At 39.3% G+C, this 72,089-nt stretch overlaps 3 protein-coding genes and 1 pseudogene across 3 annotated transcripts; 3 read left to right on the top strand and 1 right to left on the bottom strand.

Annotated features, from left to right (window-relative positions):
• Positions 1-20,496: 20,496 nt before the first annotated feature.
• LOC142182153 (uncharacterized) lies at positions 20,497-24,934 on the top strand. The gene is made up of 8 exons (XM_075256144.1): positions 20,497-21,943; positions 22,073-22,209; positions 22,340-22,502; positions 22,605-22,701; positions 23,017-23,554; positions 23,648-23,715; positions 23,761-24,158; positions 24,804-24,934. Exons 1-8 carry the CDS (start codon positions 20,497-20,499, stop codon positions 24,932-24,934), a joined length of 2,979 nt encoding a protein of 992 aa, XP_075112245.1.
• Positions 24,935-25,021: 87 nt separating this feature from the next.
• LOC142182152 (uncharacterized) lies at positions 25,022-27,101 on the top strand. The gene is made up of 2 exons (XM_075256143.1): positions 25,022-25,334; positions 27,064-27,101. The coding sequence occupies exons 1-2, from the start codon at positions 25,022-25,024 to the stop codon at positions 27,099-27,101; spliced, it is 351 nt and encodes a 116-aa protein (XP_075112244.1).
• A 13,803-nt stretch (positions 27,102-40,904) lies between these two features.
• LOC142182151 (uncharacterized) lies at positions 40,905-41,516 on the bottom strand. The gene has a single exon (XM_075256142.1). The coding sequence runs from the start codon at positions 41,514-41,516 to the stop codon at positions 40,905-40,907; it is 612 nt and encodes a 203-aa protein (XP_075112243.1).
• Positions 41,517-55,716: 14,200 nt separating this feature from the next.
• Positions 55,717-56,379, top strand: LOC107770524 (kunitz trypsin inhibitor 5-like; annotated as a pseudogene).
• Positions 56,380-72,089: the final 15,710 nt, after the last annotated feature.

The following is a 72,089-nucleotide window of genomic DNA, read 5'->3' as shown; positions in this document are numbered from 1 at the left end:
TGAAAACCCTGAATGAAGCATATGTACCAGTTGAAACCTTGGTGGAACAACTAGAGCGGATGACAGAAAGATTCTTCGCCGTCAACCAAATCTCTTTCAGCAAGAATGATTTACCCCCGGAAGGAGCAGCACACAACAAGGCTTTGCATTTAACAGTTAAATGCGAGGACTACTATGTCAAGCGGGTAATGTTGGATGGGGGATCAAGTGTTGACATTTGCCCGCTTTCCACGCTACAAAGGATGGAAATTGGGACCGGAAGAATCCGACCCGACAATGTCTGCGTAAGAGCTTTCGATGGCATCAAGAGAGATACCATGGGAGAAATAGACCTGCTGTTGGTCATAGGACCAGTCGAATTTCGAGTAACCTTCCAGGTGATCGACATGGACACATCCTACAATTTTCTCCTTGGCAGACCTTGGATCCATGCGGCAGGAGCCGTGCCTTCCACTCTTCACCAGATGGTGAAGTTCGAGTACGAAGATCGAGAGATCGTGGTCCATGGGGAAGATGAGCATGCCATTTATCGAGACCCGTCCATCCCGTATCTTGAACCGAGAGAAGGGAGCGAACATACGGTCTATCAAGCTTTTGAGATCGTACTGGCTGAGCAGCACGAAGAGGGAATACCCTGCCCCCAGCCTTTCTTGTCTAACGCTTCGGTTATGGTGGCCAAGGAGATGATCCGGCATGAATTTAGGCCAGGGAAGGGACTTGGACGAACCCTTCAGGGAATAACAGAACCCATTACTTTGCCAGTCATCAAGAAACCTTTTGGACTAGGTTTCAAACCTACTCCAGCAGATGAAGAGTGGGCAAAGAAAAGGAAAAATGAGGGTTGGAAGTTACCTCAACCACTGCCGGATTTATATGCAACCTTCATCAGGCCAAGGTACGTCGAAGAAGAAGATGATGAGGTTTTCACAGCTGAGGAAATCGAGGAGATATGTGGGGCGATGAGAGAGATGCTCTACGAGGTCCACATGGTTCAACCAGGTGAAGGCACAAGCACTGCGGAGATGCTATACATGGGGCCGAACGCCAAACTTCAAAACTGGGAGGCTACGCCATTCTCGACTAGACGGAAGTCCGGGTAGACCTATCCTGCCACCTTTCCTGTGTCACAAGTTATCTCCAGGACATGACTTTAGCGTTTTCTTCCTTTCAATTGTTGTTTTGAATTCCTAAGTTGTAAACATTGTTGTCTTCCAACTTTCCAAAGAAAAAAAAATCGTCATTGCTTTCCCATTCTTTCTTTTGTTCTAATTTTTGTTATTTTTCCTTTTTATCTTTCTTTTCAGTCATAATAATGCGGCTTTAAATATGACATGCTTGCGGACTTCACGCCCAGATCACAATGAGTTATTTAACTACGAATTAATGAACCCAGAACCAGAATATGATGCGGAAGAGGCTTTTAGGGAAATAAACCGAGAGTTGGAATATTTCGAGAATAAACCTAAGCCAAATCTAAATGACACTGAACCGGTAAATTTAGGAACCCCGGAAGAAATCCGGGAGACCAAGATAAGCATTCACACGGACAAGAAAACGCGAGAGGCGATAATTCAACTTCTTTTTGAATTTAAAGACGTGTTTGCTTGGTCATATGATGACATGCCGGGGCTAGGTGTTGATCTAGTGGTTCATAAATTGTCGATTCATCCTAATTGTCCCCCAGTTCAACAAAAGCAATGAAAGTTCAAAACTGAGGTCAGTGACAAGATTAAAGAGGAGATCACCAAACAACTGAAAACAGGAGTGATTCGGGTAGTCCAATATACAACATGGTTGGCGAATGTGGTTCCAGTACCAAAAAAGGACGGGAAAACTCGAGTATGTGTAGATTACCGAGATTTGAACAGAGCAAGTCCTAAAGATAATTTCCCGCTGCCCAACATCCACATCCTCGTTGATAATTGCGCCAAACACGAGATACAGTCTTTTGTAGATTGTTATGCTGGGTATCATCAGGTATTGATGGATGAAGAGGACGCCGAGAAAACTGCCTTCACCACGCCTTGGGGCACCTACTGTTACCGGGTCATGCCATTTGGTTTGAAGAATGCCGGGGCTACTTACATGAGGGCCATGACTGCCATTTTCCATGACATGATGCATCAGGAAATAGAGGTGTACGTGGATGACGTGATAGTCAAGTCCAGGACGCAGGATAATCACATCCAAGACTTGAGGAAATTCTTCGAGAGGCTAAGGAAGTATGACTTGAAGCTAAACCCAGCCAAATGTGCTTTCGGAGTTCCGTCGGGCAAACTTTTGGGCTTCATCGTAAGCAGGAGAGGTATCGAGCTAGATCCAACTAAGATAAAATCCATCAGAGATCTGCCTCCCCAAGAACAAAGAAAGACGTGATGAGTCTTTTGGGCAGGTTGATCAGTCGGTTTATTGCCCAGCTGACAAGCACGTATGAGCCCATGTTCAAGCTGTTAAGGAAAGATGCGGCGATTAAATGGACAACTGAGTGTCAAGAAGCCTTTGATAAAGTCAAAGAATACCTTTCGAATCCCCCGGTCTTGGTCCCTCCAGAACCGGGAAGGCCACTTTTCTTGTATCTAACAGTCTTGGAGAACTCTTTTGGCTGCGTTCTCAGGCAACACGACGTAACCGGAAAGAAGGAGCAAGCAATCTACTACTTGAGTAAGAAATTCACCGGCTACGAGGCCAAATACACACTGTTGGAAAGGACATGTTGCGCTCTCACATGGGTTGCTCAAAAGCTGAGACATTATCTCCAAGCCCACACTACGTTCCTCATAAGCAGGTTGGATCCTTTGAAGTATATATTTCAGAAACCAATGCCTACTGGGAGACTGGCTAAATGGCAAATCTTGCTTACGGAATTCGACATAGTTTATGTCACTCGCACGGCAATGAAAGCCCAGGCGTTAGCAGATCATTTGGCCGAAAATCCGGTCGATGAGGAATACCAGCCATTGGATACCTACTTTCCAGATGAAGAAGTAAACACCGTAGAAGTGATCTCGGAGGAAGCTCATGTTTGGAAGATGTTCTTTGACGGAGCCGTGAATGCCAAGGGCGTAGGGATTGGGGCAATTTTGATCTCGCCTTCTGGTCAGCATTATCCCACCACAGCTAGACTTCGTTTCTTTTGCACAAATAATACAGCTGAGTATGAAGCTTGCATCATGGGCATGCATATGGCAATCGATCAGGATGTCGAAGACTTACTGATTATGGGAGATTCTGACCTGATCATCCGACAAGTCCAAGGTGAATGGGAAACTCGGGATATCAAACTTATCCCATACCGACAACATGTGGAGGACCTCAGCAAGCGCTTTACATCAATAGAGTTCAGGTATATCCCGAGGTGTCACAATGAACTGGCAGATGCACTCGCTACTTTGGCTTCAATGCTACCCTACCCGGGCAATGCCCACGTCGATCCTTTGTAAATCCAAATCAAGGAAAGACACGGTTACTGCAATGTAATCGAGGCAGGGTCAAATACGCAGCCTTGGTACTATGACATCAAGAGGTTCCTGAAGACACAAGAATACCCCAAGCACGCTACTGGAGATCAAAAGAGGACCATTAGGCGACACGCAAGTGGTTTCTTTCTGAGCGGTGAATTGTTGTATAAAAGGACCCCGGACCTCAATCTTCTAAGATGTGTCGATATCGAGGAGGCAAGAAAGATCATGCACGAAGTACACGCAGGTGTGTGCGGACCTCACATGAACGATTATGTCCTAGCAAAGAAAATCCTTCGAGCAGGTTATTACTAGATGACCATGGAAAAGGATTGCTTTAGCTTCGTTCGGAAGTGTCATCAATGTCAGGTGCACGGTGATTTGATTCACGCACCTCCCACGGAGCTGCATCCTATGTCTGCGCCTTGGCCATTTGTCGCCTGGGGCATGGACGTCACTGGACCAATCGAACCAAAGGCTTCGAATGGACACAGGTTTATACTGGTCGCCATCGATTACTTCACAAAATGGGTAGAAGCTGTCACTCTCAAGTCGGTCACTAAAAAAGCTGTAGTGGATTTTGTACACTCAAATCTTATCTGTCGTTTCGGTATTCCTGCGACTATCATTACAGATAATGCAGCAAACTTGAACAGTCACTTGATGGGAGATGTATGCGAACAGTTCAAGATAACTTATAGGAATTCTACTCCTTATCGGCCGAAAGCCAATGGTGCTGTGGAAGCGGCAAACAAAAACATCAAGAAGATTTTGAGGAAAACGATCCAAAGTTCCCGACAGTGGCATGAGCAGTTACCATTTGCATTGTTGGGGTATCGTACCATGGTACGCACATCAGTAGGAGTGACTCCTTATCTTTTGGTTTATGGGACCGAGGCTGTAATACCGGCAGAGGTAGAAATTCCTTCGCTTCGAACCATTGTCGAAGCAGAAATCGAAGACAGCGAGTGGGTCAAGATTCGGCTAGAACAATTGACTTTGATTGATGAAAAGTGAATGGCCGCAGTTTGTCACGGACAGTTGTACCAACGAAGAATGGCCCGCGCTTATAACAAGAAAGTCCGGCCCATGAATTTCGAAGTAGGTCAGCTGGTACTGAGGCGTATTCTGCCGCATCATGAGGAAGCAAAAGGGAAGTTTGCTCCAAATTGGAAAGGCCCATACATCATAAGGAAGATATTGCCAAGAGGAGCATTGTATTTAGGTGATATCGAAGGAAATGACCCCGACACAACAATAAATGCGGATGCAGTCAAGAGATACTATGTCTGAATTATACTCCAGTTAGTCTTGGCACATTTAAGATGACGAAGGTTTTATTCCCCACTACTCCCCAAACATTACCCAATTCTCTCTACAAACCTTTGAGCCACTTAAAAAAAAGACAAAAAAAAAGACAAAAAAAAAAACAAAACAAAACATTGATTGAGGCCTGAACTACGTTTGACTTGATTCCGAAAGGATACGTAGGCAGCCTCTCCCTGAGGTTCAGTCACACCAACAATAAAATCCCATTCGCCCTGAAATTGAAACAGGGGCACGTCGAGCAGTTGAGAAGTTAGTATCGTCTACCTCTCTTTACCAAGTACAAGCCTTCAAATCAGTTACCAAATATGGTGGGGAACTAATAAGCGTCACAAATGGAGACTAGCACACTCTGAATTGAGAGAGATAAAATGAGAGAGTCTTGTCGGTGAAAACCTTCGGGCACCACGAGGCGACGAGAGTAGAGAAACCAAAATGAGAGAGCTTGTTTTAGTAAAAAACTCACAAAGAGTGCTATCAAGCGATAACAGGAAGAGAAATGAGAGAGGTCAGCCAGCGAAAACCCGCAAAGGGCGCTGTTGGTCGAAAATGAATGACTCTACCCCAAGGAAGTCTCGGCAAAGTTCCACCGGTTTGGAATCATAGATCCATTCTGGTTCAGGGAAACGCAAGTTCATGGAAGGTCAGGCGTCCAGTCCAAAGAGCATGTCATGTCATTTAAAGCCAGCGTTATCTTCCTCAAATAAGTCTTTCTCGTCCCGAAAAGGACACTCCCTTCCTGAAATTTGTTTTCTCCTTTCTTTGTTTCTTTTCGAATCTCTTTTATGTTTTAACCCCAAGTTCAGGATACACCGGAAAGGGCAGGTGGCAGGTTTGTTTGCACGGAATCCCGTTCATGAAGGAAAACGCCTCATTTCATTGCTACTATTGCCCGAGCCTGATAAATCATGATGTGTGATGGTGTTTAAAGTAAAGAGGAAAAGAGAAATTTCCTCCCCAGCAAGTCCACTTTCAGATAAATCCCCACAGAGTCTCCCTCTGTACAAATCCCCACAGAGTCTCCCTCTGTACAAATCCCCACAGAGTCTCCCTCTGTACAAATCCCTACAGAGTCTCTCATTTGGTACAATCTCTCACAGAGTCTCTCCTTTGGTACAATCTCCCACAGAGTCTCCCCCCGTTGGAATTTCCTCAGCACATCCCCAGCGAGTCCCTTTTGTAAGTATTCCCCAACAAAGCTTACCCCAACAAACCCTGGGAAACTCGTTTTGAAACAAATACCCAGCAAGCCCCATTGTACAAAATCCATACAAAGAATCCACTTTGTAAATATTCCCCCACAGAGCTTCCTTTTGTATAAATTCCCACAGAATACCTCCAATAAAATCCCCGTTGAGCACCTCTAATTAAAACGGGACACAAAAAAAAGAGAAAAGAAAAGGAGCCTTACGAGGCAAATCATTACAGAATACGGAAATGCAGGCTTGAGCAGTTTAAAGGGTTCCGACATATGAATCGAATCAATAGCGGGACTTCGCGACGGAAATGAAGATGCAACAAGGCAACCGGGAACGATCAAGGTCACCAAATCGACCGTCATTTTCCGAACTAACAAGTGTTCTTTGTCTGAAAAAGTTCAAACAGGCTTAATCCAAGACAACCGTGCAAGAGGCAGGTGTCGCCCAAAGAAGAAGGTACATGGGTACAAGAAACATTTTGGCAATAAGGAATTCACTCGAAAGGTAAGTTTCAACGAAACTCCCTTTTATTTCTTGTACTAAAGTAAGAAAATTCAAAAAAAAAGAGAAGTCAGTGGTTGTTCTCGAAGTTTGTCCCCAGCCATCAGCATTAGGGTTTTGAACCCTAAACTTTTTCCATTTTAATCAGCATTAGGGTTTTAAACCCTAGACTGAATTTTTTCATGCAATCAGCATTAGGGTTTTAAACCCTAAACTGATTTTTCCTTTAGTCAGCATAATGATTTTGAACCCTAAACTGAACTTTTTTTCCATTCAGCCAGCATTAGGGTTTTAAAACCTAAACTGAGCTTTTCCATGCAATCAGCATTAGGGTTTTAAACCCTAAACTGAACTTTTTTCCATTCAGCCAGCATTAGGGTTTTAAACCCTAAACTGAGCTTTTCCATGCAATCAGCATTAGGGTTTTAAACCCTAAACTGAATTTTTCCTTTAGTCAGCATTAGGGTTTTAAACCCTAAACTGAACTTTTTCCATTCAGCCAGCATTAGGGTTTTAAACCCTAAACTGAGCTTTTCCATGTAATCAGCATTAGGGTTTTAAACCCTAAACTGAATTTTCCTTTTAGTCAGCATTAGGGTTTTAAACCCTAAACTGAACTTTTTCCCATTCAGCCAGCATTAGGGTTTTAAACCCCAAACTGAGCTTTTCCTTCCAGTCAGCATTAGGGTTTTAAACCCTAAACTGAACTTTTTTCCATTCAGCCAGCATTAGGGTTTTAAACCCTAAACTGAGCTTTTCCATGTAATCAGCATTAGGGTTTTAAACCCTAAACTGAATTTTTCCTTTAGTCAGTATTAGGTTTTAAACCCTAAACTGAACTTTTTTCCATTCAGCCAGCATTAGGGTTTTAAACCCTAAACTGAGCTTTTCCATGTAATCAGCATTAGGGTTTTAAACCCTAAACTGAATTTTTCCTTTAGTCAGCATTAGGGTTTTAAACCCTAAACTGAACTTTTTCCCATTCAGCCAGCATTAGGGTTTTAAACCCCAAACTGAGCTTTTCCTTCCAGTCAGCATTAGGGTTTTAAACCCTAAACTGAATTTTCCTTTCAGTCAGCATTAGAGTTTTAAACCCTAAACTGAATTTTTCCTTTCAGTCAGCATTAGGGTTTAAAACCCTAAACTGAATTTTTCCTTTAGTTAGCATTAGGGTTTTAAACCCTAAACTGAACTTTTTCCATTCAGCCAGCATTAGGGTTTTAAACCCTAAACTGAGCTTTTCCATGCAGTCAGCATTATGGTTTTAAACCTTAAACTGAACTTTTCCATTCAGCCAGCATTAGGGTTTTAAACCCTAAACTGAGCTTTTCCATGCAATCAGTATTAGGGTTTTAAACCCTAAACTGAATTTTCCTTTTAGTCAGCATTAGGGTTTTAAACCCTAAACTGAACTTTTTTCATTCAGCCAGCATTTGGGTTTTAAACCCTAAACTGAGCTTTTCCATGCAATCAGCATTAGGGTTTTAAACCCTAAACTGAATTTTTCCTTCAGCCAGCATTAGGGTTTTAAACCCTAAACTGAGCTTTTTCCATGTAATCAGCATTAGGGTTTTAAACCCTAAACTGAACATTTTCCATTCAGCCAGCATTAGGGTTTTAAACCCTAAACTGAGCTTTTCCATGCAATTAGCATTAGGGTTTTAAACCCTAAACTGAATTTTTCCTTTAGTCAGCATTAGGGTTTTAAATCCTAAACTGAATTCTTCCTTTGTTCGGCATTAGGGTTTTAAACCCTAAACTGAACCTTTCCCCAGCTAGTCGTTATTAGGGCTCTAGTCCTGAACTAAGCATTTTTATCTTCCTTCATCAATTTTGTGAACTTCCTGGCGAATAATTAACGAAATTTTCCTAGTGAAACTGGGGCAGAAAATTTCGTTCGTTTGTTTTCTCCCTCAGGTCTAACCTCGAACCACATGGATCGAAATGACACACGAGATGAGTCCCAGCTCGGAATCAAAGAAGAAAAGAAAAAAAAAAGAGAAGATGTCCCGAGATATCAGAGTAAATGGAAGGCAGATGGACTCCAACATTTGATTAAGGTCCTGAACCCTGCCAATCGCGTCTCACTCAGTATCTCAGAGATTAAACAAGTCGTCGCAACTCGCAAGTATCAATATTCGGATCAAAGTCTCCAAGCACAATCAGCTAAGACCCAAGATCAAGTCGCAAAAGAATCATAGATAGGAATCTTGTAACTCGCAGTTGACATGCATATAAGTAGTTAGTTCAGTTTTCAATTTTCCTTTGGTTGTAATAAGGCGGTCAGTGACGCAGCAGTGACAACAGCAGCAGCAGTAACAGCAAGCATTGCAATCCCATGGTAGTCCCAGCTACCAAAGCTTCTCGAACTACATTGACCTGATTCCTGTTTAGCCCAGGATATGTAGGAAATCTTTGAAGCAAGATTCGGTCAGATCTTTCAAAAAAAAAAACATGCTTCATACGGAGTAGTCCATAGGCAAAAATCGCTCATACACGCTCACTTTATCTTTGCACGAAAACTCTTCGTGTTTCCGAACAAAGAGGGGCAGCTGTGAGCACGTGATTTTTGTTTCGCGCGACAATCGCTCCAAAAGAAATAAAAAATAATAACAATGGGTCCTGCTGTACAATTTTTGGATTTTTACATGGCACTCTGTTAATTATTTGTGATTTTTGCCCATTTTTACCTTATTAAAACAAAATACAAAAAATGTACGTGTCATACGTAATCTGAACCGCAACACGGTTGTTAAATAGAAAATCATAAACAGGCATCTTTGTCCGTGATTTTGTTTTGTTTGATTTTACCTGTTTTGAAATATTTTAATGTGTGTGCAAATAATCGTATTTAAGTGTGTATTTAATTTTTATTTGATTTTTTTCTTAGGTTGTTTTTAAAATAAAGAAGAAAAAGAAATAAAAAAAATAAAAAAAAAATCTTCTTCTTTTTGGACTTGGGCCAATTTTAAATAAATTGGCCCAAACAAACTCAGCCCAAAACCAGGCCTGCCCGGTCCACACCAACTAAACACCCAGAGCGTCCAAACGACGTCGTGTTAATCCAGGTTGATCTGGGCCGTTGATCTCAAATTGATCAACGGTCAAGATCGATTCCCCATAACCCACTAAGGAACCCGACCCGTCTCCCCCGGACCAAACCAAACCCTTTACCCTTGAAACGACATCGTTCCCCCTTAGTCGAAGGATCCTGACCCTTCGTCACACCTCATCCAACGGCCAGGATCCACCTACCCACTAACTATATAAACCCTTTACCATACCCTGCCCCCCTATCCAACACCCCAGCCTTCGTCTTCACCAAACCCTTCCCCTTCAAACCCTAGCCGCCCCCATCTCCCTTCACCAGAAACCCGGCGACATGAACGCCGGTGACCTTCACCTTAACACCCTAGAATCCCCTTGCCATCCTGAACATTAATCTGTTAACTACTTAACTCGAATCCTATCCCACCTTCTCGAATCTTCATTTGAAGATTCGAGTCAAAACTCGATCTACCCCAATCTGCCCTAAATTCATACCAGACACTCCCCAGACCCCCCTCGTGACCAAACCATTCATGGTTTGGTCCGAATCTCAGCAGTGAAGCATGAATCCCATATCTGATTTTTGGAACTTCGTGGTTCTTCATCACTGGTCCATATCCGTTCAAACCAAAGAAATTAAGGCCTAATGGACCTTAATCGAAGTGTTTCTCATCTGAGAAACACTTCGATTAAAGTCCGTTCAGCTTTAAGAAAGGTGTGTTCGAATCCAAGTCAAGATTTTCTGATTTTTTGGGTTTTAAGGTGAGTTTGCTTTTCTTTACTTGTTTTAGTCCGTGTGATTTGTTTTAAAACCTGTTCATGATTGTTGAAATCTGTTTGTTTTGAGTTTTTATTAACTGTGTCCTGTCCACCCTGCCCGAGCCTTTGTGTTTGATTATTTTCTTTCTTCTACTTGTTCACTGATAATGGCATGTGTAAGCTGTGCAATCAAGTGAGTATTGAATTGGCTCGTTCATTTAGCTCCTAGGGCCCTTCTGTGTTAACATTGCAATATGAACCCCTTGTGTGATACTGTTAAATGTCTGATTTTTGGTTATGACTGTATGTGTTATAACTAATATAGTCGAGTCGACGAATGTCGTCAATTAATTTTAGTAGTTCAAATGTTAACGATTGAACCTGTTGCTTGCTGCAACTTTGTCTGAATCAAAGTAAGAAACAAGTAGGGTCACTTATAGTTGCTATATTTGAATCTGAAAATAAAAGGGTAGATTGTTAGCTGCAATCTGAATTGATGGCATGTGCACTTGTGCACAGCATGTGCGTTGTGCACAGCCTGGTTCATGCATAAAGGGGCTTTTGATTTTAAAATAGTTTGACAGCATATGCTGTCAGATATATTCTGCTGCCCATACTTTGCTTTAGTTTAAGAAGTACTAAACCTTTTTAAAGAATAAGTCTGCCAGGGAATGTTGATGGGGGTTAATACTTAAATAACTAAGTGGAACTGAAAAGAAGAGCCCACATGGGAGGGGTGTTCTTTTGGGTCTAAACAGGCTGTTAAAATTATGACTTTAGGCTTATAAAAGGGGGGGGACATGCAGAGATAAAAGAGGACCGGGAGATAAGAGAGGAGAGGCATCTGATAATAGAGAGGGCATAGAGAGAGGAGAGAAAGAAATTGTTAAGAAAACAAAAGAAAAGGGTGAACACAGAAGGAAAGAGATTAATAGACACAGAAAAAAAGGAGGAGAGAAAAAGAATACCACCTGATGTTAGGAAAGGAGATAGAGGGAACTGGAAAAGATTTCTTTTAATAACTTCAGTATAATCTCAAAACTGAAGATTGATATTTGGGTTTTGGAAAAAAAGGAGATAGAGGGGGATATGCAGAAAGCAGAAACTGTTTTCTTCTTCTTGCTGATTGTTCGATTCCCAGTTTGTTTAACCTGTTTCAAATAAGTGCTAATTTCCTCTCAAGTATCAGCTAGGTTTCTATTGTTTGGTTCTTATTGGTTTGCTTTCTTTTGGAATTGGACCATTTGAATTCTGAGCCCACTCCTCTGCTTGTTGCTGTCATTTTTGTTGCCTCTTCCCATTGGCTATAACTGCATCTTGCATTGGGATTTTTGTTACCTACTGTTACTGCTGCTGCACTTGTTGTCATTGTTGCTCTGCTGACTTCCCTTTTCTTCAATTGTCAAAAGACTTCCAGGTACACATTTCTGAAACTATTTGTTGTTGAAAGTTTGAAGCCTTGAAGCAGAAATAAAAGAAATGAATGTTGATTCCTTCACAATACCCATGTTCAAAACATGGCCATAGGTTGAATGGTAGTCGGCCTGCATTTGTTTAAGCTCGTGCCAACTACAACTGCTTTGTATAAATTAACATACATTCTATTTGAGATGAACTATTAGATAGCATTGTTTAATAGTGATGACAGTATAACATAGACAGTATGTTTGATTTAGTATACATTCAGTTTAGTGTAACATTTTGCTTGATTTAGTTATGACAGTATAACATAGAACCATGGCAAGCACCTGTATGTATTTTGCCTAGACCACTGAATTGACAAATCTGTGGTATTTGGTCTGGGATAAATGTATCCCAAACAAACTCTCATGCAGTCACATTAAGAGTCTGGCTATGAATGCCAGCTCTCCTGTCAGATTATTTGTTCCGATATAGGTTCGATGTCGGGTTTCGGTATAGATTCATTGTTTCGAAATAATGCGATAACTTTTGAGGAAAACTAATAGGCGTTTTTTTTGAGTTCAATTAGTAGTAGTTTTCCTAATAAACAGCCGATTTCATTTATCAAGTCCAAATAGGCTAGCGTTAAAAATAAAACTTGGAGGTCGTTAAATATAAGTCAGTATATGTTGTTAGTTTGCTTGCAATCTCACTTAGCAAATCAATAAGCGTATTCACTCGATGAAGACAAAGCATGAGGTAACTCTCACCTCATAAACAATCAATCAGGTAATTAAACAAATTTAGGTTCGGCAAACATAGTAAAGATCCAGTCTGTATTTGTTCAAACAAGTAAGTTCGGTATCATCTTTCTTTTATTTTTAGAGATAAAAATAATAGAAATGTAGTCACTTTAGGATATCCTCTTCTAAAATAATGAGACGAGCCTCGCTAAATAAAAATGCAAATTGCGGGGCCCTCAACAACTAATCATAATATTTAGAATTCAGGCTAGGCCATTTAGTGAATCTCATGGCTTTTCTCAAAAATAATAACGCGTTAGGCTCTTTAGGCGCGGCTTAATTAAATCATATTCTCAAATTCGGGTGCACATTGATGTGACCCAAATCCAAATCTCAACGAAGTCGAAATGTGTTGACAACTACGGGTGCATTGATTGTGACGTGGTTCAAGATGCATTTTCATGACGTTGCAATTCTATAAAAATAAAAGATAATAATAAAAGCGGTTTTAAACTTAATAAAAGCACGTAAGTCATAACATGTACTTAAATCAGATATTTAGCCATTATAACAATTTAAGCGACCGTGCTAGAACCACGGGATTCGAGGGTGCCTAACACCTTCCCTCGGGTCAACAGAATTCCTTACTTAGAATTTCTGGTTCGCAGACTTCATTTGGAAAAGTCGAAAATTTCCTCGATTTGGGATTTAAGATAAACCGGTGACTTGGGACACCAAAAACCTAACCTTTCCCAAGTGGCGACTCTGAATCAAATAAATAATCCCATTTCGAATATTGTCACTTAAATTGGAAAAACTCCCTCGCGCATTTAACCCTCCGGGGGCGGGCGCGCAAAAAGGAGGTGTGACAGAGACGAACATAATAGAAATGTAGTCACTTTAAGATATTCCTTCTGAAATAATGAGGCGAGCCTCGCCAAATAAAAATGCAAATTGCGGGGCCCTCGATAATTAACCATAATAAATACTTAGAATTCGGGACGGAATGTTTAGTGAATTTCACTGCCTCCCCCAAAGATAATAACGCGTTAGACTCTTTAGGCGCGACTCAATTGAAATTACATTCTTAAATTCGGGTGCACATTGATGTGACCCAAATCCAAATCTCAACGGAGTCGAAATGTGTCAAACAACTACGGGTGCATTGATTGTGACGTGGTTCGAGATGCATTTTCACGACGTTGCAATTCTATAAAAATAAATGATAATAATAAAAGCAGTTTAAATTTAATAAAAGCACATAAGTCACAACATGTATTTCAAATAAGATATTTAACCATTATAACAATTTAAGCGACCGTGCTAGAACCACGGGATTCGAGGGTGCCTAACACCTTCCCTCGGGTCAAAAGAATTCCTTACTTAGAATTTCTGGTTCGCAGACTTCATTTGGAAAAGTCGAAAATTTCCTCGATTTGGGATTCAAGATAAACCGGTGACTTGGGACACCAAAAGCCAAACCTTTCCCAAGATACTCTGAATTAAATAAATAATCCTGTTTCGAATATTGTCACTTAAATTGGAAAAACTCCCTCGCGCATCTACCCTTCAGGGTGGGCGCACAAAAAGGAGGTGTGATAGTACCGAACTAGGCCAATAATCTTTCTTGGGTCCATAAATATCCCTTTTCCCATAATACACAAGAACAACCATCATAACTGGAGAAATTCTTCTATAATACTCTATGTTTTAGTAAGGGTGTATTGGTCATTAGCAAAATAATAATAATAATAATAATAATAATAATAATAATAATAATAATAATAATAATAATAATAATAATAATAATAATAATAATAATAATAAGAAAATAACTGCAAATAAAACAAGCAAACAATGAAACAAAATAAAAAGGAGATAGAATACAAGTGGGCTTAGCCCATGTCGTGACAAATAAAAAAAAGGAAAAAATAAAAGAAAGAGATAATATGTAAATGGGCCTTAACCCATCTGCCAAGTGATAGGGCAGTAGGAGGAAATAACACAAAAGCTAAAGGGATTTTGGGGAAGGAAACACACAACACATATATTGGATTGAAGCATAAACTAAGGGAAAAGAAAATCTTTGTACCAGAGAAGGAAACTTTAGAATCAGTTAATTCAAAGTTGAAACCCAATATCGTGATTCTTGATTCAAGGGATTTCTCTGTGCATCCTTGGATTTCTTTCTCTGTAGAAGAACAAGGTAAAAATCGAATTTGATCTATACCAAGCCTATGAACAGTTATTGTTTCTTTAACTAAGGGCAAAGACAAGAAAAGGGAACTTAATTTATTCTGTATAGCAGTTAAGAATTCTTATTAGATGAATAAATATTCCATGATTATAACAAACACTGTAGTGTAAGGATATTAAGTATTTGTAAACATTATGTGGAAAAAAATAAGATTCAAATAAAAATATAAGAACAAATGTAGAACTATAGTTTCTATCTAATTAAGCACTAGTAAATTGCTTAGTAGAGAATCATATTTCAGTGGTATTAAAACAGAAAATTAATTAAAGGTGATAGGCATGGACCAATTATGTTGGTAATTCACGAAATTAATACATAGATTGAATTTTGTTATAAGTAGGTAGTTGAAGAAATTGAACGAAATGCTCGAGGTGACGCGTTTGGTATTCCGGCACGAGTACTGTGAGTAGTAATCTTACCGCAATTTGTGTTTTCATAAATTGCATGATTTGCACATGATTTTTAATATGAATATGTTACCGATTATTTTGAGTTGCATGTGGGACAAGTTTTTTACTCGATATGATGATGAAATAGTTATAGAGATGACTACCGTTGTTTTAAATATTCTTGTTGTCACTAGATATGTTCTGCCATTACTTGAATTTATTGTTATCGAAATGAAATTACATGATTTGATAAGAACTGAAATGCCCTATATTGTTTTGAAATTCCTATGAGTATATATGGATACAGAGACAAGTATAAATGAGAGTAGACTTTGAAGGATCCCGTAGCTAACGACGGGTTCGTTAGACCTGGTGCACCTCGTATTTACTGATTGCAGAGTACAGTTATAGTCCTCGCTAGTGGAAAGGTAGAAATAGCATACCGTTACCGATTTCCCTCGAGTAAGGAGTATCATTATATATGACTTCTTGCAAAGAAGTCCACAGTTATACCGATTACATGATCTGTTCATTGAAATCTCCCAAAATATGAATATTGATATTATACAGTGGTTACCGAGCTTATTATTGAATTGTATTTGTATTATACTACAAGAAAAGTATGATGAGACTGAAAATTATTTATTGTTTCTGAAAGGGCATTTTTATGTTGTTTTCTGTTTGATATACTAGCATGTTTTCTAACTTGTCCCCAAATTAAAAATGGTTGTGGTAAGTGTTATTTCTCAATGAACTAGCGACTCATTCCTCGCTAATTGTTTTTATAGAGACAATAGTTGACGCATGCAAGAATTTCGTTAATTAGAGCATACAGGTTGAGAATTCTTGGTGAGCCTTGCACTCGTTCGCGTGGGCGGAGATTTTTATCAATTGTTATGGTCTTTTCTTTGAATTCTTAGAGTCTCTCCATAGTCATTCTTTTAGTTTCATGAGTATTATTTTGCTATTGGTCTTATATCGAGTATCGTTCTTTATTATCAAAGTCGGAGATAAATTAGTATTTCTGTTTGTTAGTGGATTGATTAGTAATGGTGAAGACTATTTTGGTTAATTGATAAGTTATCGATTATTTGGTTTCATATTAGGATGGTTGGTTGTTGCTTTTGAGATAGAAAAAAAAATATTTGATAGTCCAAAAATAGGGAAAACTCTGTCCAATTTTCTGTAAAATATCGATGAGGCTTACTTAGGAGCACTTGCTCCTAAGCGCCGGTCACGATCCTAAATTGGGCCGTGACAAAGTTGGTATCAGAGCTTAGGCTTTAAGTCCCGAGGCATGGAGCAATGTTTAGTAGATTCTTGTTCATGGGTATGTTGGTGCCCATACTTACGATCTTGAGGCTACTGAATATCTTGGAATGTTTTCCCTTCTTTCATTCTTTGATCGTGCGTTGAGATAATTTGAGATTGACTTTAGAATATTTCTTTCGCAGATGGCTAGGACACGCACACCCTCATCTGCTGGACGTGGTGCTGGATGTGGTGCTACCCGGGGTGGTGGTCAAGTTGGGGTTCATCAAACTAGAAGACATACTACTCCTCAACCTCAAGTTGGGAACATGGGTCAAACCCAAGCTGTTATGCCAAATCAAGTGAAAGAGCAGGGAGTTCAGAACGCTCTACCACCAGTGCCAACTATTGTACCTACTGTTGCCTTACCTACATATGCAGTGGCAAGGTTATTGAATGTGTTAGAGGCATTGGTGCCTACCCAGGGAGGAACTTCAGCTTCTCAGGCTACTTTACAAACACAAGCACCTGCACGGACTCGGACTTTTGGGAATAAGGAAGTATCCCTAAAAGAGTTTCTAAAATTAAAGTCACCAAAATTCACAGGTTCCGATAATTCAGCAGATCCTCAAAGTTTCTTAGATGGGACACTTAAGGCATTACGTGCTCTTAGATGTTCTAGTGAGAGAACCGTGGAGCTCGCAGCATATAAACTAGAGGATATGGCCAACACATTGTATGAAACGGTATTGCTAGGAAGGCCAGCAGGAGCACCACCACTGACATGGGACGAGTTCACTAAGTTGTTCAAGAATCATTTTCTTCCAAACAGTCTAATGCAACAATATGCTAGAGACTTTGAGAGACTGGTTCAGACTCCAGATATGGATGTGTCAACACATAACACTAAGTTCTGTAAGCTGGCTATATATGCTCCTCACTTAGTGCCTACCAAAGAAGCTCGAGTTCAGAGGTTTGTTGATGGATTGGTTGGCCGTCTATACACTATAGTAGCCCCATTGATGAAGACTTTATCCTACTTTGATGTAGTCGACCTTGCTAGAAAGATTGAAAACAAGGGACGTGAGGAGCGTGCAGCTAGTGATTTACATAAGAAGGCCAAGATAGGAGGGGATTTTAGTGGTGGTTTTAGTGAAAATAGAAGAGCAGGAAATCAGGGACAACAACAACAACAACAACAACAGGGTTCTCAGATAGGGACACACATGTCTTCACAGTCCATATACAGACCACATTACAGACAAGGTAATAGGGGACCATCATTTGCTGGACATCGTAATTCTGGGCAGATATATGCCACTACTCCAGTTTGCCAGACATGTGGTAGATCACATTTGGGCCAATGTCATGTTCTAACTAGAGAGTGCTTTTGGTGTGGCCAGTTGGGACATCACTTGAGGGATTGCCCTCAGCCTCCGAGAAATTTCAACCAGGCTTCTATTCAGTCAGCTGCACCGACTCAGACTACTCGTAATACTTCAGGTGCTATAGGTACAGGAAATAGAGGTCGAGGTGTTGGAGAACGTGCTACCGTGAATCAAGGACAAGGCAATGCGTTCGAATATAATCCCATTTCAAGATACTCTGAATTAAATAAATAATCCCGTTTCGAATATTGTCACTTAAATTGGAAAAACTCCCTCGCGCATCTACCCTTCAGGGTGGACGCACAAAAAGGAGGTGTGACAGTACCGAACTAGGCCAATAATCTTTCTTGGGTCCATAAATATCCCTTTTCCCATAATACACAAGAACAACCATCATAACTGGAGAAATTCTTCTATAATACTCTATGTTTTAGTAAGGGTGTATTGGTCATTAGCAAAATAATAATAATAATAATAATAATAATAATAATAATAATAATAATAATAAAATAACTGCAAATAAAACAAGCAAACAATGAAACAAAATAAAAAGGAGATAGAATACAAGTGGGCTTAGCCCATGTCGTGACAAATAAAAAAAAGGAAAAAAAAAGAAAGAGATAATATGTAAATGGGCCTTAACCCATCTGCCAAGTGATAGGGCAGTAGGAGGAAATAACACAAAAGCTAAAGGGATTTTGGGGAAGGAAACACACAACACATATATTGGATTGAAGCATAAACTAAGGGAAAAGAAAATCTTTGTACCAGAGAAGGAAACTTTAGAATCAGTTAATTCAAAGTTGAAACCCAATATCGTGATTCTTGATTCAAGGGATTTCTCTGTGCATCCTTGGATTTCTTTCTCTGGAGAAGAACAAGGTAAAAATCGAATTTGATCTATACCAAGCCTATGAACAGTTATTGTTTCTTTAACTAAAGGCAAAGACAAGAAAAGGGAACTTAATTTATTCTGTATAGCAGTTAAGAATTCTTATTAGATGAATAATATTCCATGATTATAACAAACACTGTAGTGTAAGGATATTAAGTATTTGTAAATATTATGTGAAAAAAAATAAGATTCAAATAAAAATATAAGAACAAATGTAGAACTATAGTTTCTATCTAATTAAGCACTAGTAAATTGCTTAGCAGAGAATCATATTTCAGTGGTATGAAAACAGAAAATTAATTAAAGGTGATAGGCATGGACCAATTATGTTGGTAATTCATGAAATTAATACATAGATTGAATTTTGTTACAAGTAGGTAGTTGAAGAAATTGAACGAAATGCTCGAGGTGACGCGTTTGGTATTCCGGCACGAGTACTATGAGTAGTAATCTTACCGCAATTTGTGTTTTCATAAATTGCATGATTTGCACATGATTTTTAATATGAATATGTTACCGATTATTTTGAGTTGCATGTGGGACAAGTTTTTTACTCGATATGATGATGAAATAGTTATTAGAGATGATTACCGTTGTTTTAAATATTCTTGTTGTCACTAGATATGTTCTGCCATTACTTGAATTTATTGTTATCGAAATGAAATTACATGATTTGATAAGAACTGAAATGCCCTATATTGTTTTGAAATTCCTATGAGTATATATGGATACAGAGACAAGTATAAATGAGAGTAGACTTTGAAGGATCCCGTAGCTAACGACGGGTTCGTTAGACCTGGTGCACCTCGTATTTACTGATTGCAGAGTACAGTTATAGTCCTCGCTAGTGGAAAGGTAGAAATAGCATACCGTTACCGATTTCCCTCGAGTAAGGAGTATCATTATATATGACTTCTTGCAAAGAAGTCCACAGTTATACCGATTACATGATCTGTTCATTGAAATCTCCCAAAATATGAATATTGATATTATACAGTGGTTACCGAGCTTATTACTGAATTGTATTTGTATTATACTACAAGAAAATTATGATGAGACTGAAAATTATTTATTGTTTCTGAAAGGGCATTTTTATGTTGTTTTCTGTTTGATATACTAGCATGTTTTCTGACTTGTCCCCAAATTAAAAATGGTTGTGGTAAGTGTTATTTCTCAATGAACTAGCGACTCATTCCTCGCTAATTGTTTTTATAGAGACAATAGTTGACGCATGCAAGAATTTCGTTAATTAGAGCATACAGGTTGAGAATTCTTGGTGAGCCTTGCACTCGTTCGCGTGGGCGGAGATTTTTATCAATTGTTATGGTCTTTTCTTTGAATTCTTAGAGTCTCTCCATAGTCATTCTTTTAGTTTCATGAGTATTATTTTGCTATTGGTCTTATATCGAGTATCGTTCTTTATTATCAAAGTCGGAGATAAATTAGTATTTCTGTTTGTTAGTGGATTGATTAGTAATGGTGAAGACTATTTTGGTTAATTGATAAGTTATCGATTATTTGGTTTCATATTAGGATGGTTGGTTGTTGCTTTTGAGATAGAAAAAAAAATATTTGATAGTCCAAAAATAGGGAAAACTCTGTCCAATTTTCTGTAAAATATCGATGAGGCTTACTTAGGAGCACTTGCTCCTAAGCGCCGGTCACGATCCTAAATTGGGCCGTGACAAAGTTGGTATCAGAGCTTAGGCTTTAAGTCCCGAGGCATGGAGCAATGTTTAGTAGATTCTTGTTCATGGGTATGTTGGTGCCCATACTTACGATCTTGAGGCTACTGAATATCTTGGAATGTTTTCCCTTCTTTCATTCTTTGATCGTGCGTTGAGATAATTTGAGATTGACTTTAGAATATTTCTTTCGCAGATGGCTAGGACACGCACACCCTCATCTGCTGGACGTGGTACTGGATGTGGTGCTACCCGGGGTGGTGGTCAAGTTGGGGTTCATCAAACTAGAAGACATACTACTCCTCAACCTCAAGTTGGGAACATGGGTCAAACCCAAGCTGTTATGCCAAATCAAGTGAAAGAGCAGGGAGTTCAGAACGCTCTACCACCAGTGCCAACTATTGTACCTACTGTTGCCTTACCTACATATGCAGTGGCAAGGTTATTGAATGTGTTAGAGGCATTGGTGCCTACCCAGGGAGGAACTTCAGCTTCTCAGGCTACTTTACAAACACAAGCACCTGCACGGACTCGGACTTTTGGGAATAAGGAAGTATCCATAAAAGAGTTTCTAAAATTAAAGTCACCAAAATTCACAGGTTCCGATAATTCAGCAGATCCTCAAAGTTTCTTAGATGGGACACTTAAGGCATTACGTGCTCTTAGATGTTCTAGTGAGAGAACCGTGGAGCTCGCAGCATACAAACTAGAGGATATGGCCAACACATTGTATGAAACGGTATTGCTAGGAAGGCCAGCAGGAGCACCACCACTGACATGGGACGAGTTCACTAAGTTGTTCAAGAATCATTTTCTTCCAAACAGTCTAATGCAACAATATGCTAGAGACTTTGAGAGACTGGTTCAGACTCCAGATATGGATGTGTCAACACATAACACTAAGTTCTGTAAGCTGGCTATATATGCTCCTCACTTAGTGCCTACCAAAGAAGCTCGAGTTCAGAGGTTTGTTGATGGATTGGTTGGCCGTCTATACACTATAGTAGCCCCATTGATGAAGACTTTATCCTACTTTGATGTAGTCGACCTTGCTAGAAAGATTGAAAACAAGGGACGTGAGGAGCGTGCAGCTAGTGATTTACATAAGAAGGCCAAGATAGGAGGGGATTTTAGTGGTGGTTTTAGTGAAAATAGAAGAGCAGGAAATCAGGGACAACAACAACAACAACAACAACAACAGGGTTCTCAGATAGGGACACACATGTCTTCACAGTCCATATACAGACCACATTACAGACAAGGTAATAGGGGACCATCATTTGCTGGACATCATAATTCTGGGCAGATATATGCCACTACTCCAGTTTGCCAGACATGTGGTAGATCACATTTGGGCCAATGTCATGTTCTAACTAGAGAGTGCTTTCGGTGTGGCCAGTTGGGACATCACTTGAGGGATTGCCCTCAGCCTCCGAGAAATTTCAACCAGGCTTCTATTCAGTCAGTTGCACCGACTCAGACTACTCGTAATACTTCAGGTGCTATAGGTACAGGAGATAGAGGTCGAGGTGCTGGAAATCGTGCTACTGTGAATCAAGGACAAGGAAATTCTGGTAAAGGTCAGGCGAGAGTTTTTGCATTTACTAGACAAGATGCTCAGGCCTCGAATGCAGTGGTTACATGTATTCTTTATGTCTATTCATTTGATGCACTTGCGTTGATTGATCCAGGATCTACTCACTCCTATGTGTCCTCATATTTTGCTTTGAGATTTAGTAGACAACCCAAGCTATTGAATGATCCTTTTCTAGTTGCTACTCCTGTTGGAGAGTCTCTATTAGTTGAATACGTGTATCGTGCTTGTCAGGTTCGGGTTGAGGGTAGAGATACTCTAGCTGACCTTATTCTATTTGATATGATTGACTTTGACATGCTGATGGGAGGATTGGTTATCTTCTTGTTATGCTATAGTCGATTGTCATGCAAAGATAGTTAAGTTTGAGATACCAAATGAACCCAGTTTTATTATAAGAGGGAGTCAGGTTCTAGAGACTTGCAAAATTGTATCTTTTATGAAGGCTCAACGACTTCTGAAGAAAGGTTGCTTGGGTCTCTTAGCTATTGTAAATGATACAAGAAAGGAAACAGTTAGTATAGAAAATGTACCAGTAGTGAGAGAATTTTCTGATATATTTCCTGAGGATTTACCAGGATTGCCTCCAATACAAGAAATAGACTTTGGTATTGATTTGCTACCTGAAACACAACCCATATCGATACCCCCATATCGAATGGCACCATCATAGTTAAGGGAGCTAAAGCAATAGTTACAAGATTTGTTAGATAAGGGTTTTATTAGACCTAGCGTATCACCATGGAGTGCACCAGTACTGTTCGTAAAGAAGAAAGACGGATCTCTGAGATTGTCCATTGATTACATGTAGTTGAACAAGATAACAATACGCAATAAATATCCTTTGCCTCGTATAGATGACATGTTTGATCAGTTACAAGGAGCTGCCCACTTTTCAAAGATTAACCTCCGTTCTGGTTATCATCAACTTAGAATCAAAGACGAAGATATTTCTAAGACTGCCTTCAGAACTCGATATGGGCACTATGAGTTCCTTGTGATGCCTTTCGGATTGACAAATGCTCCAGCTATATTCATGGATTTAATGAATAGGGTGTTCAAGCCGTTTCTAGATAGATTTGTAATAGTATTTATTAATGATATCCTAATATATTCTTGTAGCCAAAGAGAACACAAGAATCATCTCAGGACTGTGTTGCAGAAATTGCAAGAACATCGGCTTTATGCTAAGTTCTCAAAGTGTGAATTCTGGCTAGACTCGGTAGCATTTTTGGGGAATGTTGTATCCAAAGATGGAATTATGATAGATCCTAAGAAGACTGAAGATGTGCAGAAATGGCCTAGACCTACTTCTCCTACAGAGATCCGCAACTTTTTAGGCTTAGCAGACTATTACAGGTGTTTTGTGCAGGATTTCTTCAAAATAGCAGCGCCACTGACCAAGCTAACACAGAAAAATACAAAGTTTCAATGGACAAAGGAATGTGAGCAGAGTTTTCAGAAACTCAAAACGTGTCTGACAACTGCACCAATATTAGCATTGCCATTAGGTTCTGGAGGATTTACAATATTTTGTGACGCTTCGAGGGTGGGATTAGGATGTGTTCTCATGCAAAATGGCCGCGTTAATGCTTATGCTTCGAGACAATTGAAAAAGCATGAGCAAAACTACCCTACACATGATTTGGAGATGGCTGCAGTGGTATTTGCTCTAAAAATTTGGAGACATTATCTATATGGCGAAACTTGTGAGATTTATACTGACCATAAAAGTCTGAAGTATATCTTTCAGCAAAGAGATCTAAATCTTCGGCAGCGTTGTTGGATGGAACTACTCAGAGACTATGATTGTTCTATTTTGTATCATCCTGGAAAAGCCAATGTGGTGGCTGATGCATTAAGCAGAAAATCTATGGGGAGTTTGGCACATATAGCTCCTGCAAAGAGACTTTTGGCCAAAGAAATTCAGATACTAGAAGATGCAGGTATCAGATTTATAGTCAAAAATTTAGAGGCATTGTTGGCTTGTGCTCAGGCTAAGTCTTCATTAGTTGAGCGCATTAAGGCCACCCAATATGAGGATGAACGATTATGTAAATACAGAGATGAGGCCTTAGCTGGTAAAATCAAGGATATGATTGTTGAAAGTGATGGTGTTCTTCGAATGGGTGACAGGCTATGTGTAGCAGACGTAGATGGGTTGAGACATGCTATTCTTGAAGAAGCTCACAACTCGAAATACACTATACATCCTGGATCTACAAAAATGTACCATGGCCTGAAGCAATTCTATTGGTGGGAAGGTATGAAGAAAGATGTTGCTAACTTTGTTTCTAGTTGTTTGACTTGTCAGCAGGTCAAGGCTGAGCATCAGTGACCCGCAGGACTACTACAACAAATTGAGATTCCAGAGTGGAAATGGGGAAGAATTACTATGAATTTTGTCACCGGGATACCACGAACCCTTAGAGGTTATGACTCGGTATGGATGATTGTAGATCGACTAACGAAATCAACACACTTTTTACCGGTGAAGACTACATATGGTGGAGTCAGGTATGCACAGATATTTATGAATGAAATTGTCCGACTTCACGGAGTTCCAATATCCATCATCTCTGATAGAGGATCACAATTTACCCTACGTTTTTGGAAATCTTTTCAAGAAGCATTGGGTACACGAGTAGATCTTAGTACTGCATTTCATCCACAGACAGACGGGCAGTCTGAACATACTCTACAGATCTTGGAGGATATGTTGAGAGCTTGCATTATTGAGTTTGGAGGTAGTTGGAATGCTTATCTACCTTTCGCTGAATTTGCTTACAACAATAGCTTCCAGTCCAGTATTCAAATGGCACTGTATGAAGCATTGTATGGTAGAAGATGTCGTTCTCCTATCGGATGGTTTGAAGCTGGTGAGACTAACTTATTGGGACCTGACTTAGTACAAGAAGCTATGGACAAAGTCCAGTTGATCAGACAGGGATTGCTCACAGCTCAAAGTAGACAAAAGTATTATGCTGATAAGAGAATAAGAGATTTAGTGTTCACAATTGGGGACAAAGTGTTCCTATGAGTCTCCCCTAGGAAAGGTGTAATGTGGTTTAGGAAAAGAGGCAAGTTGAGCCCCAGGTTTATAGGACCATATGAGATAGTAGACCGAATGGGAGCGGTGGCTTATCGTTTGGCTCTTCCTCCTGAGTTATCCTTTATTCATCCACTGTTTCATGTCTCAATTCTAAGAAAATGTATATCAGACTCATCTCAGGTGATTGAAGTACCTGCTATACTGCTTGATGAGAAGTTATCTTACGAGGAAGAATCGATGGCTATTGTTAATAGGCAAGTAAGAAAGCTACGGTCAAAAGAAATTGAGTTCGTAAAAGTCTTATGGCAAAATCATACAGTTGAAGAAGCTACTTGGGAAATAGAGAATACTATGCGAGTCAAGTACCCCCATTTATTTCAGTCTACAGGTACGTGCTTGAGTTAAATTCGGGGACCGAATTTCATAAGGAGGGGAGGATGTAATACTCTATATTTTAATAAGGGTATATTGGTCATTAGCAAAATAATAATAATAATAATAATAATAATAATAATAATAAAATAACTACAAATAAAACAAGAAAACAATGAAACAAAATAAAAAGGAGATAGAATACAAGTGGGCTTAGCCCATGTCGTGACAAATAAACAAAAAAAAGGAAAAAAGAAGAAGAAAGAGATAGTATGTAAATGGGCCTTAACCCATCTGCCAAGTGATAGGGCAGTAGGAGGAAATGACACAAAAGCTAAAGGGATTTTGGGGAAGGAAACACATAACACATATATTGGATTGAAGCAGAGGCTAAGGAAAAAGAAAATCTTTCTACCAGAGAAGGAAACTTTAGAATCAGTTAATTCAAAGTTGAAAACCAATATCGTGATTCTTGATTCAAGGGATTTCCTGTGCATCCTTGGATTTCTTTCTCTGGAGAAGAACAAGGTAAAAATCGAATTTGTTCTATACCAAGCCTATGAACATTTATTGTTTCTTTAACTAAGGGCAAAAACAAGAAAATGGAACTTAATTTATTCTATATAGCAGTTACGAATTTTTATTAGATGAATAAATATTCCATAATTATAACAAAAACTGTAGTGTAAGGATATTAAGTATTTGTAAACATTATGTGGAAAAAAAAACAAGATTCAAATAAAAATATAAGAACAAATGGAGAACTATAGTTTCTATCTAATTAAGTACTAGTAAATTGCTTAGCAGAGAATCATATTTCAGAGGTATGAAAACAGAAAATTAATTAAAGGTGACATGCATGGACCAATTATGTTGGTAATTCACGAAATTAATACATAGATTGAATTTTGTTACAAGTAGGTAGTTGATGAAATTGAACGAAGTGTTCGAGGTGACGCGTTTGGTATTCCGGCACGAGTACTGTGAGTACTAATCTTACCGCAATTTGTGTTGATTTGCACATGATTTTTCATATGAATATGTTACCAATTATTTTGAGTTGCATATGGGACAAGTCTTTTACTTGATATGATGCTGAAATAGTTATTTGAGATGATTACCGTAGTTTTAAATATTCTTGTTGTCACTAGATATGTTCTGCCATTACTTGAATTTATTGTTATCGAAATGAAATTACATGATTTGATAAGAACTGAAATGCCCTATATTGTTTTGAAATTCCTATGAGTATATATGGATACAGAGACAGGTATAAATGGGAGTAGACTTTGAAGGATCCTGTAGCTAACGGCGGGTTCGTTAGACCTGGTGCACCTTGTATTTACCGATTATAGAGTATAGTTATATCCCTCGCTAGTGGAAAGGTAGAACTAGTATACCGTTACCGATTTCCCTCGAGTAGGGACTACCGTTATATATGACTTCTTCCAAAGAAGTCCACAGTTATACCGATTATATGATCCGTTCATTGAAACCTCCCAAAATATGAATATTGATATTATACAGTGGTTACCGAGCTTATTACTGAATTGTATTTGTATTATACTATAAGAAAAGTATGATGAGACTGAAAATTATTTATTGTTTCTGAAAGGGCATTTTTATGTTGTTTTCTGTTTGATATACTAGCATGTTTTTGACTTGTCCCCAAATTAAAAACGGTTGTGGTTAAGTATTATTATTCACTGAGCTAGCGACTCATTCCCTGCTAATTTTTTTTACAGAGACAACAGTTGACGCAGGCGAGAATTTCATTAGTTAGAGCGCACAGGTTGAGAATTCTTGGTGAGCCTCACACTCGTTTGCGTGGGGGGAGATTTTTATCAAATGTTATGGTCTTTTCTTTGAATTCTTAGAGTCGCTCCATATTCATTCTTTTAGTGTCATGAGTATTATTTTGCTATTGGTCTTATGTTGAGTATCGTTCTTTATTATCAAAGTCGGAGATAAATTAATATTTCTGGTTGTTAGTGGGTTGATTAGTAATGGTGAAGACTATTTTGGTTAATTGATAAGTTTTCGATTGTTTGGTTTGATATTAGGATGGTTGATTGTTAATTTTGAGACAGGAAAAAAAATTTGATAGTCCAAAAACAGAGGAAACTCTGTCCGATTTTCTGTAAAATACCGATGAGGCTTACTTAGGAGCACTTGCTCCTAAGCGTCGGTCACGATCCTAAATTGGGTCGTGACACCTCCACAGTCCACAACCCAATAAACCGAGTGCCCTTCAGGCATAAATTCTCAAATTAACGATATCACCACAATCTTCATACTTGGTTTAATTCTTCAATCAATCAAGTAACTACATGCCACACTTATACAATCTTCCTGTGGGGCACGCTCCCACGACTTTTCGTAACAGATAATAAGTTTGCACATACATACCACCAGCCGCACTAATGCTGAAAAGTGATCAAGAATCCATAACCAAGATGCAAAGCCTTTTTCACAAAACACCGATCTCAGGTGACACTGAAGACAATGCCAGCTTACTCTAAATATTCGAATCCCTTTCCTGCTCATTCGAGTTCGTGACATCCTTGTCAACACCGAACCGCAACCTTGATCCTCACTTTCAAATTTCATACCACTCACTGCACCTAACATGCCAATATGCGATTGTACAAGATTTTCATCATAACTCCGGAACCACTAATAGATTAATACTTCATCATATAGAAACTTTTCACTTAACTAATTTTAGGAGAACTATAGCAACGCACAAGTGAACTCTCATAACCGTAGAATATGCAAATCTTCAAGTAGTGGTCTAAGCCACTATAGCCCTTCCGGGATCCGCTTACACATAACATGCCATAATACTAGAATACTTCCGAATAAAATCAATTATTGCGGCCGACAAGCCTAACACGTACCATCACAAATCACTTGCATAACTTAATCACGCTGAAGGAACTGATCAATACCACTAGTATGCCAATTCAACCATGGCTAACCAATCCCAACCTCTTCCAATTTATCCTTAATTGCCTTAGAATACTAATAACTTCATTCCACACATAACGCACTCAACCCGTATTCATCCCGAGTGGCCTTGTAACACGAAACCATGGTCTCTCATATCCCACGAACCACCTCATACCTTCCTTATGCGCATATTCACATCTCAGCTGGTACATCCATTCTGATAATTATTCTACAAATCCAAAGTCATTTTCTATCATTCCCCCAAATGTTACACTGCAAACCGAAGGTATCATAGAACATTCCAAGCCTCTTTTCATAATCTGCTGCAAAAGCTCAATTCTTAACCATACTTATGGGCTCGAAATTATTAGGCACCACACTTTAACTTTTGAATCCACTAGGACCGTTGTTGAGATCCACCCACTCTAAATTAGTCCTGAATATAATCAACTCCATGAATCTTCTAGCACATGAACACCCTCTCGACAAAGCACCCGGCCAAATCACTTTCCTTGAAACTCGGACCTATACAAGGCATAAATCCAGAATCCTTCCCCAAGTTTGAACATGATTCAATAAAGCCAACTATAGCACACCTTAACAATTCCCTTGGTCAAATTACCTCTTATGTTTTTTTCCCTTAGCTGAAATAACCCATCAATATGCTAATAACCAAAAATCTCACAAATAGACGACCATGCAATCCAACCATAGGCGGTGGGACTCTCCCACTTAGCTTGAAGCCACTATTACACAACTCTGGAATCCACCAAGATTCTTTATCTCTTATCAACATGACCTTGCACAATCAAACCACCAGATTCCTCGAAATCCTTCCGTTAGCATTTCATGAACACTCTGAATATCTATCAACATTCACATATTCAACCTCTTACCGGATGGCCAGTAAAATCCTTCGCAGAAGCTTCGCCAACCACGCGACCGCTGACCTGCTCATAGGAGATACCCACTTGAGCCCGTGCTCATCTGCCAGCTGCACAAGTCCATTCACTCCTTTTGGACATCAACTAAATGTGCGACAATTTCTCCCTATTCGAATTCATGTTGTATCCTTCTTCATATCAAGCAACTTATTTTCATCATATCAAATCTCCCGCCGTATGCTAGCCAATATTTCAAATTAAGCTCGTAGACCCATTCACCGTCCACTAAAATTCCCAAACCACTCCAAACTTTCCTCAAGGGGGTGTAGTCATCTTGCCACTGAATCCACGTGCTGCTCTTCCACTCTCCCACTTTGGCCAAACCCCTCTTCTTTAAGTAACTACTTGACTCTCGCACTTCTTACGCCTGGCTTTCTTAGAAATTTAACCACCGCATGACATTTCTGGTATGTTCTTCCTCATCCTTCGTTGCCAAGTCGTTGCCTTAAATCAAAATCCATATCTGTAGCACTTGAACCGATAGATACCTACTAATTCTAAACCTTTCCAAAGATCATCTTTCTCGAGCCGTCAACATTTAAAACACCAATTCAATCCTGAACCACCACACTCTGCGATCTCTGACAGTTGCTTCTGTAATACTATTTCACAATATCCTGCCCCATAGGCGAATCGTAGAAGATCATAATACCGGAGAACTTAACACATCCAATCGAGGACGACGATACCACGTCACAAATGAAAACCCCACCACACTTGTAAACACCAAGTCTCGTTACTCCATCGATCCAAACTTGGACATTCATAGGCCAATTGCTTTTCTCTACCGAAAATGAAATACCAAACCTTTGAATCACGGACTGGGTAGACCTCCTTTCAAGTCATTCACTCCCCCAACACATAGGCAAGTATCCTATCGTCACGCCAATACCGTGCGATAACCAATCATGGGCAATCTGCGCATAGCCTCAAATCTCTCAGAAGTGCAGCTACTGAGCTGAAATGACAGAATATCCTTCCGTAAGGTGACAACAATAGCCCAATCAACTATGCAGGGATAAACATCCTGCACCACATCTGTAGTACCATTATAATTTTCTCAATTCTCGATTTATTATAAGCACTACGTGTCGCACAAGATTGAGTAAGAACGAAACAAGGGCATAAGCCTCAAAGGAATCAAACCGCACGATAAGGAATCAAGAAGGGAAGTGCTCCTAACAGCCCTGTAGCTCGAAAATAAGTACAGACGTCTCCGTACTGATTCGCAAGACTCTACTAGACTTGCTCATGACTTGGGAGACCTAAGAGAACCTAATGCTTTGATACCATGTTGTCACGACTCCAAATCCACTAAGGGTCGTGATGGCACCGGACACTGCTACCAGGCAAGCCAATCATAAATACTTAATTTAATTATTGTTTTAATCCTTTTGAAAACTAAGATTTTCCTTCAATACAACTAGTAAAAGATAATCTTTACAAAGTAAATAAAAGAATGTTTAGAAGTAAATACAGAATACCCCTTAATCATCCCAGAACCCGGTGTCATAAGTGCATGAGAAGTTTTTAGAGAATAAGGTAATACAACAACTGTCCAAAATACAATTTGGACAAAAAATGAAAGTACAATACAATACTCTGAAAGAGACTCTGCTGGCTGCAGGCCGTCTCGAGAAATGCAGCTCACATAAGTCTGCGTATCAACCATGCCGCTGCGCCAAACTAGGCCACTAGACCAACATGTGCCTGTGCAACAAAAATGCTCAGCAAATGTTGCATAAGTACGAAAACAACGTGTACTCAGTGAGTATCCCATCTAATCTCGAAGAAGTAGAGATAAGAGGTCGACTTCGACACTTACTAGTGGTCCAATAATGATATACCAATAATGTAGTGAATTGAGGATTTCCATAAATGTGATTGTAATTCAATATAAAGCAAGTAATCAATTCTTTTCTTAATAAGAAATTTCCAAGTTCATTTTCATCATTTATGTATATATCTCAAGTCAGGGAGGCAATATCATTATTTTATAAATTTTCAAACCAAACAATACAAGCATGCACAAATCATACCGAGGTCGTACGGCGCGATCCAACAAATATTTAAACTATGCACTGCCAGAGGGTCGAATGGCGCGAACCATAGATGCATCTATTACCCCGCTTGTGAATCATACATGCAATGCGGTAGAATATAAATAAACACAACAAACAGTCAATCAAGAAATTATCAGGGAGCAATTATTCAAGGAAAAGCAATTTCTCTTTTAAAAATCAAGAAACGATGTCTAGTCTTTTAGAAATTCATTTTTACATGTTCGATATGTTTTAAGCATTTTAAATTGACAACAAGATTTCAAATATTGCAAGTAAAGCATGCTTTTGGATCCTAGACTACCCGGACTTAAGCATAATAGTAGTTACGCACGGACTCTCATAACCTCGTACGTAGTTAGCCCCCACAAATAGAAGCACATATCCAATTAATTCACCTATGGGGACAATTCCCTCTTACAAGGTTAGAAAGGAGACTCACCTCGCTCTGAAGTTCCATAACCGGCATTCCACTCCCTTCCGAAGACTCAAATCGATGCACAATGCTCCAAAACTCATGATATATGACAAACCTCCCTCTTCAAAAGCTCCAAAAATCTCCCAAGCCGAATGAAAATGGGTGAAATGAACTCAAACCCTATTTTTAAACATTCTACCCATCCCAGGTCCACCCTTCTTCGCGAATGCGGAAATGCCCTCACGGTCGCGAAGCACAACCTACTTCAGCCCTAAATTTATTCATCGTGTTCGCGGCCCGATGCTCACGTTTGCGAAGGTCAGCTTCCCAGACCCTACGGGTTCGCGTACTAGGCCTCGCGTTTGCGTAGGCCAACGACCTCAGGCCCAGCTCCCCTCTTTCCTTCTACGTGTTAGCGATCGCACATTCGCGTTTGCCTAGAAAACTCAGCCAACCCCTTCGCGTTCGCGACCTCCACTTCACGTTCGCGAAGGCCAAATCCAGCAGTCTCCCACCTTTCTCTTTGGGATCACGGAACTCCCTTCGCGATCGCGAAGAAGGAAACTAGAAATAGAAATATGCAGCAATAACACAACCCAAAATGATCCAAAAGCACCCCAAAACACACCCGAGGCCCCCGGGACCCCGTCCAATCACACAAACCAGTCCCATAACATCACACAGACTTGCTTGAGGCCTCAAATCACATCAAACAATGCTAAAATCATGGACCATACCCCAATTCAAACTTGATGAACTTTAGAAATTCAAACTTCTTCATTCAATGCCGAAACCTATCAATCTTGTCTGATTGGCCCCAAATTTTGTGCACAAGTCATATTTGACATTACGGACCTCTCCAACTTCCGGAATCGGATTCCGACCCCGGTATCAAAAAGTCCACTTTCGATCAAACTTCTCAAAAACCTTCAAATTTCTATCTTTAGCCAAATGACTCCAGAATGACCCACGGACCTCCGAATTCACTTCTGATCGCGCTCCCAACTCTAGACTCACCATACGAAGTTATTCCCACACTCGGAATCCCAAACGGACATTAATAACACTAAAATGCACTTCAACCCAAACATATGAAATTCTTCCAAAATTACAACTTCCACAATAGGTGTCGAAACATTCCCAGGTCTTCCAAAACCCGATCCGGATGTACGCTAAAGTTCAAAATCATCATACAAACCTGCTACAACCTTCGAATTCCGATTCCGAGGTCGTTTACTCAAAAATCCAATCTTAGTCAATTCTTTCAACTTAAAGCTTCCGAAATGAGAATTCTCTATCCAAATGAACTCTGAACTTCCCGGAATTCAATTTCGACCATGCGTACAAGTTATAATACCTGAAGTGAAGCTACTCATGGCCTCAAATTGTTGAACGACATGCTAGATCTCGAAATGACTAATCGGGTCGTTACACCGACGGGGGCAGAGAATACCCGGGTGTCCTCCGGGATAGAAAAAGTTATTGACTATCTTTGGTCAGGATTAACACTTGGGGCCAGGAATCGATCCACAAGTTTTAGGCTCAATGAAGACTCGGTGGCACCCAACGACGGCTCTTTCCTTGGCACTAGCAGGTCACCGAGCCCGGTGACGTCTTCCAAAATAGTAGACTCAACCCCATCCAAAAAGATGTGGATATCAGTCGCCCCTTGAAGACTCAACATATTGGCCTCAAGAATCATACCATCCAAAATCTGAGGGGACCCACTAATGTCGATTGCTCCAAGTTCGTCTATCAGGGCACTTTTCGTAGCTCGAGTATCACCCCCGGTCTCTCTCTCAATCCCCCTAGCTTGGGGTAGAATGGGATCAATCCTTTCTGGCTCGGAAGTTTCAGCCAGAGCTCTCTCACCAACCTCCTCATATCGGGATGTTTCAACTTCAGCGCCCGCCGGTTCAAGGACTTCTTGTATCGTGACACCAGCCCACACACGGGCCACCAATTTAGATTTGTCTTCCTCTTCTTCTTCCTCGGACCCATCCCTTAGTCAATGAAATGAGTCCGAGGGTAGAGCGACGAACTCCCCTTGGGCTTGTGTGACCTCTTATTTGATTTCTTCTTTTTCGAGTTTGGGGAACTCGGGGCCCTTTTTCTCTTCTTTTCATCACCCTGCTTTGGAGCGGGGGGCTCGAAAGGCACATCCTCATTACTGGATAGTGGCCTCATAGCAATGTCTTTAGCGATACCTACAAAAAGAAACATAGCAAATAAGAATTCCGTAGTGCAAGAAGGATATCAAACAATATTAAATCAGAGGAGAAAACCTACCATGGTTATGGGCCTCCCATCGACCCTTCGATAACTCCATCCAAGTTGCTCGGAGTATGGTCTATGTGACACCAGGACCTTGACCCATTGCTTGTGTTTGGGAACTACGTTCGTCACCTGGGCCACAACTGTAACACCAAAAATATAGATGAGGAAAGAAGAAAGAAAGTAAAACAGCAAAATTGAACATTCAAGGTGAAGTACTACTCACGATTCGTGTTCCATTTCTCAGGTAACGACACATCTTTAGTAGGGATCAGGTCCGAAGTCCTTATTCGGACAAATCGGCCCATCCAACCTCAATCACGAGCCTCGTCTATGCTCAATAATGGAGCCTTGCTGGCCCATTAAGAAAGATTGATCAACCCTCCTCGATAGAGTCGGGGACTATAAAGGTGCATAAGGTGATCGAGGGTGAAAGAACATTCCCCGATTTTGCTTACAAAGAATCGGAGGAGAATCACTATTCTCCATAAGGAAGGATTGACCTGGCCAAGGGTCACGTCGTACCTCTTGCAGAAGGCGATAATGACGGGGTCTAAGGGACCTAGCGTGAAGGGGTAAGTGTAAACACTTAGGAAACCCTCCACGTGTGTAGTGATCGATTCCTTAGGTGAAGGTACTACCACATGTTTATCGACCCAGTTGCAATCCTCTTTAACCTTGGCAAGGAGGTCATCGGTGATTGTGCATATGTACCTCGAGACCGATTCACATCGACCCGGTACCGAGTAGGTCTTTTCAATCTTAAAATCAGCAATAGTAGGGCACCCTCCCAGAACGAAATCCTCAAGGGGATATTCCGTCGCAGCTCCTTCGCTGGCGGGCCGTGTTGAAAAGGTGGCCTCCTTTTGTGGTACAGTCTTAGAAGTTTTCGCCATTGTAGAAAAAAAAGGAATTAGGATGGTATGCGGTTTGCTGAAAGTTCAAGAAATTTGGGTGCAAGAGTTGCAAAACAAAGGGATTTTTTGAAAAGAAACAAGAATAGGAGGAGCTTTGAACGTAAAGTTTGAATATTGGAAGGTTACAGTGCTTATAGCTTGTCGGTGATGATTAAGAACCCATGGTGGCCGACCAGCAACTGACAAGCATTTAATACCTTGGTAGCTGGACCGACGGGAAATTTCGATGTCCATTTGTTGCTTACATCATATTCGGGTGTATCAGTGATGTTCGTCGCCTATGTTATGGCCTATCGAGATGGGACTCAGAAGTTTATATCGTTTTTCGTCATCTTCTCTCCGAGAAACGAGAGGACTATCTGTACACAGTCAAAACCGGGATTACCTTTTGTATGATTAATCGAGATAGAAATATAATAGGTCAAGGTTCGACCTTGTGTTATATCGAACCATGGTGCAAAGATAGATCGTCGAGCTCGTGACCCGAATACCGATCAAGCTCGAGATCGAGCAAGATCGAGAAAAATCTACCGATCCAAATAATAGAAAGCTGAAATATCCACAATCGGGCGAGGATCACGGCGAAAATCCCAGCACGTATCAAGAAGAGGTTGATTAATTAGCTAATCATGAGATTTCTTACCTCATATAGAACTGTACCAAGAGTAGGACTCCACTACTATATAAAAGGGGTCTGATTACTGGTAAAATTCATCATTTCTACGGAATACAAAGCAATATACTATCATTTTCTAGCTTTCACTATTTTTTTATTCTGTTCATAATTCAGTTGAAACATCTTTTGGTTCAAAGGTGACTGAACTCGAGGGCCAAGGCTATTCAATTTGTGTGGTTTGCATTTATTCTTTTATCGTCAATTTTAATATTAATTTATTCTTCTTAATTTGTACCAAGTTATATCATGTATCCTTAAAACTGCATATTGATAACACCCAACTATGCCTATTAAAGGACAAAGCGGTCGCTGCAAATATAATCCAGTTTTACATCCAGAATCGAATCTTCAGGGAACTAACCTATCTATTACACTCTACGGCAATGTTATTATCAACTCAATCAATCTCTAGATGCAAGATTTTTGATCAATAAAGATTGGGTTTTTGTTTAACTACTTCAATTACTATTAAAAACAATAGTAAGCTAAAACAAAGATAATTCAATGGTAAGAAGGTCTAGGGCAGTGATTTCCCTAATTGCTAGTTTAGGTCTTGACTCTTCTGCTATAATCTCGCTGTAATACTCTATGAGGATTAAGAGTTATGGGTTATCGTAATTATCTTTTGATCAACTTCAATAATTTACTAAAGCATTCTCTCGAACTACTCTAGCTGACAATAGTTATGCAACTCTAAATTATCCCACCAAAAATTTGTTATCTCTAAACCCACTTTTAAGTTAAAGTAATGAATCTCTTCAATTACCCAAAAGTGGTGTTGTTCAACAGCTATCTAACCTAATATTCTTTCTCAAGCAATATAAGGTAATTAGACACAATTAATCAAGGGCTCATTCAATTAATCACTATACAAAATGTAGTTGAACAATCATATCATAAATCCGGCTCGATTATAACAACTAGAGTCAAAACTTCAACCAACAGTTGGTTCCATCAACCCTAGATAAGTATTTATCTACTCATAACAAAATAAGAGAAAACTACTAAATTGTTCATAATGTAAAATTGCAAGAACTAAAAGGATATAGAAAAACTCTAATGTTTGGTTGATCTTCTCACTCTTGTTCTTGCCTCCAAAAGTGGTCTAAAATCGGCTTTTCTTAATCTTGGGCGAGTTTCTAAAGCATATAAGGGTTTTACAAAAGTTTCCCCGATTTTACACTTTGGTCCTCAAACTTTCCATCAGCGTGAACAGTGCACCGCGGTCGCTGCCAATCGTGTCGACCGCGGTGAATGCTGACCTTTATGCCTTATGTTGTTAATCTACCGTGATTCACCGGGGTCGTGGTGGCCTTTTTTCCCAGGCCATTTATGCTTCTTTGTGTTTGGGTACTTCTCGAGTGGGCGTTTTTCTTCACATTATCGCTTCCAAAACACTCCATGTTGCTTCTTCTCACATAATATTCCCTGCTAAACAAAAGAACACTATTTAGAGCATTTTGTTAGCAATTTATCTATAAAACAACAACAAAGTATGGTCATATTAAGGTGTAAATATCAATTATATATCCTACTATCAATACCACACACTTAAATCATTGCTAGTCCTCGAACAATCCACCACAGTCCATCAAAATTCCTTCCCTAAGCTTTTCCCTTACGACTCACTCCATGAACATTTTACAAAAATTGTACCTAGTAGTGAACAACCTTTACCTCAAGAGTCAAACCTTTTATGCCATGCAACATCAGCACTTACTCAAACCACTCTATACAAGAGTCAAGACTTACCTTTCCTTCGTGAATCACATGCTCTCACATCACACAAGAGAGTAGTTCCACATATGATGATAATTATAACAAGTAGGAACTAAGATAGACAAAATTTGCTCACTCTCAGAAAGAACGTTCACATGCCACAATGATGCACCATAGGCTTTCCCGTAGTGTAATACTTTACTAATTGAGCCCATTCAGTGTAAGATCAATAGGAATTTACTTGGTTGTAATGTAGGCTAAGGGACTGGTAGGATATATTTAGATATAGTGACTAACCTCCCTAAGCACTTTTAATACAATTACATTAAACTTAAAGATCATATTTGTGCCAACCAAACACTCCACCTCATTTGTTTAAAACATCCTCATCCATTAGGTGCAATTTGTACAAGCCACCACTTATCAACCATTATAATTATTTATAACCCATTATTTGTTTACTTTTTTTCGTGGTGCTTTTTCTTTTATGCTTCAAAATTCCACACCTTTTCTCTATCTCAGTCGTTCCACTCAAAAACCAAACCACCACCCCACACTTTTGCTTTTCCATATTTCCACTATCATTCAAGTGCTTATTGGGAGGTAAAAGGGTTCAAACGGCAAGCTATTCAAACAATTGGGTAAGGTTCGCAATGTGGTTGCCAAAGAAATAGGCTTATAGGCTCAACGGGGTTAACTAAGATGTATTGCATTCAGGTGGGTTTACTTTATATGTCTGGCTAAACAAAGAAATGCCTATATCAATTCTAAAACTGAAAAAAACTACTATTTCGCTTTGCAAACACACAGGGCAAGTTCTAGGCATCAAATATGAAACATGGAACACAGTAAAACTCACACACACATGGCACATGACTCACTCCGGATTAGTTTATCAAGACATTCTCTTTTGAGTGTTCAAGTTAGATACAAACGTACAATTTTGAGGCACTCTAACAGGATTCAACCAATGAAGCTAGGTGTTATATTCTAGTGTCTATTGTGCTCAGGTGTATCAACGCTAAGGGTTTTCCTTCGAATTTAGCTCGCATCCCATTAGTCCTACTCTAAAAACTAAAAAGAACAAAAATAAATAAAAACTACTTATACCCGGTTCAAGCTAAACCCTTGGAAAAGAACCGTGGCCCAAAGAAAAATCAAGGGGGAGTTACTACACTACCTAAAAATAAAATAAAAAAATCTTTTTGGTCTTTTCTCTAGGCTAACTTCCCTCAATAAAATTGTCTAAAGGATCCGTCATCAGGAAGAGTCTCCATATTCTAATTTTTTTTCTCAACTTAGTCCCTCAAGAACCCCGCCGAAAGAGATCCGTCGTCGGGACAAGTCACTTACTATTTTAACTTTCCTAATGAACTATTACTCTAACATCAAAACAATCAAAGCAAGACAAAACAAACAAAATCAAACAGTCAATTGTTACAATTACAAACATACAATGAAGTATGCCCCACCCCGCACTTAAAATGAAGACATGTCCCCATGGCTTAAAAATTTAAAGAACAGTGAGGTTAAGGAATTTCTCTGAAGGCTCACTCCTGATCGGAGACGGTGTCTGGGTTCACATTGCACACACGTCCCAGCGCTCTCAACCAGCCCAAGAATTTCTTCTCCAACTTCACTTGCCTTTCAGCCACCGCATCAACACGGGCACCTAAATCAGTGACTGAGGTACGCAACCCAGCCATATCCTACTCCAAAGCTGTCATACGGGTGCTCCGGCGTGGCTGTGATGGGCCTGCCACATCAACTCTCGGAGAAGGAGGAATCGCAGCTACCTCATCATCATCATCATCATCATCATCAGCTGAATCATCATCAGAGTCATCAACATTCACCACCGGCTCTCGTCCAATTCCAATTTTTCGCCCGGAACGGGGCTTTTAGTGGCAATCTCCCATCAACCCGAGGGTCTTCAGGGACTCGAGCAATACGGCACAGCCAGGTGATCAGTGAAGGGAAGTAGTGGCCCTTGGTTAGCTTAGGTGATCTAATGAACATCTCTTCATGGATAAGCCGAGCCACATCAAAATCACTATGGGACATGAAACAGTAGATTGCGAACGCCCGTGGTAGATTAATATCTGTCGTGTTGCTGGATGGCAACAATCGACTGTTGATAATAGTGAGCCAACACTTAGCCTCCTAATTCAGACAGTGGGAGTTGAGAGTAATCATGTGCTTGATACATAGGTGTTCTCCATTCGGCACATAGATAGTATCGATAAGAGTTCCCCACAAGGCTCGTGTACCGCTAAAAGTACGATAAGGATCAAATTCACCCCTAAACACTGGCAGCCTGTATACCCTGTGGATGGTGTCGAGGGATGCGTTTACCGGGGTGTTGCGCACCGTCACAACCCCATTCTCATGTTCTGGCAAGTTCGCATAGAACTTTCTTACTAGTTGAACATTAGCCTCCTCTGGTACCTCGAAGAAGATGTCCAGCTGACACCACCTCAGCTCATTAAACATATTGGGGCATTCCACCTCCAAAGCCATTCGATCAATGTGCACCTCAGGTTGCAACTTCTTAGCTGCTTTCTGGTTGTACCTATCCTCTGCTGATTTGGATACAAACCGAGTGCTATCGAACTGAGGTGCACTGGCTTGGCCCTTAGCTCGTGAGGAGCCTCTTGGTCCGCTAGTGGAGGGTCCGATGCTTCGTCTCTTCCTGGAAGACCTCATTGTACCTGTCATACAACAAAACACCTATTAGTGAGTGCGCAAAATATGTGACTATGGATGGTTACTCAGATTTCACCATAACCATGTCACAATAGCTCTTTATATCTCCATTGGGGCAATTTCCCAAACACCTTGTGAGCAGGGCACTATCCAAACACATATAGCCCTCATGGGTACATCAAAGCTCCTCCCCAATCAAGTATACTACTACACCAACACACCCCACACTTACTTCATTCAATCACCCACCAATAAACACCTTTTCAAATATGCAATGCACAGCCCCTTCACCAATCAAACTCAAAAACGAAATTTAAAAGCAAAAACAAGAAGAAAACGAATATACCAACAATTACATCCCAACACAATATAAAACTACATAAATTACAACACAATACCAAAGAAAAAATAGGGAAGAGGTGAGGAACATACCGTAGTTGAAGAATGGGTGAGAGGAATGGAGGTGGGGGATGTTAGTATGAGGGAAGAAGAAGAAGAAGAAGAAGAAAAAGAAGAGAGTATTTGGGTGGTTAGGGTTCAGAGAGAGGGAGAGATTGAAAATCTGGGGGAGGGGATCGGGTATTTTGGGTTTAAGAGGGGGGTTTGGGTTTTGAAATTAAAAGAGGAAGAAAAGAGAAAAGAAAAACGCAAAAAAAAAAATACCTGGTACCCACCGTGGTCCACCGCGGCCGCGGTGGGTTTAAAATCTTGAGGCAGAAAGTTTACGCCTCACCGCAGTTTACCGCGGTCCACCGTGGTCACGGTGAGATGAAACATTCGAGGCAGAATGTTTGCCTTCCACCGCGGTTTACCGCGGTTGCGGTGCTGGTTTTTTTTTAACACACTAACAATAACACTCGTGGGTTGCCTCCCACACAGCGCCTGATTTAACGTCGCGACATGACATAAGCATTTGATCATCACTCCTCATTCACGTACTGGGTCTCTTCCAAAGTGATTACTACTCTATCCCTTTTTTCTTCAGCCATTCCAAGGTAATGTTTCAACCTTTGCCCATTTACTGTGAACTTATTTGTCCCATCTTCTGATTCAATCTCTATAGCTCCACTTAAGAACAATTGCACCACTCTGAAGGGTCCTAACCATCGTGACTTTAACTTACCTGGGAACAATCTCAATCTTGAGTTGTATAACAACACTATATCTGTGTGTTTGAAGTTTCGATCCAAGATGTGCTTATCATGCATTAATTCCATCCTTTCTTTGTATAATCCAGCACTCTCAAAGGCCTGGAACCTGAATTCCTCAAGTTCATGTAACCCAGTGATTCTGTTAGTACCTGCTGTCTCCATGTCTAAGTTTAACTGTCGCAATGCCCAAAGTGCCTTATGCTCTAGCTCAACTGGGAGGTGGCATGCCTTGCCAAACACCAACTTGTACGGTGACATACCAATTGGGGTTTTCAAGGTTGTGTGGTACGCCCACAATGTATCATCCAATTTCTTTGCCCAGTCAGTCCTTGTTGCATTCACTGTTTTTGTGAGGACACTTTTAATCTCTCTGTTGGGCATTTCAACTTGCCCCCTCGATTGTGGGTGGTACGGGGTGGTCACTTTATGACGAACTCCATATTTTTCCAACAGCCGTGCGAAAGCTCTATTTCAAAAATGGGTTCCTCCATCACTGAATATAGTTCTTGGGGTACCAAAACATGTGAAAATGTTCTTCTTTAGAAAGTCTAGTACCCCTTTAGCATCATTGGTCGGAAGAGCCACTGCTTTGACCCACTTGGAGACATAGTCAGCTGCTACCAATATGTACTTGTTACCATACGAGATGACGAATGGCCCCATGAAGTCAATCCCCCACATGTCAAAAATCTCCACCACTTGAATTGTGGTCATTGGCTTCTCGTGTCTATGAGATATGTTGCCAGTCCTTTGGCAATCATCGTAGTTTTTAACCCAAGCATGGGCATCCTTGAACAGAGTAGGCCAGTACAAGCCTGACTCCAACACCTTAGCTGCTGTCCGAATTCCTCCAAAGTGTCCACCATATGGTGAAGCATGGCAAGCCTACAAAACAGAATGTTGATCTTTCTCGGGGATACACCACCGGATCATGTTATCTACACATATTTTAAACAATAGAGGTTCATCCCAATAATAATACCGATAATCACGAAAGAACTTTTTCTTATGAATTTAGGAGAGTTCATAAGGTACAACACCACTTGCTAAATAATTAGCAATATCAGCATACCAAGGTGTCTCCTCCATGGTCATTGCCAGTAATTGTTCATCTGGGAATGTCTCTGTTATATCCTCAACCTCTACCTTCTTTTCAGCTCCTTCCAACCTTGAGAGGTGGTCAGCTACTTAGTTCTCTGTCCCTTTTCGGTCACGTATTTCCAGATCGAATTCTTGTAACAGAAGAACCCAGCGAATCAAGCCTAGCTTTGACTCCTTCTTTTCTATCAGGTACCTAACTGTTGCATGGTCAGTGTAAACAATAACTTTCGAGCCAATCAAGTATGACCTGAATTTGTCTCGAGAAATGCAAAAACAACAACCAACATCTCCTTTTCCGTCACAGTGTAATTGAGTTATGCACCGCTTAGCGTTCTGCTTGCATAATAAATCGGGTGCATCAGTTTACCCTTTCGTTGCCCCAAGACTGCTCATATGGCATAGTCACTTGCATCACACATGAGCTCAAATGGTTGCTCCCAGTTGGGTGCAACAATGATGGGTGCAGTCACTAATCTCTTTTTCAGCTCCTCAAATGCCAACCTGAAATCATTAGAAAACACAAAGGGGTGATACTTTTCAAGGAGTTTGCATAATGGGTTAGCAATTTTAGAGAAATCTTTTATGAATCGCCTGTAGAACCCGGCGTGCCCAAGGAAACTTCTCACCACCTTGACTGAAGTGGGCGATGGTAGTTTTTCAATCATGTCAACCTTACCATGGTCGACCTCAATTCCTTTATTGGACACTCGATGCCCTAGGACTATCCCTTCATGTACCATAAAATAGCACTTCTCCCAGTTCAACACTAAATTTGTCTCCACACATCTTTTGAGAACACTTCTTAAGTTGTAAAGACAGTCCTCGAATGAATCTCCCACCACAGAGAAATCATCCATAAAGACCTCCATAATATCCTCCACCATGTCTATGAAAATGGCTAACATGCAACGTTGAAATGTCGCTGGTGCATTGCAAAGCCCAAAAGGCATTCTCCGAAAGGCGAAGATGACATACGGACAAGTGAAGGATGTTTTATCTCTATCTTCGGGGGCTATTGATATCTGATTGTACCCCGAATATCCATCCAAGAAACAGAAGTGTGATCGCCCGGCCAACATGTCCAATATTTGGTCAATGAAAGGCAAGGGGAAGTGGTCCTTCTGGGTGGTTGTGTTCAATTTTCGGTAATCCATGCAAATCCGCCATCCTGTGACTGTACGAGTTGAGATCAACTCATTGTTCTCATTTTGCACAACAGTCATTCCCCCCTTTTTCGGCACACATTGGACAAGGCTGACCCAATTGCTATCAGATATGGGGAAGATGATTCCAGCATGTAACCATTTGATCACTTCCTTCTTTACTACCTCTTTCATGTTCGGGTTCAGCATTCGTTAATATTCTCTGGAAGGTTTGTGCCCTTCTTCTAAAAGAATCTTGTGCATACAGAAGGCTGGGCTGATACCCTTTATGTTTGCCATGGTTCAGCCAATGGCAGTCTTACTTTCCTGCAGTACATGTAAGAGTTGTTCTACCTACACATCTAACAAACCAGATGATATAATAACAGGCAAAATAGAATCAGGGCCTAAGAAAACGTACCTGAGGTGAGCTGGGAGCGACTTCAGCTCCAGCTTGGGTGGTTCCTCTACTGATGGCTTTGCTAGAGGTGTAGCCTTTTTTTCTAACTCAAGGGACTCGAACTAAGGTTCCCTTTTCCAGAATCCGTGGCCTTCAAGTGCCATGACCCACTCAGCTAATCCTTCACCATCCATATCTTTTAAATTTGTCAAACATGTCTCCAATGGATCTTTAGCAGTCAGGGTCACATCATCTTCTTGCAGGATCACATCCACTACCTCCACTAGAGAGCAATTAGCATATTCAATGGGTCTCCTCATAGATTGTTGAACATTGAATATATCTTCTTCATCGTTCAGTCTCATTTTTAATTCCCCAGTCTCACAATCGATCAGTGCTCTCCCAGTGGCCAAAAATGGCCTACCTAAAATGATAGGTATCTCCTCATCTACCTGACAGTCCAAAATAACAAAGTCTACAGGGAACACGAACTTCCCCACTTGCACCAACACATCATCAAGAATCCCAGTAGTCCTTCTTACCGTGCAGTCAGCCAACTGCAGCAGCATCGAAGTCGGTCTAGCTCTGCCAATTCCCAGTTTGGTGTATACAGCTAGAGGCATCAAATTTATGCTGGCTCCCAAATCACATAATGCCTTTGCAAAGGCATAACTCCCAATCATGCATGGAATAGTGAAGCTACCTGGGTCGGACATCTTTTGAGCCATTGGTCTGGTCACTACTGCACTGCAGGTATGCGTCAGAGTCACTGTGGATAGGTCCTGAAAATCAAAATTTCGTGACATTAGGTATTTCATCATCTTCGCATAACCTGGCATCTCCTTTAAGACATCCATCAAAGGAATATTCAACTGAATTTGATGCAGCATGTCCATGAATTTCTTGTATTGATCTTCCTTCCTTTGTTTTACCAGTCTCTGAGGGAATGGTGCAGGTATCACCCTTTGTACACTGCTTGCTGGCTTCTCTCTGTTGGGGTTCTGTGGCACAAGAGGCACCACCTGTTCTGCAGCTTGTTCCTTTACCTTAGCCTTACCCTTTTCATCTTGACCCTGTTCAACCACCAGTTCAGTCAGATTTGATGATTCATCTACCTCTAGTGGAATTGGAGTGGTTGGTGTAGTCTCTTTGCTGGCTTATGCAACCTCCTGCTCTTTGCCTAAATCTCTCCCATTCTGGAGACTTACTGCCATCAGCTAATTCAGGTTTTGCTCCTTGGGGTTAATATTTGTGTCCGCTGGCAATGTTCCCTGGGGGCGGTTGTTTAAACCCATAGACAACTGCCCCAACTGAGTGTCAATATTCTTTATAGCTGAATCATGTACTGGCAACTTTTCTTGCATCTTACCATTTGTCCTAATGAGTTACTGGAGCATCCCCCTGATTTCTACCATGTTGTTATCTTGTTGCTGAGAAGGTGGATGATATGTCAACTGTTGTTGGTTCTGCTATGGGTAGCCCTGTTGTCTCTGGTGGTATGGCACTATTTGGCCTTGAGCTTGCATGCCCCCAGGCTAAGGCATGTTGGGTCTGTATTGCTGATTTGGTGCCGGTCTCCACTGCTTTCCTCCTTGTCTCTGGCCCCCAAAGTTGTTAACATAATTCATATCTTCCCTTGCCCCTTGATTTTCACCTTCTCCGCTCCATGAACACACATAAGACTGATTAACACAAGGTGTACATAGTCCTCCATTTGTCGTGTCAATAATATGCACCTATTTGGTACCCATCTCATCTATCTTCTTTGTCAAAATACACATCTGATTCATGAGTGTGGCCATGTTCTTTGCATGCGAATTATTTGGGTCAAGAGGAACTGAATTCACTATGGGTGCCAGTGTTGTACCTCTAGTCATCCACCCCGAATTCTGGGACATCTTGTCAAGAAGGACTTTGCACTCGGTGAATGTCTTACTCAAAAATGCACCTCCAGCTGAAGCATCCACATTGGCCTTTAGATTGTCAGCTAACCCCATGTAGAATCTCTGGCCAAGCATCTGGTCTGGAATGCCATGGTGAGGACATTTCACCAGCATCCCTTTAAATCTTTCCCAAGTTTCTTTCAAGGTCTCAGTCGGCTGCTGCTTGTACTATAATATTTCATCAACCTGCCTTGCAGTCTTGTTGGGTGGGTAGAACTTATTCAGGAACTGCTTTACTAATTCCTCCCAAGTGACAATGGAATTGATTGGTAGCGAATTCATCCAAGTCCGAGCTTCCCCAATCAAAGAGAACGGGAACAATAATAGCTTGATAGCTTCTGGGGTCATATTTGGCTACCTTTGAGTCACACAAATTGACAGAAAGTTTTTCAAATGTTGTTGAGGGTCTTCAATGTGTGACCCGGAGAACAATCCTTTATTCTATAGCAGATGCAGCATGTTGTTGGTGATCTAGAATGTCTCCGCTTGAATTGCGGGCACAGTTATGCCAGTTGCCAGGTTGTCAGCTGTGGATTGAGCCCAATCATAAAGTGCAGCTTCTGGCACAAGAGGTGCCACCACTCTGACATTTGGGTCAGCTGGCTCATCCCTGATGTTTCCATTGACGTTCTCTACGTCACCCATGTCAATTTCAAACTGGTGTAGTTATTGTGATTGTTGGATCCTCTTATTGGCACGTTTCAGTGCCCTGAATGTTTTCTCGGAGTCTGAAAGTCCTTCAAGCAGTTCTCCATTCCTCGAAGAATTTCTAATCATACACTTGAATTCCACAAGAGTTCAAACGTTAGAATTTCAATGAAAATTGTTTAACACCTTTGAAAATTGATTTGAACTAATAATTTTAACACTACTTCTAAGTTGTAATAAACAACACCGTTAGTTCCTTGACAATGGCGCCAAAATTTGACAACGCCCAACTATGTCTTTTAAAGGACAAAGCGGTCGCTACAAATATAATCCGATTTTAAGTCCGGAATCGAATCCTCGGGGAACTAACCTATCTATTACACTCTACGGCAATGTTATTATCAACTTAATCAATCTTTAGATGCAAGATTTTTGATCGATAAAGATTGGGTTTTTGTTTAACTACTTCAACTACTATTAAAAGCAACAGTAAGCTAAAACAAAGATAATTCAATGGTAAGAAGGTCTAGGGCAGTGATTTCCCCAATTGCTAGTTTAGGTCTTGACTCTTCCGCTATAATCTCGTCGTAATACTCTATGAGGATTAAGAGTTATGAGTTATCGTAATTATCTATCAATCAACTACAATAATTTACTAGAGGATTCTCTCGAACTACTCTAGCTGACAATAGTTATGCAACTCTAAATTATCCCACCAAAGTTTTGTTATCTCTAAACCCACTTTTAAGTTCAAGTAATGAATCTCTTTAATTACCCAAAAGTGGTGTTGTTCATTAGCTATCTAACCTAATATTCTTTCTCAAGCAATATAAGGTAATTAGACACGATTAATCAAGGGCCCATTCAATTAATCACCATACAAAATGTAGTTGAACAATCATATCATAAATCCGGCTCGATTATAACAACTTGAGTCAAAACTTCAACCAACAATTGGTTCCATCAACCCTAGATAAGTATTTAGCTACTCATAACAAAATAAGAGAAAACTACTAAATTGTTCATAATGTAAAATTGCGAGAATTAAAATGAGATAGAAAAATTCTAATGTTTTGGTTGATCTTCTCACTCTTGTTCTTGCCTCCAAAAGTGGTCTAAAATCAGCTTTTCTTAATCTTGGGCGAGTTTCTAAAGCATATAAGGGTTTTACAAAAGTTTTCCCGATTTTACACTTTGATCCTCAAACTTTCCATCAGCGTGAACAGTGCACCGCGGTCGCGGCCAATCGTGTCGACCGCGGTGAATGCTGACCTTTCTGCCTTATGTTGTTAATCTACCGTGATTCACCGCGGTCGCGGTGGCCTTCTTGCCCATGCCATTTATGCTTCTTTGTGTTTGGGTACTTCTCGAGTGAGCGTTTTTCTTCACATTATCGCCTTCAAAACACTCCATGTTGCTTCCTCTCACATAATATTCCCTGCTAAACAAAAGAACACTATTTAGAACATTTTGTTAGCAATTTATCTATAAAACAACAACAAAGTATGGTCATATTAAGGTGTAAATATCAACTATATAGCCTACTATCACGTATAAATTCAATTGTTATCCGATTTTAGGGTATACAGTATATACAGGGTATTAGATACAATTTTAAAGCAATCAAATTCGAATCTTTTTACTATTACCGTAGAAATGTAGTCTTTTGGCAGCTATTAGATTTTCTGCCCTGGATTTAGGTGGGATGATTGGGATCAAGGACAAAAAGTTCAAAGCAAAGGTTCCGGTCCTAGTTCTTTTAACTATGGAAGACACTGATTAATTTGTGGTAGATAAACACAATGCCAGAAGTGCCCCTCGGTTAATTATCTTTGACTATCAAATGCATCTATTGCACTTGTGTTGTTATAATTTTCTTTTGCACATTGCATTTTTGGATTAGTATCCTCTGGAATAGTAAGTTCTCCTTTTATGTTATAATCTTGGCAGGAGTAGATTCTGATCATTGTTTTTTTTTTGTGCGTGTTTGTGTGTTTTCAAAAAAATTTGGGTTAGCTGGAAAAGGAAGATTAGAGTCCACAGCAGCCCCTAATCACAAGTTTAGAGATGTTGATTGACACATCATGTAAGGTGCATCCAGATCATCTTGTCTAGGCTAACCACATTTAATCTTCATGTCTAGCTAATGTATGACGTAACCTTAATAAAATATTATCAATAAGTAGAATATGTACACATGTGCGCAGACTAGGGATCAACATGTAACTCCAATAAATAATGTTGACCATATAAAGTTTGATCTTTTGAATGTTGTAACTTTGACGGAAAAAGAATATCATATACATATTATTAGTAAAATGAAGCTAGAGGATAAAGTACTTGAACGATTTGCCAATCATAAACTTGTAACATGCCGTAAAGCAAAGGACGTACTCCCTTTTTCTCCACTTTAATTGATTTTTTGTCTCTCTTTTTTGTGATCCGTAATATTTGAGTTTTTCATATATCAAAAATGAATTAATTTTTTTTCAAAGTTTTCGTTGAAAGAAAGAGCCTAGGAGTATTTGTTGTATTTTTCGATGAACAAATTAAGGTTAATATAGTCAATATCATTGTTAATTGATGTTAAAAGATGAATTCCTTAATATGTGTAAAAACAACCAAAAAATAAATTAAAATGGACCGGAGGGAGTTCAAGCGACTAAAGCGCATGGTTTAATGCGTTATACATGCTCATCATTTTCTCAGTATCTTATCAATTTGTCAGAAAGTAGTAAGTTAAAGATTGATCTTGAATTAGATAATTGAATTATGTTAAAGTCAAGCACCAAACAAAGAAGAAAACGATTTTTCTTTGAGATCAGATCTCCCAGCCTTCACAATTATTTAATCCCATGGCCATGTGCATTTCTTGAATTCCCGCACCTATAAAAAAAACAAAAGCCTTCAATCCATTTGCAACATTATATTTGTTAGTCAACTGTATTTGTAAAATAATTCTGGAAATATAAATGAACATAAACAGAAATGAACATAAACATAAATGAACAACAAAATAACAGAAAACCAATTCGAACCCACTGAATTCACAGTGTTTCCTTAAGGAATTTAATCCCCTCCTAGTACCCAAGGTTATGGATTATTTTCTCCCAGGATAGAACGAATTACACACTGGTGTAGTGGTACTTCAAACCCCAGTGTTTCAGCGAACACAAAGTTTGATAGCAAATCACACTTACTACTGCTTTGTCTGATGCTAAAAGTAAGCAGAAGGAGGAGAAACTCAGAAAATCGTAGTCAAATTCTAAGCAGAATAGTGTTGTATTTATAGACAAAGTTGGCTGAATCTAAAGAGGTGCAACTCTTCAAAATGGTTGTTTCTGTAAAACGGCCACAACATAAATGACATTACATAAATGGCTATTTACTCAACAATAAAGAGGAAAAATTGAAGAGGGTAGTTAATTTTTTGTAACCAAAATAGAAAAACGGATTGGATTTAATATTAATATTTAATATTGATATTCTATTATTAAAACAAATATTTAATAACATTTCTGTTAATATTTTACTATTAACAAATAAATTTGGCCCAAAAAGTTAATCAATCAATCGATCATTTGACCAAAGCCGAAGCCGAGCCGAGCGACGACGACAACAATGGCGCGAAGCTTGCCTTCTTCTCAACTCTTTAAGAGCTAGAAGAAGAGAATTTGCTTATATACCCATAAAAACCTCTTCCTCTTCAAATATGGGACAATATTCATTTACCAAGGGGGAAAACTTAAAATTTCACTCAAATTTTTTATTTCCCTCCATTTTCCATTTACCATCTTTTAAGTATTTAATATATTAATTAAATACGTAAAAACCCCAACAATCCCCAACATGAATGGGGAATGGCTACATCACGGAAGTATGCATGAAAAACTATGTGATTCGCAAGTAAGGATTAATTGTATCTGGATAAGTAGGTTCTGTTTGAACTTTTCGTAGTGAACTTATGTCGGATATACTCGATCAATCGGTAGATTTGATATCTTTGAACCGTCTAATTTTGGTGTATACCTAGACAACCACAAGTCACACAACCAACCCTTATCTGTCTTTGGTTCTCATTTTTGTGTTCATTTCAGCCATGATCATCGCCTGGTTTCATAAGCGCGTAGAGAACTGGCCTTACAAAGCCTTAATGTTTTATCCTTGATACTGAACATTGCCTCATCACGAGAATGGACCAAAAGTTTAGTTGACAATGTTGAACCATCATTAATGACTTTGTTTGATCTCCTTGAACCTAGATCTTGGGATCTCCAGTCTTCTAGGTAGAGTTACCGCCACTATGACTTGTTCTCGGCCACAGTCCCATTCTCCTTGATGATTTCTCAACTACCTCTCTAGTTAGGCCTTTTGTAAGTGGATCTGACACATTATCACTTGACTTTACATAGTCAATCTTGATAATTCCTCTAGAGAGTAATTGTCTAACGGTGTCTTCGTCGTATATGACGAGATTTACCGTTATACATAACGCTCCCAGCCCTTTCAATTGTCGTTTGACTATCGTAGTGTATGCATATTGGTGCCAATGGTTTGGGACAAAATGGAATATCTTCCAAGAAATTCTGGAGCCATTCAGCTTCTTCACCGGCTTTATCCAAGGCTATGAACTCAGCCTCCATTGTAGAGCGGGCAATACAAGTTTGTTTGGATGACTTCCAAGATACCGTTCCTCCACCAACAGTGAATACATATCCACTTGTGGACTTAGAATTAGTTGAACCGATGATCCAATTTGCATCACAGTATCCCTCTATCACTGCAGGATATTTACTGTAGTGCAAAGCAAATCCCTAGGTATGTTCTAAATATCCCAAAACTCGTTTCATTGACATCCAATGAGATTGGCATGGATTGCTCGTATATCGACTCAATTTACTTATAGCACAAGCTATATCTGGTCGTGTACAATTCATGATGTACATTAAGCAACCCAACACATGAGCATAATCCAATTGTGATATGCTTTGGCCTTTGTTCTTTGCTAATACAAGATTCACGTCAATTGGAGTCTTTGCAACTTTAAAGCCCAAGTGCTTGAATTTTTCAAGTACTATCTTAATATAATGAGATTGTGACAATGCCAGACCTTGAGAAGACTTATGGATCTTAATTCCTAGAATTAAATCAGCAATTCCCAACTCTTTCATATCAAACTTGTTAGTTAGCATACGCTTAGTAGCATTTATGTTGGCAATGTCATTACTCATGAGCATATCATTCACATATAAGCAAACAATGACTATGTGATTTGGAACATTTTTAATGTACACACATTCATTTATCTTAAATCCATTTGACAACATTGTTTGGTCAAATTTCGCATGCCATTATTTGGATGCTTGTTTTAATCCATAAAGGGACTTAACAAGTCTACAGACCTTCTTTTCTTTATCTGGAACCACAAACCCTTCAGGTTGTTCCATGTAGATTTCTTCCTCCAACTCTCCATTTAAGAAGGCCGTCTTTACCTCCATTTGATGAATTTCAAGACCATAAACTGTAGCTAACGCTACTAATGTTCGTATGGACGTAATTCTTGTAACTAGAGAGTATGTATCAAAATAGTCAAGACCTTCTCGTTGTCTATACCCTTTGACCACAAGTCTTTCCTTATATTTGTCAATAGTGCCATCATCTTTCATTTTCCTCTTAAAGATCCAATTAGAACCCAACGGTTTATTTCCAGGAGGAAGATCAACCAATTCCTATGTATGGTTGTTCAATATGGATTCTATTTCATTATTGACTGCCTCTTTCTATAACAATGATTCTGAAGAAGACATAACTTCTTTAAATGTTTGAGGCTCATTTTCCAATAAGAAAGTCACAAAATCTAGTCCAAATAAATTAGACGTTCTTTGACGTTTACTACGTCTTGGATCCTCCTGGTTAAGTATACTTTCTTTTGTTTCTTCCCGAGGTCATTTAGATCCTTCACCAATCGACTCATATTCCTTTTTATATGGATATATATTTTCAAAGAACTCAGCATTATCTGATTCTATAACCATATTATTATGAATGTTGGGATTTTCTGATTTATGAACCAGAAATCTATATGCTTTACTATTAGTCGCATTTCCTATGAAAACACAATCAACGGTTTTCGGTCCTATTTTTACCCTTTTGGGTTTAGGAACTTGCACTTTTGCCAAACACCCCTACACTTTAAAATAATTCAAGTTAGGCTTCCTTCCTTTCCATTTTTCATAAGGAATGGATTGTGTTTTGCTATGGGGTACTCGATTTAGTATTCGGCTAGCCGTAAGAACGGCTTCACCCCACAAGTTCTGTGGCAAACCAGAACTTATCAATAATGCATTCATCATCTCCTTTAATTAATGATTTTTTCTTTCTGCAATCTCATTGGATTGGGGCGTGTAAGGGGCCATTGTTTGATGAATAATTCCATATTCTAAACATATTTCTTCAAAAGGAGATTCATATTCACCACCCCTATCACTTCTTATTATTTTTACTTTCTTGTTAAGTTGCGTTTCAACTTCATTTTTGTATTGCCTGAATGCGTCTATTGCTTCATCTTTACTATTCAGTAAGTAAACATAGCAATATCGAGTACCATCGTCAATAAAAGTTATGAAATATTTCTTTCCACCGCGAGATGGTATTGACTTCATGTCACAAATATCTGTGTGAATTAAGTCTAAAGGATTTGAATTCCTTTCAACTGACTTATAAGGATGTTTAACATACTTAGATTCCACACATACTTGACATTTTGATTTGTCACATTCAAACTTAGGCAATACTTCTAAATTAATCATTTTCCGCAAGGTTTTATAATTGACATGACCCAAACGTATATGTCATAATTCATTTGACTCAAGTAAGTAAGACGAAGCTGAAATTTTATTATTATTTTCAACAACCATTGCATTCAGCTTGAAAAGGGCTTCAATGAGGTAACCTTTTCCTACAAACATTTCATTCTTACTTATTACAACCTTATCGGAAACAAAAATACATTTAAAACCATTCTTAACAAGAAGTCCAGTAGAGACTAAATTCTTCCTAATCTCGGGAACATGAAGGACGTTGTTCAAAGTCACCACTTTACTGGAAGTAATTTTGAGAAATATCTTCCCACATCCTTCAATTTTGGCCTTTGAAGCATTTCCCATAGAAATCTTCTCATCAGGTTCAACAGGAGCATAAGTAGCAAAAGCTTCTTTAACAGCACAAACATGGCGAGTGGCTCCAGAATCAATCCACCACTCTTTAGGATTGCCCACCAAGTTGCATTCGGAAAGCATGACACATAAGTCATCAACATCATCATGCTTTTCAACCATGTTTGCTTGACCCTTCTTCTTGTCGTTTTTCGGAGCATGACACTCCGTAGATTTGTGTCCGATTTTTCCACAATTGTAGTAGTTTCTACTGAACCGCTTCTTGTTTGGATTGTATTTCGGTTTAGAAGCCTTCTTCCTTTTTTTGTTCTCTTCAACAATATTTGCTCCCATCATTGTTGAGTTTCCATGGCCTCTCTTTTCAGCAGCTTTGTTGTCCTCTTTGATTCTCAACCGAACAATGATATCTTCAAGGGACATCTCCTTGCGTTTATGTTTCAAGTAGTTTTTGAAGTCCTTCCACAAATGAGGCAACTTCTCAATCATTGCTGCTACTTGGAATGCTTCATTGATGACAAGACCTTCAATGAAATTTCTGTTAGTAAAAATACTAAGATTACTACTTTCAACATCAATATTAATTTGATTTATACCTTCAGCAAGGAGATCGTGAATAATCACTTGCAATTCCTGGACTTGGGTAATAACAGACTTGCTATCTACCATTTTGTAGTCCAAAAACTTTGCAGCAACAAACTTTTTCAACCCGGCATCTTCGGTTTTGTATTTCTTTTCAAACGCAATCCACAGTTCTTTTGATGTTTCCACGCCACTGTAGACGTTATACAAAGCATCCTCCAGCCCGCTTAGAATATAATTATTGCACAAAAAATCTGAATACTTCCACACCTCAATCACGAGAAAGCGTTCAGTTTCTGGAGTTTCATCGGACAGCACAGGAACATCTTCCTTGATGAACTTCTGGAGACTTAGAGTAATTAAATAGAAGAACATCTTTTGCTGCCAGCGCTTGAAATCAATCCCAGAAAATTTTTCGGGTTTCTCCGCCGGTGCCAATGCTGTCGGTGTTGTTCGGCTCGTTGAGGCATTGGCAGTCACCATCGGAACAACTTGGTTTCCGTTATCATTAGTCATTTCTGTAAAAGAATGGCACAAACGTTAAAATCACGTAGATTTTAATCTCTAATAGAGTACAAAACCACAAAGGTTTTACTCTCCAGAAACAATGAGTACAAATACAAAAAATAGTTAAATTCCTTAAGCTTGTTAGTAAACTATATTTGTAAAATAATTCTGGAAAAATAAATGAACATAAACAGAAATAAACATAAACATAAGAGAACAATGAAATAACAGAAAATCAATTCGAACCCACTGAATTCACAGTGTTTCCTTAAGGAATTTAATCCCCTCCTAGTACCCAAGGTTATGGGTTATTTCCTCCCATGATAGAATGAGTTACACACTGGTGTAGTGGTACTTCAAACCCCAGTGTTTCAGCGAACACAAAATTCAGTAGCAAATCACACTTACTATTGCATTGTCTGATGCTAAAAGTATGCAGAAGGAGGAGAAACTCAGAAAATCGTAGTCAAATTCTGAACAAAATAGTGTTGTATTTATAGCCAAAGTTGGGCTGAAATCTAAAGATGTGCAACTCTTCAGAATGGTTGTTTCTGCAAAACGGCCACAGCATAAATGTCATTACATAAATGGCTATTTACTCAACAATAAAGAGGGAAAATTGAAGAGGATAATTAATTTTCTGTTACCAAAACAGAAAAACGGATTGGATTTAATATTAATATTTAATATTAATATTCTGATATTAAAATAAATATTTAATAACATTTCTGTTAATATTTTACTATTAACAAATAAATTTGGTCCAAAAAGTTAATCAATCAATCATTTGACCAAATTCGAAGCCGAAGCTGAGCCAAGCAAGCAACGACAACAATAACGGTACGAGGCTTGCCTTCTTCTCAACTCTTTAAGAGTTAGAAGAAGAGCAATTGCTTATATACCCATAAAAAACCTCTTCCTCTTCCAATATGGGACAATGTCCATTTACCAAGGGGAAAAACTTAAAATTTCACTCAAAAATTTCATTTCCCTCCATTCTCATTCACCCTCTTTTAAGTATTTAATATATTAATTAAATACATAAAAAAAAAAAAAAACAACAACATTAACTCCACATACCAAATACAGCTCAAAATGAAGACCAATCAACTTTTCCTCCCCTTCCTCATCTTTACCATCTCTTTTAACTCTTTCCTCTCCTCAGCTGCCGAAGCTCCTCCAGCAGTAGTCGACATTGCTGGAAAGAAACTCCGGACAGGCGTCGATTACTACATCTTGCCGGTGGTCCGTGGTCGAGGTGGTGGACTGACCCTAGATAGTACTGGCAATGAATCTTGTCCACTTGATGTTGTTGTCCAAGAACATCATGAGATCAAAAATGGCCTTCCTTTGACCTTTACACCCGTTAATCCAAGAAAAAGGCGTGATTCGCGAATCAACTGATTTAAACATCAAGTTCTCTGCAACCTCAATCTGTGTTCAGACAACCCTGTGGAAGCTAGATGACTTTGATGAAACGACAGGGAAATACTTTATTACAATTGGTGGATATGAAGAAAACCCTGGTAGGGAAACTATAAGCAACTGGTTCAAGATTGAGAAATTTGAACGTGATTATAAGCTTGTCTATTGTCCTACGGTATGCAATTTCTGCAAGGTCATTTGCAAAGATGTTGGCATCTTCATTCAGGATGGGATTAGACGTTTGGCTTTAAGTGATGTCCCATTTAAGGTTATGTTTAAGAAGGCTTAAGGATTGAAGAAAAAAATATGAAAAAACTAACAAACGACTCGCTTAATAATTTGTATTTATCGAATATTTCTGATTTGCTGAAATGAACTACTAGTATAATCAGAGAAGCATGAGCTTCCAAACTCAAGAAAACCACATATGTATTTCATCTAATAAGAGAAGCATGAGCTTCAAAAGTATTTATAAAATAAAAAAAAAAAAAAAACAAATGTGTATTTTATGTCGTGTACCGTCGATTAATGTTGTTTCTTGGCTTATAGTCTCGATTCGTGAGGCCTTAGACATTATTGATATTCGTTCTATTTGAATTTCTTATGCTGAATGTAGTAAGTAATAACAGAAGCTTTTAATACTACCTACACACGGTATCGTGAATGTCGTCTATTATTTCCCATGCAAAGAGGGTATGCTTTATTTTTCTTTCTGCGGATTTGTTTGGATGAAAGCTTAGCTAAAGAAATAAAAATCCATGCAGACCTAGCAAAAATTTAGCACAATGTAAGAGATATCTCTATAAGCTATGCATATTAGTTGGGACTATATTTTAGTTAGTAGCTAAGCTAAGAGATTTCTCTATAAGCTATATATATTAGTTGGGACTATATTTTAGTTAGTAGCTAAGCTAAGAGTGTATTGGGAAAAATTGTAAGGTGACGTGTCGAAACACGTAGACTGGTCAAATAATCAAAGAATTACAACTAGCCAAGAAGCACGAGTTGCAATAGATACGAGCAAATGGCAGAGGAAGAGGCACAGGCAGGAATACAAATAACCCAGCACCCGTACTTATCTAAGTCATTTATGTCCGAGAATCAAAAGGAATGAATCTGACAATAGAAAAGAGTGCAGATACAGCATTTAATGGGCATTAAATGTGTAATACGTTAGAGAATTTGTATTGAATGTAATGATTATGTAACGTAACATTCAATGTCTTTAATTACTCATAATAGCCTCATTATGATTTGGGTAAAACGTATATCTCCAAGATATCTATAAAAGGGAGATATCTAATCAATTGTAAGGACACGAAAGACTATTGGTATAAACTTTGGTTTACTTGTTTTTCTCTTGATTACTCTCTTGCTACCTAAATTACTTCCTTTTATACATTCTTTTGATTATCAGTAACTCGTGTTCTTCTAAATTCTAGTTTTGACTAAAATTTCATTTTTTTTGTTAAACAAATTGGTTCCGTTACCGGGAATCTGATAATCTATTTTCTTTTCGCTTAACTTTCCTTGTTGCATCAACTATGTCGAACAACAATGACAACATTCAAGGAAACCAAGAAAACCAAATAAACCAACAACTTTAGAGAGACCCTCAGGATAATAACGCACTGATTATTTCTCCACAAGGCTCTCCTCAGCGATCTCGTGAAGGCACTCCTGACGGATCTCATACAGATGGACAGGCTCAATTCAAAAATATTGAAGCTATGGATGAGGCTTTGCAAAAACTTATTACCGCACAGGTCAATAAAGTTGTTCAGGCCTTGGTTAGCCAGTTACCTGCTGCACCACCCACACCTACTCCAAATAACAACACTTTGGAGAACCCTCATTCCGGGCTTGTTAATTCAGGCAACGGTGGAACCCCCAGTGAATCGCAAGATGGAAAACCAATTAATTTAGTTAATTCAGATTTACAAAATTTAGTACTAACATTGCAAAAATAGCTCAAGGAACAAAGTGAGCACATAGAGCAGATACCTGGGGTACCGCCCATAATCAAAGGGGTAGATATGGATAGATATTCGCAACAACCCTGGAAGCCAAGTTCTACTCCACTCCCAATTCCAAAAAAGTTCAAAATGCCTGATATTCCAAAATATGATGGAATAACAGACCCACGAGATCATGTAACTACATTCGCAACAGGTGTAAAAGGCAACGATTTGACTAAGCAGGAGATTGAATCAGTATTAGTCAAAAAATTTGGTGAAACGCTCGCCAAAGGAGCACTAACATGGTATTCTCTTTTACCCGAAAATTCTATAAATTCTTTTGCTGAGCTTGCAGATTCTTTCATCAAAGCACACTCGGGAGCTCAAAAAGTAGAGAAAATAATGGAGGATATTTTCAAAATCAAGCAAGGGGACTCAAAACTGCTTAGAGAATTCGTTGATAGATTTCAACGTGAAAGAATGACATTGCCACATGTACCTGACAATTGGGCAGCTATAGCTTTCACAAGTAATTTGAATGAAAAAAACTTGGAAACTACAAGGAGACTCAAGGAAAGCCTTCGAGAATTTCCGGCTACAACGTGGAATGATGTTTATAACAGGTATAGCACGAAGCTGAGGATTGAGGAAGATATTGTTCCACGATTTCAAAAAGAAGAAAAGGTAAGTTCGAGACGTGTGGATACCGAAAAACGATTCGATAAAAACAGGTACGAGCCTTACATGGGACCTGCGGGAAAGGACTCGCGGTCAAAGCAGGATAATCAAAGGTACGATCACAGATCAAGAAATAGAGAATTGGGCTCTTCATCAAGATTTAGGAACGAGCAAAACAACTATGAGTCACGAGATGATGATAGAAATTTAAAAACGAGATTCGGCGGTTACAACTTCAACGTTAGCACCTCTGAGCTCGTAGCTGTTTTGAGAAGCATAAGAGATAAGGTTCGATGGCCAAAGGAAATGAGATCGAATCCAAACAGGCGCAACCCTGACCATTGGTGCGAGTTTCATAATGACCACGGACATAAAACAGCAGATTGCAGATTTTTACAAAGTGAAGCTGATCATTTATTAAAACAAGGATATCTTATTGAGTTGTTCAGTAAGAAAGGCAAGCAAGCTTATATGAAGAACAGACAGGAACCTCCAAAACCACCTTCTCCTAAAAGAATTGTCAACGTTATAAGTGGGGATGAAGACGTCAATGGTATATCATATACTGTAGCTAACAAAATTTGCAAAGTAACAATTACCCAAGGGAAACGAGTGCGACATGTTTTAGAGGAAGATAACATTACATTCAATGACGCATATGCAGATGGCATATTAACCCCTCATAACGACGCATTGGTGATATCTTTAATTATATATGATACTAATGTGAAACGAGTTTTAATTGATCCAGGTAGTTCTATGAACATTATTTTACTAAGAGTATTACGTGAGATGCAAGCTAAAGATAAAGTGATACCAAAGGCGCATACTCTATCTGGATTTGATAATTCTAGTATCCTCACGAAAGGAGAGGTAACACTCACCACATCCATTGAAGGAGTCATTAAAGATACAAAGTTCCAGGTGGTAGATATGGAGATGGCTTACAACATGATTCTTGGAAGACCATGGATCCACGAAATGGATGTTGTTCCTTCAACCTTGCATCAAGTTATTAAATTTCCATCGCCATGGGGAATCTGTCAAATTCGTGGATATCAACATACAGTCAGGGCTATCAACTCCGTTGCAGATACAAGTATGAGAAATGAAGGTAAATAGCAATCACAGAAGGCAGTTGAGTTCACCACAACACAAACCTCAACTGAACAAGGGCAAACAGATGTAGATTCAAGGCCTGATACCATTCAAAACCAGAAGATAATGAAAATATCAAAACAATAATAGAGGAATTAGAGCCTGTCGTGTTATTTGCTCAATGGACTGATAAAAAAGTCTATGTTGGAGTCAATCTTAGCCAAGGTATGAGAGGTAAGTTAATTGAATTTTTGAAAACTAACGTGGACTGCTTTGCTTGGTCCCATTTTGAGATGACAGGAATACCACCGGAGGTGATGACTCATAAACTAAATGAAGATCCATCATACCCTCCCGTCAAGCAAAAGAAAAGAAAGCAAGGAACTTTCAAGAATCAGGTGATTCAGGAATAAGTCCAAAAATTGCCAAAAATTGGTTCCATTCATGAGGTAAAATATCCTAACTGGTTAGCTAACACTGTTGTAGTTCCAAAGAAGAACGGTAAGTGGCGGGTTTGTGTAGATTACACAGATCTTAACAAAGCCTGCCCTAAAGATTCTTTTTCACTACCACACATAGATCAATTGATTGATGCAACTATAGGTCACGAACTATTAAGTTTTTTAGATACATATTCAGGTTATAATCAGATTAAAATGGATCCGATAGATGAATAAAAAACTTCATTCATAACAGACAGGGGGACTTACTGTTATAAAGTAATGCCCTTTGCTCTAAAGAATGCAGGTGCAACATATCAGAGGTTAGTTACCAAAATATTTCAAGAGCATTTAAGAAAGACTATGGAGGTATATATAGATGATATGCTTGTTAAAACTCAGTATTCAAAATATCACACATCACACTTATCTGACACATTTTCAATTTTGTGCAATTTAATATGAAGTTAAATCCCGAAAAATGTGCATTTGGCGTTGCATCAGGCAAGTTTTTGGGTTTTCTTGTTTCTAACCGTGGTATTGAAGTGAATCCTACACAAATCAAGGCCATTGAGGAAATCCCTGATATACTTTCAAACAAGAAAGAAGTTCAAAGATTAACAGGGAGAATTGTAGACTTGGGAAGATTCATTTATAAATCATCAGAGAAGTGTTTTAAATTCTTCTCAGCCCTTAAGAAGCAGGATCTTTTCGAATGGAATGAGGAATGTCAACAGGCACTCAGGAATTTGAAAACATACTTATTAAATCCACCTTTGCTGGCAAAACCAAAGGCTGGGGAAAGACTACTCATTTACCTTGTTGTTTCGGAAGTTGCGGTAAGTGCTATTTTGGTCCGAGAAAAACAAGGTAAACAATTCCCTATCTACTATGTTAGTAAATCTTTGTTAGATGTGGAGACGCGGTATCCTCAGTTAGAAAAACTTACACTTGCATTAATCATGGCATCTAGAAAGTTAAGACCTTACTTTCAGTGTCATCCTATCGTCGTAGTAACTGCCTACCCTTTACGTAATATATTACATAAGCATGAGCTATCAGGTAGGTTAGCTAAGTGGGCAATAGAGTTAAGTGAATACGAAATTACATACCAACCTAGAACTGCTATAAAATCACAAGTGTTAGCTGATTTCGTGGCTGATTTTAGCCAAGGGATGCAATTAGAAGCAGAAAAAGAATTGCAGGTATTCAATGGGGCTAACCCGGGAACTTGGACTTTATTCACTGATGGCTCATCTAATGTAAAAGGTGCAGGTTTAGGGATTGTCTTAGTACCACCTACGGGTGAGACCATTCGACAAGATATTAAATGTCACTCCATAGCTAACAATGAAGTGGAGTATGATGCTATGATTGCATGTCTAGAATTGTCACGAGAGCTTGGCATAAATCAGATTATAATTAAGAGTGATTCGCAACTCGTGGTTAATCAAATGCTGGGGACTTATACAAGTAGGGAAGCAAGGATGCAACAATACTTAGAAAAGGTACGGGAATTGATAAAGCAATTTCAAACCTGGAAAGTTATACAAATACCAAGGGATGAAAATGTTGAAGCGGACGCCCTAGCTAATCTCGCATATGTAACTGATGTGGCAAGCGATGCAAACGCCTCATTTATACATTTGTTTCATTCAGTTCGATCCTGATAAGAATGAGGTAAATTTTAATAATTTAACTTGGGATTGGAGGAACGAGATTGTTGCTTTTTGTAGTATGGTACCGTCCCTGATGATAAGAAGAAAGCTCATGCGCTTCGAAAGAAGGCTGCTCGGTACTGCTTAAAGCAAGATAATTTATATCATAAAATGTTCGGTGGTCCCTTATCAAGATGCATCGGACCTTCGCAAACGAAGTATGTAATAAAAGAAATATACGAGGGACATTGCGGGAATCACGCAGGAGGAAGGTCATTGGTAAGAACCTTAATTAGGGCAGGTTATTACTGGCCTAAAATGGAAGAATAAGCAGGAAGTTTCATGGCCAAATGTGATAAATGTCAAAGGTACGGTAACAATATGCATAGACCTACGGAGATATTACACCCGGTCATTGTGCCATGGCCATTTATGAAATGGGGAATCGATATTGTGGGTCCATTACCACAAGCAAAAGGACAGGTAAAGTTTCTACTCGTACTCACTGATTATTTTACTAAATGGGTGGAGGCAGGAGCATTTAAACAGGTGCGAGAAAAGGAAGCCAAAGATTTTATTTGGCGGAATATCATATGCTGATTCAGTGTACCAAAGGAGATCGTGTGTGATAATGGCCCTCAATTTATTGGAGCTCAAATCACGAAATTCTTTCAAAGTTGGCAAATTAAAAGGATTACGTCAGCACCTTATCATCTGGTGGGTAATAGGCAAGCAGAATCAACGAACAAGGTTATTATCAATAATTTAAGAAACGATTAGAGGAATCAAAAGGTAACTGGCCTGAAGTGTTACTTGGAGTTTTATGGGCATATCGCACAACTACAAAAATAAGTACAGGAGAAACACAGTTTTCATTGGTTTATGGAGCTGAGGCTTTAATTCCAGTTGAGATAGGGGAACCGAGTATGCGGTTCACACAGGCGACACAAGAATCTAATGTCGAGGAGATGCGGGTCAATCTAGATTTACTCGAGGGGAGGAGAGAAGCTGCATTGATAAGAATGGCAGCACAAAAGCAAGTCATAGAACGATATTACAATCGAAAAGTACGCCTCAGATTCTTCAAAGTGGGGGACTTCGTGCATAAAAAGGTTTTTCAATCTACAAATGCAGCTAACGCGAGTAAATTAAGTCCAACATGGGAAGGACCCTATAGAGTTCGTGATATTGCAGGCAAGGGAGCATATGAGCTGGAGACAATGGATGGCAAAATACTACCTTCACATTGGAATGTTATTCATTTGAAGAGATACTATTTCTAAGGAATACCCACGGTTAGGTATCACTATTTCAAATTTAATTTTTGAATTGTTAAAATTTTACTAACGATTTTAGATGATAGGCAAAAATTTAACCTGTACTAAATGATGAGTCACGACCTGTAAGGCACACAGAAAAACCTAAAATTCCAGGCCTAGGGTTACAATTATTCTAATAGAAATTCATATGGGTTAAGCAGTTCATCTAAAATTGCATCTCCGAGTATCGTATGTTTTTCCTTTTCAAGAAAAGGACCAAATAAGAGAAACTATCAAGTGCTCGAGGCTTCATACTTCAACACTCAAACACTTGGGGGACTACATAATATACACAGATATGTGTATAAAGAAGGCAAAGAATATTAAGAAAACTCAAGCCTAAAAGAGTCAAGTGCAGAGTAAAAGTCACAAAGTCACGAGATGAAGCCACGAGCTAAGGCCAAAGAAAAACCTCACTATAGTTAGGGTAAAGTCTATGTACTAAAATGGGTTATAAGGAAAAACCCTGTGTCTATTATTCTTCTTTTGAAAAAATCTGTTACAAGAAAAACAGTTACGAGAAAGTTATAGATGTAATTCAAATACATGTAAAGTATTATTCAAAACTTGTCAAAGTTATTTCAAAGAAACATGTGTGTTCCTATTTCTTTTATCGTATGACAACACCATTATGAAGTTGAGACATCTTCTTCATTAAGTGTCGAAATATAAAAGGGTCCTCTTTTATAAAACTCATGTTTAAATTAATTAGTCATGAGGTTAATAGAAGCATTTTCGAAAAACAAAAATGCAAATTATTCTGTAAGTCCTTAAAAATAAAGGCAAGAATAAAGCAAACTGAAGTTTAAGATAATAACATGAAAAAACTCTTAATATGTAAAAAAATCTAAGACTAAGTTCGAACTTAGTCATAAAACTATGAAATTGTTTATACAGATTGCCCCATAAAAGATTCGGGGACATGCGTTTCCAAAATCAACCCTCAAATGAAGCTAAGGGTTTGATTACAATTTTCCAAAATAAAAACAAAAACAAAATCATTCAAATGATTAAAGCTGGTCACTTAGAAGTTTGTGGAACTGAAGCAGGAACATCAATAGCAGTAGGTTCAATTTGGGAAGGTGCATCAACATATGCAGTTTCAACTTGGCTTGTAGTAACAGGCTCGATTGCGCTTGAAAGAGTTGGGATACCCGTATTAGCTTCAACATTCACGGGAGCTTCAATCAAGAGAGAAGGGAAGTCCTGAGTTTGCTGAGCTTTTTCAATGGTTTCGTTGATCTTAGCTAACTCCGACTCCAGGTTGAAGTTTTCTTAACCATCTTCAATTAGGGTATCTCGACGTGAATTCAAAACTACCAAACTTACCTCAACAGCAGATTTTTTTTCAAGGGTCTCATAATTCTTTTCCCAATCAGCAATCTCATTCTTTAGCTCTTCATTTTCAGCCAAGACGAAGTTGTAAGAAGCTTAAAAAGAGGCATGGGAGCTCTCTAAAGCACGAACCTTATCAGTCGAGACTCGAAGGTCTTCTTGTGCTTGAGTTAAACTTTGCACGAGCTCCCCAGCGTAAACTTCTTTTTGACTCAAAAGAGCTTTCAACTCTCTGTTCTCTTCGCTGGCCTTAGATAGTTACTCTGAGAAGGAAGATTCGAGACATTCTTTGTCTTTTTCTGTTTGGCTTGAGGAAGCTTTTGCAACCACTAACTCTGAAGTTAAAGCTTGCACCTGCTGCTCTAAGGTACTCTTGCTTTCTTGTAAATCTTCCATATCAATTTGTGCACTCTCAAATTGTTCCTTCCAATTGATCGCCTCCAACTGAGAATCGCGTGCTATCTTCTACAAGAGAGGGATTCTGTTCATCATTTCTGTGTCGATAAGATTGGCCTAAAAAAAATGGGAGGGAAATAAGAATATAAGAATCCCAAAGATAAAAAAAATTACAAGGTAAAGAAGGGAGAGAAGGAAAGTACCTTCAAAGTGGCATGCACGATATCATTCATTATAGTCAGGGAACTCTGGCTCTCCAACTTTACTTTTTCAATTGGACCGATTAAAGGTTCCAGCCATACATCTTCCTGACCTAACTTCCTCAAAAGGCTGCTATCAGCAGGAACTTCAATGGTTACCCTCCTCATAGCGGCACTTCTACTTGAAGAGCCCACTTCCGTATGGTGAACGATAGGAGTGGGAGTCGTCGAAGGAGGAGCGGTAGAGGAAGTGAAAACAGTAGAAGAAGGAACAGAAATAGCTGGGGCTGGTAAGTAAGGAATCACAGGCACGGGAGTTGAAAAAGAAGATAAGAGTATTTCATCTAAAACAGGCCCTAAACTTCCACTACCAAAACCACTGAAGAAAAAAGTTGATCAATAGATTCATGGGTAACATGGGGAGTGACTTCATCGTCAAGAATTATTACTGGGGTTTCAACAGGTTCGGTAAGAGGAACAAAAAGACGAGGGGAAACTTCAGCTTCGTCATCAGAGACGATGCGTCTCCTAGCTCGTGGCCTCGTCACTAGGGAACCTCTATCTTCCTGTTCTTCAGAGTCTTCTTCTTCAACAGTTTTCCTTTTTGCAGAAGAAGAACCCAATGTGAGCACGTGATTTTTGCTTCACGGAAACTACTCCAAAAGAAATCGAAAAAGAAATAAAACAAGTTACCTTTGGGTACAATTTTGAGGATTTGTGTGACATTTTGATAATTGTTTTGTCCGTAAATGCTCGCCTTGCTATAGTCAAAAAATACAAAAATACATGTAGCATGAATTTAGGGAAAATGGTACATTTGGGAATTAATTAACCATTATTTGGTTTTTAAAAGCGAAAATCACAAAAAATAGGCATTTTATTCTATTTTGTTGTCATGGTAATTTTATTGAATGTTTTAATTCATGCAATAATTGTTGTTTGGTGTTAATTAATATTTATGTAGTTTAATTTTTGTTTTAGGAATTTTTGGTTTAATTATAAGAAGAAAAATACCCGATTTGGGCCAAAAAGTGCAACCCAAATCCAGGCCCAAAACAACCAGACCCAGTCCAATTTGGTCAGACAGTGAGACGCCCCAAACGGCGTCGTATTAACCCTTCTTAATCGAAACCGTTGGTTTAAATCAATCCAACGGCCAGGATTCCATCTCCATACCCATTCCAAACCCGACCTGCTTACCTGGATCAACACAGCCCTTCATTAAAACCAAATGACCCCGTTTCTATACCAAACGACCTCGTCCTGTCCCTCACCAATTAATCCAAGCCGTTGAGATCATTTGATCTAACGGCTCAGATTAATTGCCATGTTCCGTATATAAGCCCCTCATCACACCCCACGCCCCCTATCCGGACACCCCCCCATCGTCTCTCTCAGACACAAACCCAGTATCTCTCGTTCCAAACCCTAGCCGCCACCTTTCACCCTCGCCGTAAACCCGGCGGCAACGATGCTGGTGACCACCAAAGTAACACCCCTGATGCACCCAACCACCCTAAGCACGGATCCGTTATACCTTTGCCTTGAATCATTCCCCATCTTCTGGAATCTTCGTTTGAAGGTTCGAGGAACACCCCGATCTACACCAACCCACCCCAGATTCATACCGGCCATTACCCTAGCCTCACTCATGACCAAACCAAGCTTGGTTTGGTCCGAATCTACCCACAAAACCTCAAGCCCCAAATCAGAATGTTCAAACCCTAGAACAGAAGAACTTTAGGAATCCGGCCAGTTTAAACGGAGGGTTGGGGTCTAATAGACCTTAATCGAAGTGTTCTCGGTTGAGAACACCTCGATTAAAGTCTGTTCGACCTCAAATGGTCAAGTCCAGTCAAAGCTGGGGTCGTTTGTTGTTGGATGATGCTTCTGATATTTTTCTTTCAATTTCCTCCATCTTCGTAAGACCTTTTTATTTGGTCAATTACTCTTCTGTTTATGGTTGAATACGTATGATGATATACATATTTCAATTTGATTAATATCGTCGAATAGATAATTCATATAGATTCCCTGTGTCGTGCAAAGTTGTTGAAGGCAGTTGATGCCCTGTTTGTGTTGTTCGTTTAATCAACTGATTGTTCTATGCTATGATTAGTATAGTCAATTAGATAAATGTCGTCGATTAGTTTCATAGGACTGAATGTGCAAATATTCTGATTCGTATGGCTTCATATGACTAATCGAATCATTGTCGTTTAGCTTATTGTTTGACATTATCTATGAATGGTTTGTAGCTGCAATGTAATAGCTAGAACTCAGTTTAGGGCAGCTTGAATTTGAACTTTCAGAAGCTCAAAGTTCCTCCTATTGAAGCAGGGTAAGACAGTAATAACTAGGGGCTAACAGGGGTAGTTTGGGGGTGTGAAAAGATCAGAAATGGTTAGTTTAAGTGGGCTGACAGTAGGGTACTGAAATAGGATTAAACTAATACAATAGTGGGGAACAAAACTTGATAGCATGGGGGTAATTGAAGATTGTCAGTTGCCCATACCATTGGGGCACAAAACACATGTTAATGGGAAATAAAGGGGTATGGGCAGAGTTGAGGGCTGGGGGAAATAAGGCAGCCTGGGGCCTGCCTGTATTTTGCCTATAAATAGGCTCTTTTAGGGTAGAGAAAAGGGTTAGACATCAGAGTTTAGGGGGGTTAGAAAATCAGAAATTAAAGTTGGGCAGAGTTGAGGGCTAGAGAGTTAAGTTAAGGGGTTGGACATCAGAAATTGTGAGAAAGAGAGTGCTAAAGCTGAAACTCCACATCAAGGAGTTTGAGGCTGTTTTCTTTCTGGGGTGTTTGACAAAAATCAAAAATTATTGCTTTTCGTGCACCAATCTGCTGTGATGGGACACTGTTGGATTTCAGTTTAGCTTTCCTGGTTTCTTTACTTGTTAAATACTGTTTCAGTTGAGTGTCTTGGTTTTCTGTTTGGACTGAAAGTTCACTGGTCCTCTACTTGGTTTAAACCTGTCGTTGGTGCCTCCTACTGGTTATTATTGGGTCTTTCTGCTGGGTTTGTTTGGTTTTCTGAAATTTCTGCTGGGCTTTCTCTTAAGTTGCTGCTGAGTTTTGGTCTGTTATTGGGCTGTCTCTATTGTTGTTACTGGTTTGGGGCTGTCGACTGCCTGTGTTGCTGTGTTGTTGCATACTGCTCTGCTTATCATTCCTCTTCTTCTTTTGCTTTCCTATACCAGGTACACAACGGATACATTGGTCAATGTAGGCTGAAATTTGAAGCATGAATACCAAGAGTTGAAGTTATTTTGAATTCATTTTAGAAATATACTGAACATTAGTTGTATGTATGATAGTGTACTTTCTCTACTAGAACCATGAAATCAGCTGTGGTGTAACTGCACTTTTATACATATCATTTAGTTGGAAAACTCTATGTTTTTGCTCATAATAAAAAAGGATTAATGTTGCAGTAGCCATGTTCTGTTAAGTTCATCATTGTTGTCAAGAAGCATGTTAGGTATCCAATAGTTAATTCCTTAAACAAATGGCTGTTTTTTTAGTTGGTAAGAATATGGTTTGATTAAGGTAAGCTGTACATTGCATGTTAGCCTTCCCCCTTATGAATGTTAAGCACATACCAAATAAGTTGAATAGGCCCAATTGGAATAAGGGTGGCCCAGGCCGAGTATCACGTTATGCACATTGGGCCTGGGCCCGTAATATCTAAATGACTGCCCATATACTCGTTCATGTTCGGATTTTGCAAATCATATTCGGAACCCGACTAATAACTAACTTGTAAGCATGTAAATAAAGTTGGACCGTTCTTCTTCTTTCATTATTAGAGACAAACTCAATAGAAAACATAGCCACTATAGGACGACCTTTTAAATAAAACGAGACGAGCCTCGCCAAATAAAAATGCAAGTTGTGGGGCCCTCAATAATTGGTCATAATAAATACTTAGAATTTGGGATGGACTGTTTAGTGAATTTCACTGCCTTCCCCAAAGATAATAACTCGTTAGACTCTTTAGGCGCGATTTAATTAATCTTACCTTCTTAAACTCGGGTGCGCATTTCATGCGACCCAAATCCAAATCAAAAAACATTGAATAAAAATGTGTTCCGGATTGCGGGTGCATTTCATGTGACACAATCCAAAGACATGTTTTTAAACGATGTTCACATTCTTTTAAAATATAATAATAATAGCGGTAAGGAGTTAAAACTTGCACATCAGCGCATAATTGTATAAAATCAGATAAACAAGCCGAATATGACAGTTGAGCGACCGTGCTAGAACCACGGAACTCGGGAATGCCTAAGACCTTCTCCCGGGTTAACAGAATTCCTTATCCGGATTTCTGGTTCGCGGACTGTAATACAGAGTCATTCTTTTCCTCGATTCGGGATTAAATTGGTGACTTGGGACACCCTAAATCTCCCAAGTGGCGACTCTGAAATAAATAAACAAATCCCGTTTCGATTGTCCTTTAATTGGAAAAACTCCTACGCCCCTCGCGAGGGCGACCGAAGGAGGTGTGACAGCTCGGGCGACTCTGCTGGGGACCTTCTTGGCCCAAAATCACTGGTTCAGGGTTAGAAATTCGAGCTTATATAAATTGTTATATTTGGTTTTATCTGATTTTGTTACATATTTTGGCTCAATGTGCTAATTGGTTGCCTTTTACCGCTTTGATTACGTGAACTGTATATAAACTGTGCCGAAACCCATCTCCTCTCTGAGTCTTCTGAATCATGAAGAAGGGTGTACTTCGTACGACTTCTTTTCTGTATAGTGTCAAATCCCAATATAGAACGAGGTTCGGACAAGTTACTAAGCCGGTGAAGCTTCTGTATTCCCGGTACGCTGCCCCCTTCGGCTCGAGCTGTCCGCTCGGGTAAGCCAGGTCTAGAACAAACACCCAGGTTCTGAACCTAGAATAACTCAACTTCATGTCGGATCCCTAGTAGGAACGCTTATTTGCATCATGTGCATTTTTGACCTAGGGGACTCAACACAGGGGTTGGGTCCGTCTAGGAGTAGCAACCTGAAACAGAAAAGACCATCCTGATGCATACTACTCACCGCTTGTGCATTTATTTTCTTTGGACTTGCATGATGACCGGTTTTGAATATTGAAAAAAAGTATATATATATATATATATATATATATATATATATATAGCAGTGTATAGGGTTAATCTTCTGTTTTAAAAAATAACAATGTCTAAATAGTGTCGAAACTATGACGAAATTTTGAGAAAAATATTTTATTTTTAATATAGTTGTTTTATTCAGAAAAAAAAGAGTCTATCATTTCTAGTTTGTCCAGTCTGCAAAAATGGAAAATGAAAAATAGTTTGTTCTGTTATGGGAAAAGAGTCTTGATTGTTGTTTCAAAATAGTCTATTTTCCCACGAAAGCGAAACTAGGTTGTGTTTAAAAAAGTAGTTTTTTTATTTTATTTTTCACTTATTTTGCTTGGAATGTTTCAAGATAGTTTGTTTAGTTGGGCGAACTACGCCGGTTTGATTCTCACCGGATGTGAGATACGTAGGCAGCCCTAATCGGGTCCAACCTCCCCTTTTGCTAAAAATAACCAAAATATGTCAAATGTTAATTTCATCAGAAAATAAATCAAGTCAGGATGTTTTGCCATAAATAACCAGGTACTCCCGAAAGGGACGCCGGAAGGCTAAATTTGCACAAACGTCCATTTTTGTGATTTTTGACCGGTATACCCACACAGCCTTAAAGTCTTCGTCCCTAAAGTGCTGAAAGGTCGTATCTGAAAACTGAGTCCTTCATCTTCAAAATTCAAAAAACAAATCGAATATAGATAGTTTTGTTTTGAGTCTAATAAAAGTTTTCCTTCTTTAATTATCTTAATAAATGTGCAGGATGAGCACAAATCGAAATGAACCGTTCTCAGTCTTTAGCGAGGTCCCTCTACAACTCCACATGTGGTGGAATGATCTGGAAGCCGATAGTAAAGAGATAGTGGGAAGAGTTTTGTGAGGTTTTGTCAATCTGCTGAATATCAAGCCAAGGACAGATATCCTCGAGGCTCTAATACCGTTCTGGGACCCAACCCGCAATGTATTCCGTTTTGTTGACTTTTAACTTTCACCTACACTAGAGGAAGTCGCCGGATATGCGGGATTGAATGGGAAATTAAGAGGACAGTATTTACTTTCACCAAGACCAGTATCTCCGTACGCATTTTTGGATTTCCTAAGCATTAGTCGGAAGGTGCAAAATGATGATTTGTCGAGAGGATGTTGTGCTCTCCAATTCTTATATCAACGGTATGGTACTCCTCAGGGTTTTGAAGAACCAAACCTCGGACTAATTCATGCTGGGAACAGAAACAAGTGGGAAGCGAGACGTACTTTGGCATTCATAACGACATTCCTGGGAATCGTGGTCTGTCCCCGCAAAGATAAGAAAGTAGAGATAGGCCTTGTAGGGATGGCTGATGTTGCAATCAAAAGAACTAACAGTACTGTGGTTCCTTTGATTTTGTCAGAAATCTACCAAGCTTTAACTATATGCCGAGAAGGAGGCAAGTTCTTCCAGGGATGCAATCTGTTACTCCAGCTGTGGATGCAAGAACACCTCTATCACCGAGTGGGATACATGAACCACGGGTTAACCGAGAGAAACTGTATCAGCGGTTTTGAGGAACGATTGACAGGCGTCGTATTCCTCGAAGGTGTTGAAGCATGGCTTACACGATTGAGGTCAACAACAGCCGACCAAATTGAATGGGCATTTGGGTGGTTGTCTGATACTGAGGTAATATACATGGCGGCCGAGGAATGTCATATTCTTCTGATAGGACTTCGCAGCATCTAGCCATATGCCCTTCATCGGGTATTGCGCCATCTAGGAAGATTTCAAGTAATTCCCACTGATGAGGATCTAAGCAAGCACGCCATTGAGCTGAGCCCAGGAGTCGTATTTCCC

Source organism: Nicotiana tabacum, chromosome 6, assembly GCF_000715075.1.
Source record: "Nicotiana tabacum cultivar K326 chromosome 6, ASM71507v2, whole genome shotgun sequence".
Classification (NCBI taxonomy): domain Eukaryota; kingdom Viridiplantae; phylum Streptophyta; class Magnoliopsida; order Solanales; family Solanaceae; genus Nicotiana; species Nicotiana tabacum.
This window is presented reverse-complemented; position numbering and strand designations above follow the sequence as displayed.

Coding starts and splice junctions, on each gene's coding strand:
- LOC142182153 (XM_075256144.1), top strand. CDS start 20,497: ATGGCTAGGACACGCACACCCTCATCTGCTGGACGTGGTACTGGATGT. Junction 22,210..22,339: donor ACATGCTGATGGGAGGATTG/GTTATCTTCTTG, acceptor TCTTTTATGAAG/GCTCAACGACTTCTGAAGAA. Junction 22,503..22,604: donor AATACAAGAAATAGACTTTG/GTATTGATTTGC, acceptor AAGATTTGTTAG/ATAAGGGTTTTATTAGACCT.
- LOC142182152 (XM_075256143.1), top strand. CDS start 25,022: ATGGGAGCGGTGGCTTATCGTTTGGCTCTTCCTCCTGAGTTATCCTTT. Junction 25,335..27,063: donor CCATTTATTTCAGTCTACAG/GTACGTGCTTGA, acceptor TTTTTTTTACAG/AGACAACAGTTGACGCAGGC.
- LOC142182151 (XM_075256142.1), bottom strand. CDS start 41,516: ATGCCCAACAGAGAGATTAAAAGTGTCCTCACAAAAACAGTGAATGCA.